Raw genomic sequence first — 72,089 nt, forward strand, 5'->3', positions numbered from 1 at the left:
GGACGAAAATGAAAAAAAAGTGGCTGCAGGAAAGAGAGTAGCACGTAATCGAGACGGCGCGGATCGTGTGATTGAGTTTGAATGACTAAGAGTTTTCCCCAAAATAACGTCTGTTGTTGCGGAAGTGCGACTACACTGCGCCGAGTTATCATAAGAGCATATTTATTTATTTAAAACACCTTCATCACTTATTTCTGCAAGATTTACAAACTCTCGTGCGAAGACGTCGCCCCCGCTTTCTTCTTAAAGTCTTGAGAAATCAGGACGTCTCGGAGCCGAATAATTACGGGTGCCTTTTTCGGAGGTTGTTTTTGTTTGGTTGATTGGATTTTTAGATGATTGAGTCATTTTGTGGCTAGGGGAAAAAAAAGAGAATGTTGAATCTATCTTCATTTGAGATAAAAAAAAAAAAAATACATATTAATGTTAATAACTGTCAAATGTAATGAATTTATCATTTTCATATTATAGTACTGGATCAAACGTGTCGTTATCCATGAGCAGGTAAATTCTCCTCTGCAAAGATCTCCTCGCATCACATTTTTCTCATGTGACTTGGTGTATACAACAAATGTCACGCACAGTTCTGTTAATATGTTTGTTGTTGTACATACAGAACCAATTATTTTTCTAAGACGCCGTAAAAACTTGAACACTCCTCGGAGGAAGAGGCAGCCGAGAAGCCGAGAAGATCGTGAGGTATTGCAATGTTTTATTTGGATTTGAGGTGATAAAAACGAATGCTCACCTTGGGTTTTGGAATTGCGGCGTGTTTTGGAAATCATCATCATTGGTCTCGTGGAACCGGTTTTCTCGCACTACCTGAAGGACCCGAGGTGAGCGTACATGAGGGAGCAACTAATGGTGAAATACTGTCAATGCTGCTTGAATACTGAATCCTTAGCAAGCGCCTGCTTGGCATTCAGACTCGAATTCAAGCGCCTCTTTTTGCATTACGCACACTCATTTATTGTTTTTCATTATCTCAAAGTGCATGTTGTTTTTGAAATTAAAAAAAAAGAAAAGAAAAAAGGGAATGTAATGTTTCAATGTACTGGTCGTAAAGTAATAGTGTTCTCTGTTTGTACATTTTCTCTCTTTTTTTTATATAGAAAAAGAAATAAAACTTCAACTGAACACACGACGTTTGCGCTGATTTTGTGCGACGCAACAGAAGCGGCATCACCCTACTGCTGAGGAATGAACTCTTCCTCTTCCTCTTTTGTCCAGAATGTGGAAAGACACCTGCCATTGCCACCCTGATGATGGAAGTCACTTCTGCCACGGCTCATTATTCTGTTTTTCAATTAAGTGACGACGGCTTGACCTTTCAGGTCCCTGGCTTTGTTAAAATCAGAGAGACTTAATTACTCCTCTTGAAGAAGGGGAAAGAGAGAGCAGGTCAAAAGGAAGCAATGGAGATCATGTTGATACTCAACACTGTGAGTCATCGCGGCTCAAAGAGTGATTACTTTTTATTACTGATTAATGCTTTTATGATGTACTAATTAATGATTTAGTCCAGTGGTTCCCATCCTTCTTCTTGAGTGACCTGTATATTTATAATCATATACAGTGAGGACGCGCGCACTCACCCATGCTGTTACAAAAAAAAGGGGAAATAATCCTCGACATCTGAAAGAGGAAAGTAAAAGCAGCATATAATTTGAATATATGCAGGAAGTCTGAGCACAATTAAAGATTGTGAATCCACTTCAGATCAGCTTTTTTTCTGTGGATGGATGATTTTTCCTTATATTTTAAAGGGGTCATATTATATCCTATTTCTCCAAGTTAACCTAGTTCCCTGGTGTCCTAATGAAAATGTCTGTGACATAAGAATGAAGCACCACAGCAGTTCAATGACCCTTTTCAGAACGCTCGGTATAGTGACATGAGGAAAAAAGAAAAAGATATAAAAAATTGAATTCTAGAGTTTCAAACTAGAGATCTTGAGTTTCCCAAAAAATAGGAAAAACAAAAAAAATATCACTCATTTTTTTTTAATTTCTTCTCATGTCACTTCGGGGGCTCTGTAATATAGTGTATGTACATATATGTGTATATATATATACATATATATATTTCGGTTTTCGGATGCTGTTGCCCTCGCCAGCACTCTCGCGTGACCACAATTCCTGGAATTTAGCGCATTGTGACGTCCCAGTGAGTGCGGAAGTCAACATAGCGTGTTTTATCTCCTGTACTTAGACTGAGGAGGACCACAAAAACATGAGTGAGGCATCTTTTTTCACACTTTGCCAACTGATAGGACCTCCAGAGTCTCAAATATAAGGATTTAAATGATTAAAAAGTTGATTTTAACACCATTTTAAGAAATCTCAGCATTCTCCTCTCCCAGACATGTGTGTGGGTTGGGAACCTGATTATTGTGATATGAAAATGCAGTTATTATTATTGTTGCACATGGCTTAAAGTGAATGATTTAACCTTCACCTTGGTATAAAGTAGAAAGTAGTTTCCAGATGACTCCATTCACTAGATTTTCTTCTCAAAGCCTCTTTCTTTCCTTCCAAGTGTTGGAGGAGAAGATCGATACCATTCGTGTCTGTAGCGAGACTTAAGCGTTGTCTTCCTACATCCAGCACCTCTGGAGCTGGATGTTGATAATTACCACTTTATACTTGATTTGTTTGATTTGTACAGGAAATGAAACGGCGACTCGTTTTCCCGACTGAGCGCTATAGAGCCAGGGTCCTTTCGCTGTGGCGTTTGCGTGTTCTCCCCTGTGGTCGTGTGGGTGTTCTTCGCTTTCCTCCCACGCGGCCAAAAAAAACATGCTGAGTTTAATTGGAATTGATTGTGATGGACCATGGCACCAGCAAACCCCTGTGACCCTCATGTGGAGGATAATAGCAGTAGACGATGGACTATGGATGGATGAAGCCACGATTTACTTGTACAGTTTCATATGAAATGGTTTCACTTCCGCTCTTGAATGTTACAAATTAATTCAGACTTCTAATCGAGACGTAGTAAGACGCTGTGGATGGATGATAATAAATGCAAGAAAACCAGTGTGCGTTCACCGGGGGGACACCGGGGGAAAATATTGTCCTTTAAATAATTCAGACTACAGCTTCTTAATAAATGATTGTTTACCTCTCCACGGCAGCCACATACTGCAGTGGTATTAATAGGTGTCTTTCTTAGCTGAGCTGACAGCACGTCAGTGCCTCACCACGTTCTCAGCAGGGGCCCTGTGGGGACTCGCTGCTGTCTTAGACAGCCTCACACCTGTAGGAAGCCAAACCCGGGCTGGTTAAGTGGGCCTGTGAGGATAAGATAGTGTTTCTGTGGCCTGACCGGGGGAGTCCATTAACGGGTGCGATGCTGTAAAACAGTAGCCCTAATGGAGGCTTTATCTGCAGCTATCGGTGGCTCCCCGTGACTCAGTGTGGCTCTCGGAGGTAGAAACGAGATCAGAGCTTCTCACTATGGATGCACTGCAGCTTTCCCCTACAGTGCATAACGCCTGGGCTCATTAAACCTCAGGAAAATAAAATAAAAATCTGTCTGCCCGGGAACATATTACACCATAGTTCCCTTATTTTGTTCAGTTAACCCTTTCAAATCTCCACAAACTATTAATCTTTGACCTCTGGTGATGCAATAAATTATGTGCAGAGAAAATGAACGATAATTTGTGCTCATCCGACAGTTTGTTTGGAATCGGCTAGAAGGACTCACAGATGGGTTGTGGGAGGTATTTTTTGGGGGGTCGGCAAATACATTTGCTGAATTTTTCCCCAGCCTTTGACTTCATACAGAAATGGCAGTAAAAACAAAAGCAGAAATGTTTTATTGTGCACAAATGTTCTGTTGTCACGATTAATGTGTTTGAAGTGGCTCAGGTAGTTTGTTGTCTTAAAACAGCGGGAAACCTAGGTCTATTATTATAATAACACTTTATTATCATTTACAGTTGTGTCTATTCTATTCTATATCATTTTTAAATATTCATTCTCTTGTACGATACAGTTCAACGACGATGGAAATTTGCAGTTTCGTCCGGTGGCTCCCGCTGCAGATGGTAAGTACCGCTTCAAACTGTCACAAGTAGATGAATAAAGGGCTTTGAAAACTATTATTACTCTCTTGATGATGCACGCCATCACTCGGTATTGTTTGTCTGAAACACGATCGCTCGCCGTTGCCTCGAGATTGCAGTGTGGTCCAACAGTGAGCCTGACCTGAGGGGATCGGGGGGGGAACCAAGAAAATGTGGTATTGTGTAGTGTTTTTACAATAGATAGACATAGACCGTCAGTTAAATGTATAAAACTCAAAGCTGGGTGAGAACTGTTAAGTCTCGCTACTGAATCAGAGTTCTAGTTGTAGTGAATGGAGTCGTCCTAATACTATCTTCAACTTCACACCAGTGAAGATTAAATCATTTACTTTAAGCCATGTGCAATAATGCACTCTTAGAATTAAGGGTTCCAAAAGGGGCCTTCTACAATGGCTGAGGTTCTACCTGGAACCATTTGCTTCTGGGGTTTTTCAAGGGTTCTTGGAAACACTAATGGTTCCAGTATTGATCCAGAGAACCCCTTTAAAACCTCTTTCCTGAATAAAGGGTTTAAAAATCGTTCTTGGAAACACTATAAGGGTTACCAAGGGTTAACACAAAAAGGGTTATCCATGAGGACAAGCAGAAGAACCTTATATAATTCTACTTAGCGCTTTTATTTCTAAGAGTGTAGCAACAGCATTTTCACAAAATCAAAAGAAGAGCCCTCAAAAAGTTTCAGGAGTGTATTCTGCTGCTGCTGCTTCTCCGACCTTGTGCTGTCGCTGCATACACACGATTGCGCCCTCAGTCACGCGTGATCGTCGTTGATAGTTTCCAGATGAAGGACACGACATTGTTTCTGTTCAGGAAGACCAGACTTCAGGCTAAACTATTACAACATCACCTGAAGTTACCTATTGTATTTCCATCTTCTTTTTTTTTTTTAACCTATTTTCTTCACTGTGCATTTCCAGGACGGCCTCCGTGGTAATGACATCGTCTCTCTAATCTGCTTCCATTAGACCGTCATCACGAGGAAGCTCGACGCGGCCGTGCTTTGACTTTCGATAAGATGCTATACCTTCACACGTCCGAGTGTCTTGCATGTGTTTGATTGTGCGCTGGTCTGTAAATGCTTCGCTCTCTCTCCCTGCTCAATATATAGGGTTCCATCAACGAAGTGAATCCAATAATAGACGCAGGCAGAGTGTGGAGGGCAGAGGGGGGAGGATCAACCCTTTGGATGTGCCTCTCCTTCTCGCTCAAGACCAGCAGCAAAAAAAAACCTCTGCTCTTAATTGTTGAGGGGACCTGAAGATCCAGAGAGCCTGCTCTGAAAAGCAGCTTTAATTAGACCTGGTCTGAGGCCATTATCTCACTGAGGCTACAGACGCCTCGACACAAATACAAAGAAAAATGTACAGTACCTGTCTTTAAACGTGCCGAGCACCAGCACCGGGGATTTCTGAGACGTTTCTGACGGATGTTTGCACTCTCTCTCTCGAGTAATTTTTTATTGATCTCGCAAAGAGGAAGCGACTCTAACAAGCCTCTCCTATGTGATAATCTCCTTTTAGCGACGAAAGCAGTGATTAGGCGCTGGAGCCCTGCTGCTTTCAGCAGTAATTGTGCAGTAATCAATCATCAATCAGCGAAAGCTGTTTCGAAAAAAAGAAAAAAAAAAAAGCTCTTGTTTGGATGTTATTTTTGACCACAGCATCAACTGAGCGCAGACCTCCGCCAAGGCCACTCAGTGCTTACAAAATAGCGATAAAAACATAGATAGCGTCTGTGGATCAGGCTCAAAATTTCATTTCATTGCGGACATTTCCTGAAAATTTCATCCAAATTTCATCCATCCGCGACTTTTCGAGTTATGTTGCTAACAAACAGACAGACAATCAAACTCCGGCGAAAACCTATACCTCCTTGTTTGAGGTCATTAAATCATGTGTGAATAATTATGTGGCTGTAATTTCAGGCATTTTTCTTCTTGGTTGCAAAAAGACAAAAAACTTTAAGCACTCGTGATTAACTTTAAAAAATAAATAAAATACATTGGGCACGGTCAATAAAATTTGGGCTGCTTTTGTCCACATTTGGTGAGTTTTTGTATTCCTCATATACTCTTAGAAATAAGAGTTCCAAAAGGGTCCTTCTACAAGGGCTGAGGTTCTACCTAGAACCATTTGCTTCTGAAAAAAACCCCTTTCTTCAGAAAAAGGGTTTTCAAGGGTTCTTGGCAACACTAATGGTTCCAGTAAGAACCATTTTGATCCAGAGAACCCTTTAAAACCCCGTTCCTGAATAAAGGGTTTTAAAAGGGTTCTTGGTGGAACCTTCCAAAGGGGTTCCAGGTGGAACCTATATAAAAAGGTATAAAAAGGTGGAACCAAAAAGGGTTCTCCTATGAGGACAAGCCGAAGAACCTTATATGGTTCTACTTAGCACTTTTGTTTCTAAGAGTGTAGAAGGACCCTTTTGGAACCCTTATTTCCAAGAGTGTACAGGTGATTTGTGATGTAAATGCCTACATGGCTTAAAAGTGCAGCTGCCATTATTACTAATCTGGGACTGGCGCTAGGATGCCAGATGTTCATTTTGCAATTTGTGTGGCCTAGACTTACCTTGCTCTTGTTGGTTGCAATTTTCAAAAACCTATTTATCTATTTATGAGTGGTTATTTGATGCAGATATGAAGCTCTGGATGTGTTTTTTTCTATTGCAGGTGTTATGACTTTACGGATTAACACGGGTGTCTGGCAACTTCGTGGTTTGGGCTGGTTTTTATTGGATTGGGCGGGTTCTAAGATGTGATTGGGCTGGAAACTGTCAATCTGATCTGGCAACGCTGCCTGTAGGGGGCGTACGAGTCCTGGTCGCCTGCAGAAGACGCTAAACTTCCTCAGTGGACATAGATTTGTGGGAATTCCTTATTTTTTAAAGGTAAAAACTGAAATCCTCTCTTTTAATTTCACATTTCTGCTAATGATTTATACAAACAAGGAAGTAGAATCATTAAATATAAACCTGAACGTCTTGAAAGTGCCAAGCTAACTGACGGCGTATCCTGGTGTGATGCGACGTCTGTATTATCCTCATTAGCAGATGTTATTTTGGCTCCACTAAGGATTCAGTTTGCGTTTTTAAATCACATTTCCTTTTTTTTTTCTCCATAGTGACTTTCTGTAATGTCCTTCAATTACCACAAGATGCTGACAATTTCATACGTTCCTTGAAAGCCTCATCGTCTTTTGACCCAATTGCAGGACCCTGAAGGAATCGCTGGCTTACAGATGCAGCTTTACTCATTCTCCACATGGTTTCACATTACACGCCAGAGGAGACCCTGTTAGTGGCTCGGCATCCATTGTGCATTCTTTGGATCACGTTAAGACCCAATCTCTGCAAGGAGGAAAAAAAAAAAAAAAACACGAGTGCGTGTCTTTCACGAGAAGAGGATCGTTTTGTTTCGAAATTCAAAAATCAATATTGGAGAGGCAAAATGCTTTTTTAGGACATATTTTTTCGTGAAGAAGTCCTATTTGTAGGAGGGGAAATAAAAGACCAAATCCATCAAATGTAGCATCGGAGCTGAGGTGGCTCTCTCCCCGCGCTGTGTATGATTGTAGAGATTAGAATGGAAGATGGAAAATTAGAGAAGACGCTTTGAAGTGATTGGCCGATTGTCTTGAAAAATGACCTCGAGGGCGATCCTGATTCAAGGAGGAGGACAAATGCATCCACGTGTCCTACATCGGTCTGATTAGATTAATAAATCAATTGCTTCTCCACCGGCCCATCAGCTTTTCCCTGGGCTATTTTTACGAGGTAGTTTACAGGAAAAGATCATAAGATGATCTGTGTTTATTGACCCACGTTAGTCTGAGATGGGGTTTAAAAAAAGTATATACAGTATATTACACAAAAAGCTGATGAAGCTAATTATGATTTTTTTTTTTTTAAGTTCTTTCTCCAGGAATGAAAAGTGCAACCTTTCCAAATTCATCCAATTATTGGACTGGAGCCATCATCTGCATATTTTCTCATTTAGAGCACAGTGTTCACATCAGCTGCCTCTTGGCGTGAGACGAGAACAAGCCCAGACCTTAACCTCTATTTTTATTTTTTTCTTACCATAATTATAATTATTATTATTAGCTGCCAGTGACGCAAACCTGTGTGTGTGTGTGAGAACAGAATTAAAGTGTTGTTGTTGCACTGGGGATGTATACAAACTCCCTGATGTGTATAAATGGCACTTTTGTCCCATCACATGCTTCATTATTCTCAAAACGTGTCCACGTGGAAAATGGGATTGGTTCAATGACCATAAACACGTTTTTCTTTTTTCCTTTTTCAATTAGCTTCTAACGACTGACGAGCTCGGACAAGATGGAACAACAATCTTCTTCTTGGCTATTCTTCAATGATGAAGATTAATGGGGTCGTACCACCCTGGCTGCAAGCAGTTAGCCATGAGCGTGGATGTTACCTTTTAGGCCTGAGCATAGTGTTTGTTTAAGGTGGAGTCCGATGTGCACTGAACTGGCTCCACCCTTTAGGCTCAAGGTTCATCTGCCATGGCCCAGCGAGGTCTTTGGGTCCTTGGGCTGTAGGTTTTATGATGGACTGTCCTTGTCCTTGTCCCTCTCACGTGGTTTAGCTCGCCTGCTGAAGTGGTGTATGTCTGTAGAGCTGCAACAATGGATTATTTTCGTAATCGTAGTCGAATATTTGCTCGACTAAAGGACTCATATTATACCCTATTTCTACAAGTTAAACTAGTTCCCTGGTGTCCTAATGAACATGACATTCTTTGGTCAAAATACCATAAGGATGAAGCACCACAGCAGTTCAATCACCCTGCCAAAACAGCCCTCTTCAGAACGCTCTGTTTAGTAGTATCATTTAAAAAAAAATAAAAAATAAAAAATAAAAATCCGCCACAGAGGCTAGTGGGAGCTAATAGCGTTAGCATTTTGGAAAAGTGATAATTTGCAGGCTCTAGCAGACACATTGCCGTCATATATAACATGTATCCACTGGACAGATAAATCCTCTGAGGCTTGAAGTTTGTGTAGAACTCTGTGCTGCACTGTGGAGCCAACAATAGAACTTTTCGCTGACTTCCGGGTTTTTGGATACAAGCACTCTCGTGTGTTTCACGGACAAAGGGGAGGACCACAAAAACCTGAGTGAGTCATCTTTTTTCCACACTTTGCCGAGTGACAGGACTTTCAGAATCCCAAATACAGGGATTTAAACGATTAAAAAGTTGATTTTGCATAATATGGGACTTTTAATCGTTTGATCCATAAAATGTCAGAAAATGTAAAACCATTAAAATCAAAATAGTTGACGATTCATTTAGTAATCGATTAGTCAATTCATTGTTTCACCGTTTGGAGCCAACACCTGAGAGTTTGTAGGATGGACGGATAATTGATCAATTATTTTCAAAATAATCACAGAAGAGTTGATGACTTTGGTTGAGATTTAAATATAAAGTATTATTATTTTATTTATTGTATTAACAGCAATGTATTATTCTGCCAAAAGTCTATTTAATCCAGCCATAGCACTGAGGAGAGATCTCATTGTGTTTCAGTTTTTGTTTATCTGTGGTCATGAATATTGTTACAGATGCTTTGGCCTTTAACCAGGTTTTCAGGGGCGTTACGTCTCAAGAATCCTAGACAGTGAAATGAACTAATTGCTTCTTCTTCCCCTTTAGTGCACATACATATGAGTTGAGTGCGGTGGGTGAAAAAAAAAACTTTTGTTTCAATGAGTATGTCAGCGAAACGGAGCAATTAAAAGAATTCTGGCTCCTGCTGCCAGCTGGCTGACTGTTGGCCAGTCCAAACTAATAGCCTTATTTTGACTCTGCAAATATGTGAATGGCCTTTTCCTCTTAATGAGGCCCAGAATGCACGGCGCATGACCTGTGTCCCTGTGCACTCATTATAAAAGCAGGGTCCTGCTCAAGCTCCAGCTTATTGTATGATCACCTGGCAATTATGACGGCCCGCTGACTGATGGAGAAATCTTTTCCCACTTTGTCTTCCTCGAGAGGACGGAGTCACAGAGCGTTTGCAGACACAAACACACACACACACACACACACTTGCAGAGTCACGTCAACATTGCACAGTGCTGCCATTGCAATCAGTCATTTGGAAACATTCATGTCAGGCCGATCCACGCTGTTTTTTAGAAACTACTGTTTGTATGGCAGAGAGAGAGCGTGCACTGGACTCAGAGTGGACGTGGAATATGATGCGGTGAAGCACAGGATCAGGAGGAGAGGAGGATTTAGACTGGAACCAGAGCAGACTATGACGGCATATTGATCGCTGTGACCTCAGAGAAATCTATTGATGGAACAAATATCTATAAATGATTAAACAAGCTTGTTGACATTAACATTGCTTAACCCTTATTCCCTCCTCTGACATTTTAATACATTGTTCTCCCCGTGTGTGTGTGTGGGTTTTCTCCAAGTTCTCTGGTTTCCTCCCACAGTCCAAAAACATGCAGATTAGACAAACTGAGCACTCTAAATTCACCTTAGGTGTGAGAGTGGATGGTTTTCTATCCCTATATGTGGCCCTGTGATGGACTAGTGACCTGTCCAGGGTGAATGGATGATGGATTTGTTGATCATTTTTGTTGATCAGCTTATGGCAGGACTTTTGTGAACAATGTGCCCTCTACTCTTACATGCATCTTTTCTGCTCCACCCTCTGAACACCTTATGTGGCAAAAAAATGCATCATACATCGATATTTACAGCTTCAAAGTTGCTCAAAACTATCAAACATTTGATCATTTTCGGGTACATTTTTTGCCACAAAGGTGGTCTACAGATCAAGGCGACAAATAGAAGTGTTTTAATATCTTGTGCATCACATCCAATGTCGACGTAAAATGCAATATTCAGTACATGTTTGGATGTGTCCTGTCCATCTTTGGATCCACATACCGTTTTTTCTTGAGCACGAACAACATACAAATACAAATATTTGCTTCATTTATTTCAAAGTGGGTTCATTTTAATTTCTTTAATTTGCCACAACCAATGAAACGATGGAAGAACCAGGTCTACGGGCTCTAGAGGTTGGGTATAAACTGAACATGTTGTAGTTCTTAAATATCATAAATGAAAGAGACTATTACTATTGTTATAAAGTTTGTCTCTATAAAAACCTTTATACGTGTTATTATCTTCATCTTGTGTGTTTTTTTGCGGCTCCAAATGAATTTTATTTGGATGGAGAGACGACAAAAATGGCTCTTTTCATCCTAAAGGTTGCAGACCTCTGACTTAGGCTCATTAGGAGGATTTTTTACTAATTTTAAAGGATTATTCTCTGATATTTGTGCAGATCTATAAGAAACAAACACGTTCTCTTCAGTCTGTAGAGTAAGATGTGTATAGATCAAGACGGTAATGAATTTAAATTAGATTTTGACACACGTTTTGCTTTAACAATGTCGCGCCTCCTGTCGCTGTATTGCGATTTTGATATAATTTCCAGTACTATTTAACTCTTTCTGATGTAAAAATGATCATAACTGTTACAACAGGCCTCTTTTTTTAACAGCTGCAGTCATTAGCGATTCCCTGACGTTGATCAGGGAGAAAAACATCATCCAAACTCACTGATTTTAGCACCAACAGCAACATAATGTAACGTGGAGAGGGAGCGAGCGAGTGAATGACGAGTGCGATGCGAGATTGTGGATCTGTTGTTCTTCTTCTTCTTTGCCTCGTGTGTCTTTGAGAGACGTGTACTGTTTGTAACCATGGTGTGGGTGTATTCCTCAGTGGCCGTGATATAATGAAGAGTGAATTTGGAGTAGTGCATCCTGGCTGCAGCTCTTTGTCCCCCCCCCCCCCCCCACCACCACCACCACCCCACTGGGATCTAATACAGTTTGCTGTGAGTGAGTGTCAGCAGCTTTTCCATGCACTTCTTATGATCTGCTAAGAATTCCTGTGTATAAGCTGGTGCTTATACAACCGATGGGAGAGGGGGGGGGGTGTATTGAGTTATCAGTGGCTGTCGGCACAGGTGAGCCAATAGGGAACAACAAAGAGATCAGGGGAAGTTTTACTTTACTGCAGAGGAAATTAGGTGAAATGTTGCTCAGCACCATGCAGCGTGTGTGCAACACAGACATAAAACACTGCTGGTTTTTTTATTAGTGTTTTTGTCATCAATCATTTAGGGATAGTCACAGTGATGTGTTATAGAATAAATCCCTCATTATGACATCTTGGCTGCAGTTTCATGCAATTTGATCACTTGGAGGAGGAAAAAAGAAAAAAAAAACACTGTCAAACCAAGCGAAGTCCCTCTCCTCCGCCCCCAAATTGTCTGTCTTTGTATAATAGCACCACCAGGCAACAGTGGGTGCATCACTGGAAACGTGGAAATGCGCAAGAGTCACACAGAGAAACCAGAGGAGAGGAAAAGGATAGGATCTAAGAAGCCAAAGGAAGATTGGGTGGATCTCTATCGCTGAACGATGACATCTTAAGAGGACACTTTTCTAAAAAAAAAAAAAAAAAAAGAAGAAGAAGAAGAAGAGGGGGAAGGTGCTGGAAAAGAGAAGAGTGTGGCGATATCAGCGTCGATGCGCGCAGCCAAAAATGACGACGGTGGGACAGTGATTCTCTTCCTCCTGCTCGTCATTTTTCACAGTCACACGCTTGGATGCAACTCGTCTCCGATGTATACAGATCACAAAGGAGGGAATGGAAACCGACTAATCTCCAGCACGGTGTCGAGAGCGCACGGAGCCGTTTCGCCCTGGATGCATCGCCCAGCCAATCATTACGCAGCGACATTAGCGTTTAATGGATCGCTGAGGGCTCTTGAACTTTCGCACGACAACTTACTCCGTGAGAACACTTTGGAACAGGTCGACAAAGCCACAGCCTTCGCGCGCGCGATGAGTAATCCACGTCGCAGCGACTGAAGAAACCCCACAGTTTAAAAAACCCCTGGACGGCGACGGGGCGCGTTTGGATAGGCTTGACTTTTGTCTTGTGCCGTCGCGTATGGATTCGTTTGGCTAAACCTGCTCGCACATTGTTGACATTTCATGGCTGTGGAGCGTAGCAACAGTAGAGTGTGGCGAAAGAGGACGATGCAACACTAGCTTTGGGCGAAGACAGCGCACTTTTATCGCCTTCTTTCTCGACCAGGAGCCATTGCGCACAGGCATTAAAGGACTGCAGCAACCCGGACTCACTCTCTCTCTCTCTCTTGTCTTTTTTTTTTTTTTTTTTCCTCTCCTTAATTTCACTGAATCCTTTGTGTTGCTTCTTTCGCTGCTGTCATCGTAGTATGTCTGCACTTCGAAAGAAATTTGGGGACGATTATCAGGTAGTGACCACCTCATCTAGCGGGTCTGGATTCAACCAGCCTCCCCCAGAGAAAAAGAGGAAGAGGCAGCGGTTTGTGGACAAGAACGGACGATGTAACGTCCAGCATGGGAACCTGGGTGGTGAAACCAGCAGATACCTCTCAGACTTATTCACGACACTAGTGGACTTGAAATGGCGCTGGAATCTGTTTATTTTCATCCTCACCTACACGGTGGCTTGGCTCTTCATGGCCTCCATGTGGTGGTGTATCGCCTACATCAGAGGAGACCTCCACAAAGCCCACAATGACAAGTACACTCCATGTGTGGCCAATGTCTACAACTTTCCCTCAGCCTTCCTCTTCTTCATAGAGACCGAGGCCACTATAGGATATGGGTACAGATACATCACAGACAAATGCCCCGAGGGCATCATTCTCTTTCTGTTCCAGTCGATCCTCGGATCGATCGTTGATGCCTTTTTGATCGGCTGCATGTTCATCAAGATGTCTCAGCCCAAGAAAAGGGCCGAGACTTTGATGTTCAGTGAACATGCGGCCATTTCTATGCGGGATGGGAAACTAACTCTCATGTTCAGGGTCGGCAACCTGCGCAACAGCCACATGGTCTCTGCGCAGATCCGCTGCAAATTGCTCAAAGTAAGTGACGCTACTTTTTGTGTGTGTCAGTGAATGTATGCGTCCTGCATTTGTGGTGCGTTCAAGGCCTTCTGTGTGTACTGATGCACTTGAGGAAACTGATACAGTAAAGGCCCACACAGTGACGTTCAGAGGCGTTTCTAGAGTCTGTAGGGGCCCTAAGCAAACATTCCAAGGGGGCCCTTCCAACCAGTGTTCATCACCATTATGTTACAAATAATCTGACACCAATGAAAAATGTATGAGTTAAACATTTTTTTCCAAAATGAATGAAATAACATGGAAAAACCTCAAAAGTATGTGAAAATATAAATGTAAAGAACAATAAAATACTGTAAATTAACTATATAAACTTAGTAAAAAATACACTGTTAAGAACCCACATTATAAAACAATCCTCTTCATTTTCCAACTTTGCAGAATGATAACTTCACACAGGTTAAAGTGAGGTGGGGCCCCTTTAGGGAGGTTTTTCCTACTGACATGTCATTGCAAATCGCCCATTGTTGTTAAAGGGGGACTGGGATGCAGCTGGTCACTGCACATTTCAGTAAAAACAGCCCTCAGGCTCCAAGTGTCGGGGGGGCCCCCTATCGGCCATCAGCTCGGGGACCCTAAGCAGTTGCCTGCCTTGCCTGTTCACAAGTTGCGCCTCTGGTGTTGTTTAAACCTCCTCCTGTCATAACACTACGCAAAGCATTTAGAAAACAAAACTGCACTCCCATTTACCACAAAGAAAACAACAAAAAATCAATACTGATAAAACAAAAACAATAGCCCACTGCACCGCTTTCTATGCTGCTCTCTTTTCAAATAAATCAAACCAAATCAAACCATCATTTTCTCCTGCAGAAGTGTTGCAGAACATGACAAACAACCAACAATTCACATCATATTAACAGCAAATAATAAAGAAAACGTGGACATTGCACCCCAAAAAGTAAATAAATCATTAAAAACAAAGCATTGAAAACCAGTGATCACTGCAAAATGTAACATGTTTCCTTACTGAATGGTTTGATCCACTTATTTCTCATTTGTGTTGAATGAAAAAGTTACAGCTGATGCAAATGTGCCTCATTAAGACATCCTATCACCTACAGTGGGATACACGTGTGTAGGAATTCTATATGAAGTTTAACGTAGTTTGAAACTCTGCAAGTTTTGAGCAGACGTACTGCAGCCACACCCACATAATAACCCTGATTTCAAATCAACATGATAACAAGAAATTTGAACCCACATGTTTAAAAATACACTTGCCGAGACGCTGCTTCTTTGGAAATGATAGTAATTATGATGGCAAAGATGCTCCTATAAAGCCGAAGATGCATGTAAATCATCATGTCTCGCCCCCTTTCCTTCACCCTCCACCAAACATTTGTGTTTCCTTGTGCATGCTCCCTCAGTCTCGGCAGACGCCCGAAGGCGAGTTCCTTCCGCTGGATCAGTTGGAGCTGGACGTGGGCTTCAGCACCGGGGCGGACCAGCTCTTTCTCGTCTCGCCGCTCACCATCTGCCACGTGATTGACACCAAAAGCCCCTTCTACGACCTCTCCCAGAGGTCCATGCAAACGGAGCAGTTCGAAATCGTGGTGATACTAGAAGGGATAGTAGAAACGACAGGTGAGTGACCACGAGCGTGCGCTCTCCTCGGGGCCTGCTGGGGAAAAAAATGAGAAGTCTGCGTCCTGTTTTTGCTGCAGGCAACATTTACAGTAGAGGTTTTTTTGTTTCTCCTGCAACAGATCCTATGAGTTACAGTGAGTGATTTCATAGGTGTTAGGAACAGACATCTAAATGGACTCACTGTTGACCTCTTGATTGCATATAATTGATTTTTTCTTTTTTTTTCACTTCTGTGGCGGCCTCATGCACTCGCTAATAATAATAACAGTGCGACACATTCATAAATCCTGGATTATGTATTTTCTGGTGCAAGCATTAGGTCACTCTATGCATTAAAATGCTTTCTGGGTTTGAGGAAGTAGAGCCAAACTGCCCATGAGCACCTGGTCAGAGTCTGTCAGGTCAGTGTTCGTCCGTATACATCTTCTGTTTTCTCATTTGAGACAAATCCCCTCCCCTCCGTCTCTGTGAACCAAACAGCACTTGCCTCCTGGCTGCGATTCTCCGAGGGGACAATCATTTGCTACCCATGGTCCTGAAGGAGTAGGGGAATTCAATTCTGACAAGATGAGTAACGCCTGGAGAAAATCTCCCACTGTGGTCATTTTAAAATTCTACCATTTATTTGACACACAGCTGATATAGTAGTGCAGGGAGGAGCTCCTCGGAGCTGAGGAGCAGTTGTAATGTGCTGGGTTGAGAGAAAGCAGCATATGGAGATGTGACAGGGAGATTCGCAGGCTGACACTGCAGACGGCAATTAGCGAAGATCTTCCCTAATAGAGATACTACTTTTAAAGGAAAATGCTTTGCGTCGTTAACTGCAGCAGAGATGGATCCGACTGATTTTGACCCTGTTTTGTATTGTATTAGCGAGACTTGACATCCACATAAAGAGGGCAAAAATGTGGAGCACAGTGTTGTTGTTATTATTTCTGCAGTCCTAAATATGGCATGCTCATTGATGATTTCTCTCACTTAAAGGCGCCATATGTAAGAATGTGGCCAAAAACGGTTACTACATTCAAATTCAAAATACCGAGGTCTTTTAGGTTTCGTTTTCTGACGTAACTGGCAACCCGTGGTTGCTCGACAGCTGAGACTCTATTGACTGCAATAATTGGTAGACGGCGGTAGGTGGCGCCGCATGCCAAAACATGATTTCAAAACAACAACAACAGCTGTACTGTTGTTGTTGGTGAGTTCAGTATGTTATATGAACATTATTCCTGAGTCTCTGTGACAGAGGATTTTATTGTTGCTTCAGATTTAATACGTAATGCACCTTTAAATGCTTAGAATTTCAGTTTATTGCCAGTTACCGAGGGATGCATGAGACTTTTGCCGATATATTGGGAATGCTTTGGCTGATACAGATGTATATACAAGTGCAGAGGTCATTTAGGCCCTGTCCCATTTCTCCCCCTTAAAGTGTCCACTTGGTTTGGAGTGGCCTCAACCGTAAAGTCCCCTCGTTGAGGGAAGTTTGGAATTGGGGCACCATTATATGCAAGTTAGCGTAGTGAACGTAACTAACGTGCTCACCTACGTGACATGTTGACAATTCTACCGGTGGAGCAAGCTAGTTAGCTAGTTAGCTAGCTGTGTTCATAAGTTATCAGTCAGTTATTTTTCTGACATTAGTGTTCATAGCTCAACAGTCCTGTGGATGTATATCAAACCGACATATTCCAACACATTTCGACATTGTAATGTTCTTAGTTGCGAAAATATACGTACAACGAAATTGTTCCTCTGCAGATGTGGCCGCCAACTTTGTTCGATGAATTCGCAAAGCATCATGGGTAACTTCATCTTCCATTTCGTTTGAAGACCGCATCAGAGCTCACTACATTTTGGTGGTTGATTATAAGGGCAAAATCGCACTCATCCTTGCTCACCCTTACACGAGAGCGTGCAAAATTTAGGGTTAGGGCAAAAATGTAGGGTTAGGGGAGGTATTGGGACGTGGCCTTGGTCTCTTCCGTAGAGACATTAACATAGTATTTTGCAAACCCGTGTCACAGCAGACGTTTATATACTGTGCGTTTTTTTCCTCATTGTGCAAAAATGAATAAACATCACATTTGAAGAGGGCACCAGCAGAGAGGTCAACAAGGTAGCAGACGTTACATAATACAGTTTAACCCTTTAACACCTAAGCCTCAAAATGTTGTTTTGTTGTTGCTTATTTTAACCATAAAATTGCCCGAAATTGTCCTGTCACTAAGTGCTTTTGCCCAGTTTTCCAGAACAACGTTCGATATCTGGCAGTTCTTTACAATTTGCTGCATGTTAAAATAGTGTATTAACAATTTAAAATGAGTTTTATTAAGAAAAAAAAAACACTTTAGGTGTACATGAACGCCAGATTTTGCGTATTTGAACAGTATAAAACATAAATTAAAATAACATGTGTTTGAGTCTTTGTCTCAATGTGCAAAAACAGGCCCCAAAAATGGAAAACTACGTACAGGCGTTTTTCCAACTCTCTCCTCTCTGGTGACAAAGACGCTGATTCGCCTGCTTCCTGCAACAGCACGAGTGAAACTACCGTAATCATGACAAGTTGGCTTTGACATTTAACTTCTCAACTTTCATAAACCATTGGAATTTTTCCGTTAGCACAAACCGTTGCGAAATTACGGTAATGCAAAGCGCAAACGTGTGTCGTTAAAGCCGATATCTTCTGATACCCGATATGGTGTGGATAATATAAGTGACATTAGTGAGGTTATTCCAGTTCATCAACCTGAACTTACCTGGAAATGTCTGCTTTGAATATATATTCAAATATATTCAATACAGTGATGTCATTTAAATATCAGTATTGACAGACGTTTGTGCATCAAGGGACAAACTTTGGTGTGTGTGTGTGTTTGTGTTTGTGTGACGTTGGTGAAAAAAGACTGATGTAGAAACAATCTGTGGTTAAAAAATTGATGTACAGTGAAAGTCTAAATCCTCAGACACTTTCATTTCTGGCCAGTGTAACTCTGTTTCCATGGCAACCTCTCCTTGAGTATGCAGGATTGCAGCACTGCACCTAAACTTATGTTGTTTTTTGTTATTATTATTATTATTATTATTATTATTCCTATGGTATAGGAATAATATCCCAATTTAAGCAATAGAACAGGCAAACATGCAACACCGCACATGAAATGAAACGGATATGTTAAGTCGTTGGATTATATTAGCGAGTGCAGGCGACGATCTCGCACGAAATATGGAGAGCACACAGAGGTGTTAGTGCACCAGTGTTTGCCAAAACAGGTGATGCAGCCGAGAAAGATGAAATATTTATGAATAATGGTGTTTTTCACGGGGAAGAAGTTGCCCAATTCCCTAGATCAGTGTTTTTTTTTATGCCATGTGTTAATATTCTCATTTGCAGCAGATTAAAGCTCGTCCTCTGCTCCTCACATACAGACTCAACAGTATTCCCTTTCTGACAGAATAATCATTTTTTACGCCCCTGCATCACGCTGAAATACTGTGGACTTGTGGAGGTTCCTGTTACACACGAGCGGAAATCTGATTTATCTTTTGTTGCAACCTTGGACAACCTTGAAATTGTTCCAAAAAACACACATTTCCTTTTTGAATAAAAGCCTAAACGCTTTGTGATCACCTCCTCAGAACAGGAAGACGGCTGCCTTTTTTTTTTTTTTTTTTTTTTTTTTTTAACGTCACACTGTAATAAATGTAGTGTACATGCTGTTTGACTGCGGGCTTTGCTGTTAGGCTGAAACAAAGCACAAGCAAGAAGCAAGTTTTGGATGACTTAACAGCGCTAATGGGAATCGAGTGTGACACAATAACAATCCATACAAACGGCGCACAAAGCACATCGCTTTGCAACAAATAGCGTTGGACTGACGATTGCCAGTGAGTTTGGAGCAAATATGCACATCAGTCTGTGTGAGCGCGTCACCCCCCGTCACCCCCCGTCACCGCCCCCCCCTCCCCTCCTCTCTGTCACTTGCTTGATGTGAATCTGCTCACAATAACACCAAGAGCCTGAATTACCGCTGCATTATTTGTGCGAGGCGTGTCAGTGCTGTTCAGACAACAAAAGAGAAAATTTAATCTCACCCAAGTGAATAACACATTCTAACTGCAGCACACATCATATTGTGTGTGTGTGATTTTGTTTTTATTACCAATCGCAATTAATAGGAATGAATAACAGCAGTTTTCATGATATACTTGTACTCATTTAATTATTTATTGCAGTATATTGTGTCTGTGAGATGTTATATCTCCTTTAAAAGTGTGTTAATATAGTTGGGATGCAAATAAGGATCATTTAATTATTGATTATTGTGCAGTTTAAAAACAAAAAATTAAGATGAACCTTTTTTGAAAAAATTTAATTAAATAACAAACATCTTCATATTACTTGCAATAAACAGTTGTGAAAGTGAAGTGGGTCTACATGCTGACGTGTCCTGAGACACGTAAACCTACACTCTTAGAAATAAGGGTTCCAAAAGGGTCCTTCTAACACCCTTTATTCAGGAAAGGGGTTTTAAAGGGTTCTCTGGAGCTAAATTGTTTTTACTGGAACCATTAGTGTTACCAAGAACCCTTTTTAAAAGGGTTCTCCTTTGAGGACAAGCCAAAGAACCTTATGTGGTTCTACTTAGCACTTTTATTTCTAAGAGTGTATAAGTTGCTGCTTTTTTTAAAATCAAACCTCTACTCTTCCAGAAGTGTCAAACTGGCAGCCCGCAGACCACATGTGGCCCGCCATTTAACATCATATTGCAATAAATACACCTATTTTTTAAATAGTAATAAAAATACATTTGGTTGTCAAGTGTACACCATTACATATCCAAAAAAAGAATTACTGTTGTGTGAAATATCGTCATGATTACAATATTATGATGGAATAATATGTTATAGTTTGAAGCTCCTGCCCCCTCTTGACCATACGAGATACTCATTGTTCCTCAGGTCATTTAAGTTTTGACATTTTTCCATTACATGGTCCCAGCTCGCCTCGCCTCGGCACGGAACGGCTGGTTTTTTTCCATTACCATATAGTACCTCCTCAACGTGGGTGGAGTCCTCACTGCACGGCTGCATGAAACTGCCTTGACTTTGTTTTACACGCGACATGCACAAATTAGTGACGAGTAAAGCAGTTGTTTTCAGTGTAACTGAATCATTAGAATCCGTTAATTAAGAAGATTAATTCAGTACTTCCTCCATGACCGGAGCACAGACTCCGTCTGACACAGTCACTGAAAACAGTGACGGATTGTGATGCGGCTCGCGATCGCAGGGTTTCAGCAGTGCTGTCGCTAAATACACCAGAATCCTCTGTTAAATTATGAGATTTGAGACATTTCCTTGCTGAATGTTGGAGATTAACGCACATTGTCAGGATTTTCAGGATTTTAACTGATCTACATTTCGGCATTGTTCGTTTTGATTCTTGTGTCGGACTTTTGCTCATGACGCTTCCAGTGACGGCACACTGCAGACGACGTTGCACATCGTGTTGGCTCAGCTCGCTTTGAACCTCACCAGATCATATACTTAAAAAAGTACTATCACTAATGGAAAAGCAAAAATAACAGTGCCGTGGTGCGCGCTCGTGGAAAAGCCCATTCACAAGTGGCTGAATTAGGTTTGTTAGATGTGTGATATAAAAAGTGCTGAATACTGTAAATGTGTGAATGGCAAAAGTGTAATGTAAAGCACTTTGAGCGTTCACATTAGAAATGACACAGTCAATCTAGTAAGGAAATCCTCTGTGAAACAGAAAATGCTGAAACTGGAAAGTGACAACTTATTTCCTATTAGTGCATTTCATAACCTGCTTTGCTTTGTGGTCAAATCCCAATCTGTCACGGTCATGCTTAGTTGCAGCACTCGGATGTGTTTTGTTGATGCACCAGTTTGAGCTTTAGTCGCCTGATGCAGATTGTCTGATTGGCTTTTATTAAAAAAAAAAAAAAAAGAGCGGTTTAAGATTAAGGTCAGGGAAAAGTTGTGCTCTTGGTTTTTCCATCAAAACTGAAACCTTTACCCTTAACCTTTGTTGTCTTAAAACTGAATCACAAAGGACACAAAGTGTCACAGTTTCATGCATGGTGTGTGTCCACCGTCCATCACTTCCACAGGAAATGAAGGTCTTCATTAGCCCTCTTGTCCTCTTGGAAAAACAATGACCACATTGTTTTTTTCAGTTAAATGAGTTGTTGGGTGACCTCTAGTTGCCGTACTACTAATGGTAATGGTTAAAACTGCATACGTTTAAATTCCCCATAGAGCAGGGGTCTCAAACTGGCGGCCCGGGGGCCAGATGAGGCCCCCCAATCGATTACATGCGGCCCCAAACTTAATATCATGTTATAATGAAAACATGGCCCACAACCTCACAGTCTTTTAAACACAGTGTGTAGCTGAGGCACAGCTGCCAGCGAGGTGATAGAATATAATATATGTTTGCTTGCAATGTTTTTTATAACGGTAATAATAAGACATTGGGTCATAATTATCTCATTATTAAACGTATGTTCAATTACACTTTGAAAATACACTTGTTAGGTGCCCGAGCCACGAATGTCAGTGGCCAAAACGTCTCCTGGTCCGAATTTTAATCACAGTTGTCCACGCTATTATTTTTGTAATATAAAATAAATGTCAGTTTATTATATGAATACATTAATTTTGCATAATAAATAATATTATGAAGTATACGTGTGATATCAAGATGCAATATTGTAAACAGTTGTTTTTTTTTACCCACCTTTTGTTCTCTAGGCCGGCTCCCCTCATGACCACAATAGATGCACATTGGCCCCCATTGGTCATTTGAGTTTGAGACCCCTGTCATAGAGAATGCAGAAGCGAGGTCGTACTGGACGATGATCCAGAACCTGTGGTTAGGATTTGTCCGGCAAAAACTTTCAGTCATTTTAGTGCTGTGTGTGTGTTTGAAAATGTATTATTATCACCGCACTTTAAAGGAAATCTAACTTTTCAGAACCTCATGTGTCTTATGTCGACTAAAATAACAGAAACCATCGTCTTGGGGGAAAAACTTGATTCGACCTGTCCTTTGACGTAATTTGAGTTTGATCTATATCCAATTTAGCACCGAGGGCTTGGATGTGTGACTTTTACTGCAGTCAGTCTCTTAGGAGCCTTGAAAACATTTTAGTTTCACCTTTGGGAGCGGCCGTGTTGTCCCTCTTTATGTACAGTCCAGGATTTATGTTTTTTTTTTTAATTTTTTTTTTTTTAAATCGTCATGTGATTTCCTGTGGTTGCTCCACCTGACTGTGTTGAATCAGCCAGTGCAGTTTATGTGTGAGCAGGGAACTTTGATTTACTTACTTTACAGATATTAGGAAAATAACATTTATTGTGTTTGAATATAATACTAAATAATCTCAATCCCTGCGACATTGCGGGGTCTCCTCTGACCCTGACCTGACTTTGACTGGGTTGTTCGGCACTTCCACGAAGCGTCTGTTTAAAATACATCAGAAGTTTTGCTAAATGTTTCATTAACACCGCTAATGCTATTCAGCACTACAAAGGCTTAAATCCCAAGCCAGAGGCAATCTGTTCATTAATTGCACTAATTCTTAAGAACCCCAAAATAAACTGTAGCTGCCTGGAACAGACGTTTACGTCCCTCCAACCATGAAGCTATTGTGTTTCTTTGCAACGAAAATGAAATGCACGATTTGATTTTTGTGCTGACTGTGCATGTGATGCAGCCAGACGACGACGACGACGACACTCGCTTGCACACACTGTGACACACCGCGCGCTTTCCAGCAACATAGATAAATAAGGTGAGGATTTATTTGAAAGAGGAGTTAATTTACACTTTGAAGCCGAGAGGAGTCTGTCAGCACATTAGTCAGCCCTGAAATTTCCTGTGATTATTTTAGGGCTGACTCGGTGGCGGTGCTAAAACGCGGTATTAAGATCTACACAAGCTTTGCAAAGTGTTTTTAAATTAACTTATCAGTAGTAAAAAGCACTGATTCATGAGTGTAAACTGCACCAGCAGCATAAACCTTCTCTCTCTCTCTTTTTTTTTTTTAGACGAGTGTGATTTTAATGCAAATTTCCCCCGTCATCATCATTATGCTTGCCATGAATTTCATAGCGTGCTGCAAATATGCCACATTTACAAATGTTTATTTGGCAATGGTGTCCAGGGTTTTTTTTTGTTTTTTTTTGAATTTATAGGCACAAAGTCAACTCTCTTAAAATAATCTTAATTGAAACTAATCTCCCACTTATCTCGTGATTAAGGGCAAATAATGGCAAGAAAAACATATCACACGCAAAGGCTGTGTTTTCTCATAGATTAAGATGTGCACTGGCTTTGATTGTTTTCTGTCAGCCCCCTCTCTTTTTTTCCCACATTGGTACAAGCCTGTCCTGTGATTCACGATTACGGGATAAAAAAAAAAAATAGAATATGTCAATGATCTGCACATTATAAAATCCGTGTAGGTGGCAGGGGTTGGTTGCACATAGACAGGATCAAGCGTTAGTGTTTTCTGAGCGCGAATGCAATATGTGACTGCAGAGAACAACTGTGCATAATTAACCTCGCTGTATGCTCAGTATTTAAAGCTGTGCATGCATGAAACTCTATCTTTATTTGCAGTCTGCGTTCGGACGTCCATATAGATGAATCTTTGAGATTTATGATTAGACTGTACTCTATCTAACAGGGGAAAAAAGAGACTCCTGCCACTAAATGTAGTTAAATATAAAGGTAATTACCAGACCTGTGCAGTGGAAAAACTGATTTTCTATGTAATACTATCATCATAGCTTCAATTAAGTTATTATTTTGCAATAAATACACATAAAGCATATATTTAGAAGATGGAATTGAGAGTAATAATAGCGTCGATGCAGACTACAGTATGTTTCATAGTAGAGCCAGCCAGCATAATTAATTGGAAACATCTATTGCCGCTGATTAGCAGAGCAGCCAATGTCATGGCTCGATCTGTGTTTTATCATCAGCGGCAGTAATTGAAATGAAAATGGAGAGCTTTCTGTTGTGCTGCAGGCTTAATAGTTTCAATCATATGAGTGAGAGGCCACAGCCCTGGAGGTCCGCGGGTCACCTGACACGAGGGCCCGTCAGAGCTTAGGTAAACACTGACACGAGTTAACCCGCGATATGAGCACTGCTGCTGCTGCTGCGACCGGCTGCACTGTCTCTGCAGAAGCTGACCATAATTCATTCTGAGTCATTACACTGGAAGCGAGTCCTTTCTTCAGAGGGGCCGTGTTCCCGCTTAAAGCCCCGCGGGTCAGAGGCTTAAAGAGGGTTCAGTGGTGAATTTAATGTGGGGAGAACAGGTGAGAGCGGAGGTTTCCAATTAAATCCAATATACTCAGGGTGGGAGCTGAGGAGAGAAAGTGTCGGGCCCTGCTGAGCTCCACCTGTGTCGCTGAGGTGATAAGCCGTTTGTTGGAAACCTGGCAGATCTCACACTTTGTATTAATTTGTCTTTATTTATACATACATATTAGTGCTGTGCAATAGGTTAATGCACGTTAACGCATGACGAAGTTTCCATGACGACTGACCGGAAAAAGACGCGGTGACACCAGTGTCCAGGCACCGCTTACCAGTTAGCTCCGTTAGCTGCATTAGCTCCTTTTAGCGCCGTTAGCGTTTGCCTACAGTCGAACTTGAGCAGTCTGTTTATTAAAGAGACTCGTTTTTAACAATCCGGAGTCACGTAAACATGACGTCATGCGCACGAAACGCGCCGCACGTTAACGTTGACGCCGTTAAACTCTGTTAACGTTTGACAGCACTAATAAATATACGTTTTTCAGTGACTCGTGATGTAATTCTACTTTACTTTTCTCTGATTTAATTGTGCACTTGCTGGTCAATATTTTACAAACATGGGATAAGTATGTTACAAACCAATTCATTGAATTATCCACTTTATCTACACCAATATACATGAGATACGCTTCAGAAACTTCAGCTTTACATTGACCTTTAAAATGTAAAACTGTAGTGCATATATCGGGGGTCTAAACCAGTTAAATAACATAATAACAACCTATAAACAAGAACGTTTTAACCCTTTAACGTATCGCAGACGACGCACGTTTGTGCACGTCACGCAACGTTTTGGAAAACCATGACCATGTCTTTTGGAAAAACTCCAATGGTTTCTGAAAACTGAGTTGCAAGTCAAAGCCGACATATTGTGGTTATTACGGTAGTTTCTCTCAATGTCTTTGTTACCAGAGAGAGTTGGAAAAAACGCCTGTAAATAGTTTCCATTTTTTTTGGGCCTGTTTTTGCACTTTGAGACAAAAACTCAAACAAATGTTACTTTAAATATGTTTATACTGCTCAAATTTCAAATTTAACACGCAAAATCTGGTGTTGCTGTTAAATTGCTTATACACTATTTTAGCATGTTACATGTAAATGTAACATGTAAATAAATGCCAGAACTTGGGCAAAACACTTGCTCACAGGACATTTTCTGGCCCTTTTATGGTTAGCATAAGCACAAAAAAAAGTACAAACTGACATATCGAGTCTAAGGTGTTAAAGGGTTCATTCCAATTGGAATTGAAGTAACGCATGATGCGTTTCCATGACGACTGACCAGAAAAAGACGCGCGTGATGTCATGTTTACATGACTTGAGATTGTTAAAATGAGTTTCCAAAGTAAAGCAGTTTTTCATGCCGCGGCACCCGAGTCCAGGCACCGTTTACCAGTTTAGCTCTGTTATCTACGTTAGCTCCTTGCGCCGTAAGCGCACCTACAGTCGAACTAGCGCTACAAATAACCAAGCGTACTGTGTACTGTGTGTGTGTGCATTTGTTTTGACTTTCGGGAGTCACATAAACATGAAGTCACGTGCGTCTTTTTCCGGTCAGTTGTCATGCACTCTTAGAAATAAGGGTTCCAAAATTGTTCTTCTACAAGGGCTGAGGTTCTACCTGGAACCATTTGCTTCTGAAAAACCCTTTCCCGCAGAAAGGGTGTTTCGAGGGTTCTTGGTAACACGAATGGTTCCAGTAAGAACCATTTTGAGCCAGAAAACCCTTTAAAACCCCTTTCTCGAATAAAGGGTTTTAAAAGGGTTCTTGGTAACACTAAGGTAAAGGTTCCACCTGGAGCCAAAAAGGGTTCTCCTATGAGGAAAAGCCGAAGAACCTTATTTGGTTCTACTTTGCACTTTTATTTCTAAGAGTGTGGAAACATATAACTTATTAATTAAAATCAATGACTGTTAAAAACCGTTGTCAAATGAGTTCACTCGGCGCTGATTAAGCCTCTCAGCGCCACACGACTCTCCCCGTGTTTCTCAGTATGTGAGCGTTTTCAGTGTTTTGTCTCCCGCCAACACTCCTGCACTGCACAAATCCCTGGATATTCAGCGGTTTTGATGGGATAAACACTTCTAGAAGCTGGAACGTGGAAGGCTGAGGGTGGCGTGAGATCACAAAGACAGATGTCGTGCAGCAGCGCTGGCGTTATCATTTTTTTTATATATATATATATAATTACTCAAAACCCCTCAGGGCGCTCTGCAGAAGTTGCACAGCAGACATTTAAAGTACGTAATGACACTGGTGGCCTTGGAGTGACCTGTGTCCTGTTGGTCATTTACGCACAGGCTTAATTTGCTCCAAGGACAAAAATGTAATGGACCGGCATTAATGTTGATAGATGAGGTAGCCCAAGTTACGCTTATTCTGCACACTTATTAGAGTTTGACTATACAATATAACTAAATTTCCAGGGCATGGCTTCCCATCCATTAACGTTAACATCCATTAACAATTTCCTCAAGCAGAGGTTGTCCTTCCCCTGCAGTTCCGTGCGGTATGATGCATCGAGCTGTTATTAAATTCATTACAAAATTGAGGAAATCACTCTGAACATCAGTCTAAAATGGAAGACTGTGAAGTCATTGTTGCAGCACTGTTAGTTTTGAGTACATTACAACACGGGTGTTCACAATTTCATGTTAACTCCCTCCGTATTATATCAGCAATAATTGCACAATTATCATGCTCTGCACTAAGGCATCCTGGTTTAACTGACATGTAGTATCAGAGAACTCGTCTAAACTTAGCGTTTCTAATTATACGTGAACAAACAAGGGGATTCCAGGAACGTATTTACTTCCTGTGTCTTCTGTACATATAATAATTGCACTGGGGATGAACTCCACATAATGGGCAATGCAGTGAACCAGCTATGACATCCTGGATTCATTATCCCTTTTTAGATGAACTGTGGTAGCTTCCCCGGGGGGAGCATGGTAATTGTGTCTTCAGGGATTTGTCAAGTCCCTGTTGGGCTGCAATAAATCACTGGTGGAGGAGTTGCGGTGGCAGACCTGCGGATGGATTTGCTCTGTGACGAAAGCAGGTAGAAACGCATTCAGCGACGATGCCTGGTCTTTTTTTTTTACCGTGCTGTGAAGATTTAGAAATAATTAACTATGTCTCGGTTATTATTATTTTTTATCTCAGTGGACATGGATGTGGCGGGAAGAACACTTTCTTTTCACTTTCGACACCTCGACATTCCAATTAAAAACTTTCACTTTCTTCCGTCTGTATTTTAACATTATCTCCACTGCAGAGTCTTGTTTTCTTTTTTGTCAGATTGAGACGTTTTTGAGAGGGGTAGTGAGGCTTTTTTAAATGTATTTATTTATTTTTAGCTTTGGTAAACTTCAGCACTGCTGCTGCACAGCAGCTCACATTATTGATGTGCTATGAGATGCATTATTGTCTGGGTGGTCGGTGGGTGGGGCGAGTGACTGGAACTCCAAATTAAAACATAAACACTTTGGTATGAAGATTAATAATAATTGTGTGACTATACCAGCTGCACAGGTGAAGCCACTATTTTTCCTTACTCACTGATGTCAAAATAAAGTCTTTTTATGACTTAAAGTTGTATTATGTAATAAATCTAAAGCAACTGGCCATAAAATCCTCCTAATATGTCACAGAGAATAATGTTCATATAACAAACTGAACTCACCAACAACAACAGTACAGACAAAATATTTGCATTAAAAAATATATTTTACAGACTGCAAATCATGTTTATGTTTTGAAATCATGTTTTGGCATGTGGCGCCACCTACCGCCGTCTACCAATCATTGCAGTCGGTAGAGTCTCAGCTGCCGAGCAACCACGGGTTGCCAGTTAGGTCAGAAAACGAAACCTAAAAGACCTCGGAAGACCTTGAATTTGAATGTAGTATATATACATATGGCACCTTTAATATAATGAATTATCCTGACACGTAGCACATTTAGCCTTAGTTCAGAGATAACACTGTGGCTCTTTTGGTTGAGGTTATGAGTACATTCGTCATGGAGGTTGTGGTGCACTTGGCACACTGTTGGTCTGTGGTAGCATTGATTGGTGGAGCTGCGACCGTCCCTGAAGTGCAGGTGAATCAATCCTGCCGTCTAAACACAGAGCCACATGGACGGGTTGTTCTTAAAACTTGTCCTCCGGCGAGCGCTCGCTCCTCGGTTGTCTCTATTTCCGGAGCTCAGACATGCTTGAGTTTACTGGAATAATCTGCTCTCAAGTGACAAACTTGATAAAAAACAATAGAGACTTGATTATTAACAGTGGGTTAAACCCCGAGCCTGAGATCTGTTAAAGCTGAGACATTGCTCTTTCTCCTCCTTTCTCCTCTCTCCACTTACGCTGTAAATCATCTTCCTAACTTAAGCAGATATAATTGAAATTACACAGCTCCGGTTCGTTCAGCCTCGAAAGAGAACGATTTTGTGATCATTTTTGCACTCACATTGGTGAGAAAAATCATTCCAGCCCCAGCTGGTGTGAGCATATCCCCAGTGTGATTTTTCCTATTTGACCAGCAGTAGTTGTTTGGCCTAAAGGAAACCCATCGATTGCTGTTTTGTTCAACTGGTTCCCTTTCCAGCAATATTCAGCATTGCCTTCTCTTGGTAATGTGTGCTCTCCTGGCTGAGTTAATGGCCTACAGCCATATGTTCTTCTATCCTGCTTGACTCCCCCACCTTGAGTGGCGATGGTTGGCAGCTCTTGCTCCACCATCCTTTTCCTTCCTTCCCTTTCCCAGCAGCCTCCTCACTCGAGCAATTGCCTCGGTATCCAGGCTCTCCCCTCCCCCACCGCAGTGCACTTCCCCTGCCTTTTCCCCTCCATCAGCTTCCTCCTTGTTCTCTTTGCTCAGTGGGTGTTGTAGGAACGGAATAAAACCTCAAAGCCGCATACGATCCGACGCCACCTCCACCAGCGGATCATGCACGAAAAGCATTATTTAAATGAGGCGGGGACGGGGGGGGGGGACTTATTTCCATGTTGTAAAAGTCAAACTGTGACAACGAGGTCATTGAATACTTCTGGATATTTCTGCATGCTGCCACTTGATGGTGGTCACCATAGAAACAAATAATCAGACAGGGCTTGTGGCCTCAATAACACTGTCTGAATCAAAATTAGATTTGATTTTATTATCGGCGCTATTTGTTCGAGATTGAACGAGTCACTTGTGAAAAGCCAAACTACTCAGAATTCCACAGATTTAAAAGCTGAACCTTCCTCTTTTCGGATGCATTGCTCAGCATCTCTACTGTATCCTCTCCTCCTCCTCCTCGTCCTCGTCTTAGCTTCAGCACAGCAGGTGAAAGAAGTCAACGTCTGCTTCGCCGTCTTTTGAAAATGAAAACTTAGCGACGGCGAATCCTCCACAATGGGAGAGCAGTGCTAAAAGGACGGTGTGTTGGACAACATTGTTTGGTGGCGCTCTGCTGTCGTGCTTGTTTTTGCTGACCTTTTTTTTCCCCCCTCATACATTAAAGTTGAGCTGTTTGCACAGCCATGACAGACTTGTGACAGGGGATGGCGCTGTTCTGTTTAGGGAGTTAGTGCAGGTCTGGAAGAAGACGTGTGCCTATATGATTACAGTACAGCAGGTCTGTGCTCTCAGCTCTGCCCCTTGACTTTACTGTGTCCTTACCGAGATGTGCAGCTGAGGAGAATATGATCCACCGTCTTCTACAACCTGGATACGCTTCTTTTTCGATGACCGAGTTTGTGAATACCACTTAGGTTTTTTTCTCAGCTGCTTTCAACAAAAAACAAAACAAAACAAAAAAAAAAAACACTGGCAGGCTGCCTTCCAGTTTACAGTGCTTTTCTATTTCAGTCACTAAAGAATCCATTTTATCTTCACTGTCACTCTGCTGACTCTGCGGCGGCTTCACTTTGTGAGACCAGAGAAGCAGCTAGCTCTGTGTCACAAGGAAAAGTGCATTTATTTAGAGCCTCGAGCTTTTCATGATGACTCGTGGGCATCTAAGTTCGTTCTTGACATAACATCCCGCCTTTTTTTTTTTTTTTGCTTTTCCTCTCGTACATGATGGAATCAGATGAGAGTCACTGAAATGTTGCATATACGGTCGAGTGCAGGTCACTTCGTTTGCTAAAAATGACATTTGGATCATTCTTGAAAGGTCTTGATGGGCAAGAAGAAAGCTTGTATGACTACACTCTTAGAAATAAAAGTGCTAAGTAGAACCATATAAGGTTCTTCAGCTTGTCCTCATAGGAGAACCCTTTTTTAAAGGTTCCACCAAGAACCCTTTTAAAACCTTTTATTCAGGACTGGGGTTTTAAAGGGTTCTCTTGATCAAAATGGTTCTTACTGGAACCATTAGTTTTACCAAGAACCCTTGAAAAACCCTTACTCCGGGAAAGGGTTTTTCAGAAGCAAATAGTTCCAGGTAGAACCTCAGCCCTTGTAAAAGAACCCTATTGAATCCCTTATTTCTAAGAGTGGATAAGGTCATTGGTTCAATCCCAGGAATGGGCTATGGGCTGCCTTGCCCTTGAGCCAGGCGTGTTTGTTTGTTCACTTCTGGTGTGTAATCAATGCAAAGGAGAAATTCACTATCACTAATTTGTGTTTGTGCAAAAATGACAAAAAAAAACCCAACAACTATTAAATAGTTGTTGTTTTTTTTTCAGAATTTTTTTTTCTGAAACTGCATAAAGATTAACAGAGATGCTTTTTTATATATATATATATATATATCTGAATATGCATTTTAACATCTCTGTGGAATTTGTGGATTCAGCAGAATTCTAATGCTGCCCCTTGTATCTCATGTTAAAGATATTCCACATGAGTAGCACTAAACTGCCTTATGAGCTGTTGGATGAAGACATACTGTAGATTGTTTACACAGAAATGACTGCACTTATGCATCAGCCAATACACTGCAAACCAATGGAAAATGCATGGTTGGTTCTCCTCAATCATATCCTCATGATACTTTTTTTCAATCAAATAATGACACCATTGTTTAGTTCCCTGTAAGCCTGCTGACACTCTTTACTTCTACCCCAGAAATGAAAATAAATCCTTAACAGCACAAAATAGTAGTTAATAAGGAAAATGTGTACAGATACTGTAAATCCATGCAACACGTGCAATATTTGTAAGTGAACCATGCTTCTTCCAGTATTGATACAGTGAGTTGCATGGTGTTACTAAATCTGTCATCGTGCAGCACTTTACTGTGAAGGGTCTCTCCTTTGTGGATTTGAAATGTTGCAGTATTGACTTTTACTGAGTCAGACAGGAGAACAGATAACCATTTACTGAAATTAGATGTGTAATGGATCCAAAGAGTTAACACATTTCTTGTCCTAATGGGCTGAATGAAGAATTGTCTCTTTTACCGATGATAATGATGTTTTTCCCTCAACATTTCTTCTGCTCCCCTTTCTGCCTCAGTTGGCCTCAGTGGGTTTGATTATTTTTGTCGTTGTTTATGAGTCGAAAGGAAGAGTAATTCTGCTCTGGTGTTGATTCGCTTTTATTCCGCTGATTTCACTTAGGCCTGCCACCAAAAATATATGTTGTTCTTTGATTGCAATTACTTTCCCTCAAAAGCAATTCATTTCATTTTGTCTCTAAAATGCCAGAAAATACCACAATTATTCAAACCCTGTAAGTCAGTGGTTCTGAAACGTTTTTATACCATATTGAGCTCCTGAAGTAACGCCATCATCTCCAACGTTAAAATACAGTGGTGTCAATGGGTCAGTCAGCTACAGACTTTTAACAGGAGGCAGATTTATTCCCGCTAAGATCATTTACTCACTTATCCTCCTCACATATACTTCACACACTGGTGAAATTAGATTAAGATGGAGCGAGAGACTCTAATTGTTATTATTTAATATAATACATTTACCACAGTTTTAGAACCATTGGCCAAAGTGACTTGGGTTTTCTTTTACTTTGAAAAAAAGTATTATTATTTATTAATATGTATTATTATTATTAGTTGTGTTATAATTATTATCAATAATAATGTAATATTTAGTCTCAATTCTTATTCTGCTATAATTATATGAATTATATCTGTATTGCCTATCATTAGCCTAATAGCATAATTGCCGAAGTCATTGTTTTGGTAATTGTGATATCTGCCTAACTTTACCAATGTGCTTGCTAAAAAATTAGTTTTTTCTTGTTTTCCGAAAGCATTCAAATATGACTTAGGTAACTATGCTATTAGGTTAACGCTATACTTAAAGGTGCCATATGTAAGAATGTGGCCAAAAACGGTTACTACATTAAAATTCGAAATACCGAGGTCTTTTAGGTTTTGTCTTCTGGCCTAACTGGCAACCCGTGGTTGCTCGGCAGCTGAGATTCTACTGACTACAATGATTGGTAGACACCGGTAGGTGGCGCCACATGCCAAAACATGATTTCAAAACATAAACATGATTTGCAGTCTGCAAAATACATTTTTTAATGCAAATATTTTGGCTGTACTGTTGTTGTTGGTGAGTTCAGTTTGTTATATGAACATTATTCCTGAGTCTCTGTGACATATTAGGAGGATTTTATGGCCAGTTGCTTTAAATTTATTACATAATGCACCTTTAAAACTGCAGTGTGTGTGTGTGTGTGTGTGTGTATGTGATTTTCTATGTTGATGTTAGTTATCATATTCACATTTGGTCATTGTGAACAGAAACAATATAATGTTATTTGGTTACCACGTCCTTCATCTGTCAAGCAATACTATCAGACCTGACTGAGGGAGTGTTTGTCTGATACGTTGACAGTGCAGGGGAAGAAGATGGGGGTGTTTCTGAAGCCTTTGCTGTCAGATTAGATGAATTAGATTAGATAACTCATCCCCTTGTGTGCTTCTTCTTCTTCTTTGTTTACAGTTCTGCAGACAATGACCATAAAAGGAAACACTTCCTGTAGTGTAGTGCAGAAATTTTGAATGTAGAGTTCTTTTTGTGGCTTGGACCAAAACCAAAAGCTTCATCGTGCCAATTGCAGGCGATGCAGACCTGAGTGTAACATTCAAATAATCTTGGAGACATTATTGCAGTTCGACGTAGTGTTGCTTTAATCAACACTGTGTGATCTGACAATAGTTTGTATTTTAATATGAATATTTTATGGAATAAATTGCAGAATAATGTACATAAAATACCAAAGTATCTAGCATAGAGGGTCACTTCTTCTGGACATATGTTAAATGATGTTAAAAACACCTCTTACCAGCTGTGACAACGCGGCTCACCTCTCACCCAAAGGTGTTTTTTCTCTCACTGATGTGATGTTCTAGTGTTGCGTGCTCCCAGCAGAGAAAGGCCAAGAGGATTATTATGGTTTATGCTGCACGCGTGTAATACATCATGTTGGTGCAACCATGACAACGGTGATAAAACACGGCAATATGTCATAAGAATGATAGATGACGGAGGAAGAGAACGTCGCTTTGTGCTTCATTAAAGATGACGTTTGTAATATGAGCTCCGGCCGCTGATGAAAAGTTGCTCAAATATACGATTTACCCACTGCACCAAAGCAGTGTGAGGATTTGACCTCACCCTCAATGAAAAATACATTCTGAGGAGCTTTATTTTTTATTTTTTGCATTGTGATGTTAGAAAGATACTTTTGTTTTGTTTTGTCACTGTTACTTTTTTACCCAAACTCAGCAGTGGAAGGTTTATGGCTTTAGCAAGCGCACATTCTTACAGTTTTGTTTCCATAGAAACACTGAGTCCTCAGCAGGCGTGTAATTTAGAGTTACATAAGGATTTACCAGTATAAAATACACTCTGATATGAGTATTCTCATTAGACTGGGGTTCTATTTTAAGGGTAGCATGCACAGCAACTGCAGAGGATATCATATCAGGTTTATGTTTTTAACTATATTTGGCCATTTAATGTTGATGTGTCATGTGATTTCTATCGTTTTTTTTTTTTCTCCTGTACAAAATGTGTCTGAATTGTAACACAGGTCATTAGCAGTGCTGTGTCTGTTATACTGTGTGCCATATGCATGTGGGTTTTGCATAACAGCTGGTCTTTAGCGACACAATGGAATTGTATATGATGCAGCCAGGGCTATAATTACGCAACGGCTCAGGCGTCAGGCCCTGAATAAAGTATACAAATTAAATGTACTGTATATTTATGTCCATAATTCAGTCTAGTACCATTAGTTATTTAAGTTGATTTGAGGACGAGGGGAAACAGGGTTTTTTTTCGGCTCTGTAAACCTGCAGATGTTGAATTGAATGGACAGAGGTTCCACAGGTGTGTGTGGCTATTTCAGTTTACTGTAGTAACCCATTTGCTTGTTATCATGTACTATAGGTAGCTATTGACATTTTAGACTTGTGTGCATGTGCAGTTCAATTAAACAGGTACAGTTGATGTGATTAAGTAGCTGTTATAGAACACAAATATTGAGCATTTTACACCACATTTTCTCTGAAAAAGTATATATATATACATACATATATATATATGTGTGTGTGTGTGTGTATATATATATGTATATATTACAGCTGCAACTAACAATTACTTTTGTAATCGATTAATCTGTCGATTAATTAAGTATCAGAAAACCAAAATGGTCCAGTTGTAATGATTTCTTTGTTTATGTGGAGCAAAGAAACGAAGAAAAGATTCACATTTAAGAAGCTAAAACAATCACAAATCATGTTTTAACCCTTTAAGGTTCTAATCAACCATTTGGTTGACCGCACTTTAAGTCACTATATTTCATTGAAAAATGCATCAAGCTGAACTCACTAACAGTATTAATTATTAATGTGACTTGTTCTGAATGTTAACGAATTATGCAAACCAAGTTTATTATGAACAGACATCTCAACCGTTTGGTAGAGGCATGTATCTGAAATTCTATGGGTCTAATTAGAAAAAAAAAAAAAGATGACTGTCTTGATGATTGATTGATTGTCGTTATTGTTATCATAAGTAAATAAAATAAAATAATAAAAAAATGCAAAGAAATAATTTATCCTTTGCTTTTTTCTTGGTGCATACCTTAAAAGGTTTATATATATATATATATATATATATATATACATGATGATGATGATGATGATGATGATGAAATGGTGTGAATGTTTAGGCTGGAGGCAGCAAACTCACAATACCGTAAGATTTCTGTTCACACTTAACTTGTAATTGCATTGGCCCTAAAGTTCTCATTACTTTTGCCCACTTTGTTCACTGCTACACACACATGCGGCCTTGTGCCTAAAGACTTTGGGCCTCTAAAGCGATTGTGCAGAAGTAATTCTCCCCCCGAACACACTCGATGTTTCCGTCTCTTGCCACATCTGCGGTTGTGTACGGTGCTGTTGTTATTTGTGGATTATTTTATGACCTCGGGAATCGGGGAAAAAAAAAAATCACAGATGCCTCCAGTTTCGATGATGACATTCGCACAATCTGTGACGGGGTCTCGCTGTGAGAGAGCGCTTTGGACCCAACTGTCACTGCCATAACAGTATTATGCTGGTAATTAAAACATGCGATAATGACCTACTGCAGTCGCTGATTTCCTAATGGATTTTAACAAGACTGAACATGAATACCCCCAGCCATTCCTCTGTGCTAAAAGAAGGGAAAATGTGGTGTTTTTCCACGGATGTAAAACTAATTAAAGATTTTTCTTTGCTCACTTTCAATAAGGAATTAGAGTTGTCTTTTTGGGGCAGAATGTGAACCGGGCTAAGACGAACAAGGCTTTGCTGTAAGCAGTGTAGTGTGATATAATGCACAAGCAGATATGATAGCAGCTGCTGAACAATGGTGATGAGTAATCACTTATAAGCATCCAATAACTTTGCATGTAAAAAAAAAAAAAAAACGGAAAGAAAGGTCGCTCATTAATTCAATCCTCGTCATTTTGCTAATTGCCCGAGTTTGTTTCTGAAGATATGAGGGAGTGATTAAATTAGGAGTCTCCTGTAAAGGAAGATTTATTATAAGTGCTTTATAATTTGATATCTGGTGCAAATTTACAGACTGATATTTTCAAGTGTCTGTATGTATAACCCCGTGTCACACTAAATATGATTTTTGCTTTAATTTGCTATGACAGAATATTGTGTCTTTGAAAAATAACAAGTCTTTTCTCGTGTTACAATTATATTGGAGCTATTATTTTATGTCATTTGTGTGTGTATGTATGTGTGTGTGTGTGTGTGTGTGTTTTGGATTGAATTGAATTCCTTTTGTTGAATAAGATATCGAGCATTAAAGCAAATGTTGGCATGAACCAGACGTCCTCAGGTCTTGCCTGCAGCCATTTCCTGGTGGCTTGACTCCTCAGAATCTTAAAATCTTTTGTAGCTAGCAGTCAAGATTAATGACAGGACTGAACTTGAAGAGGTTATGGGGACCTGTCGTTTCCCCTTAGATTCAACAAATGCATTAGTTTCAAGAGTTATATTCTATATTATGTACGCGTCAAACGCGTTCATGCGGAACCTCATTGAAATCGTTTAATCGTCGGCATAGAATTCACTTTGAATACGCTGGCACTTTGGCACTGGGTTCTGCGGTAAGCTGGGCCTTTTATGATTGAATAATTATCTGTTTCAAAAAAAAAAATAAACACAACACAAAGCAGATAACGCTGCTAGACCATGAATTGTTTGTAAGCACTAATTCAATGAAGGTTGTTTGTTTGTGATGAATCCTGGAACACTACCAAGCATATATTGAAATCGGGGAGTCTGTCATTAAATAGTGGATAATACATTTTCTGTTTCATTTCTTCTTTGACAGGGATGACCTGCCAAGCCAGGACGTCATACACCGAGGACGAGGTTTTGTGGGGACACCGCTTCTTCCCGGTGATCTCCTTGGAGGAAGGATTCTTCAAGGTGGACTACTCTCAGTTCCACGCCACGTTTGAGGTGCCCACTCCTCCGTACAGCGTGAAGGAGCAGGAGGAGGCTTTGCTCCTCTCGTCGCCTCTCATGGCCCCCTCCCTGTGCAACAGCGGGGAGAAGAACAGCTCCCTGGACTGTCTGGAGACCCTTGAGGACAATGACAGCACCACCAAGCTGCCCGCCAAGCTCCAGAAGATCACAGGACGCGATGGTCTGCCCAAGAAGCTGCTAAGGATGAGCTCCACCACGTCAGAGATGACTTACAGTTTTGGAGACCTGCCCATGAAGCTGCAGCGAATCAGCTCTGTTCCTGGCGTCTCTGATGATAAGCACGGCGGCAAAGCCTCCAAGATCTGCTCAGAGCCCATCAGTAAGTCAGTAGCAGACTTACCTCCCAAGCTGCAGCGACTTGCTGGTGGAGGAGGGGGCAGGATGGACGGACACCTACCACCGAAACTCAGAAAGATGAATTCAGATCGCTTTACATAAAGCAGTCGACATATTTAACTTATGCCCTCCACCTTTCTCTCCCCTATCTGAAGTCCTTGTACTATTCCTAATTTATTAATGAACAATATTCTTATATTCAAAGAAATGTAGACTACGTGCACAAATACCTTATATGAAGTAGGGTGATGGAGATGAGCACATTTGTGTACATGCTATGACGAAAAAGCTCTGCGACTCTCTTTTTTTTTAGATGATGATGTACAATTAGCACAATCTGGCATGTAAGAAACAGCGCATGTAGGACAGAATCTCAGTAATTTCTGGCATGTCATTTGTTGATATATTATTTTACAAAAGAAAAACAAACGACGATTTCATTGTTCAATTGACTGACAGTGGAGAAACTGCACAAAGCCATAATGATTTACAACACGGAAATCTTACATGACATGGTTCTAATTTGTGGTGGCGAAAGGCCCATACGTTTGTTTTGAGTTGATTGCTTTTGTTGTTTAATGTAAAATTGTGGCAATGTTACGTTGATTGCATGCTCCTCTTATTGACTTAGCTATACAAAGGTAATAGACAAAGATGTTTAGCCTTAACTATATTACCTTGTTTCCATTTTCACATTTGTCCACAGCTGTATTTTTGGTATTTCATATATAGACTATTTTACCATGTGCGATTTTATCAGTTTATTCGTTGATCTAATAGCAGAATATGTTGCAGGGTGATGTGTTTCACATTGGAAAAAAATGCATTATCGTATGCATCATATGACCTGTCTGAACTCGGCACAATGCTACACAATTTCACTTGCTTATTAAAGTAACACTTAAGTTGAAAGAGTCAATATTTGTACTTGATAAGCACAAAGCAATCATTATAAAGTACCCTATGATATTAAAAAGCATTTATGGGCATTCTGTCATAAAAGATAAGTGCTTAGGTTCAGCCGTCCAGTACTGTGTAGTCACTTTGTTTCATTACAAAGTCACTTTACTATATAGTAGGCCTATGTAGATGTAGGAGACACTCCATTAAAATTTCAACTTAGGTGTTACTGGTGAGATACAGAGGTGGGACTTTGTCTTAAGGGTCCATATTCTCTCTCCCCTGAGATGAAAGCAATAATATTATATTGACTATAATCTTTATATAGCCACAGGGTCATCCACAGCCCTCTATTCATTCTGTTTACTGAATCCATGCCATAAAATCTGGTTTTCTCTAAATGCATCAAAGACATTGTACGGTACTCAATCTGTTCAGGAATAAAGCTCTAACATAACTGTTTAGCATCTTGCTACTTTGACCAGATGAATGCATGCTGTTTTCTCCCCCCACTTTAAATCAATAGGTTGTTGTAACAAAAAATAAACCACAATCATAACCTACAGCCAAGCACATTCAAATCACAGTGGATGCAACATTCACTCTCCCTGTTCACCTGAAGAGTGACATTGTGGGAAATGGGCTTTCTTGGCAAAGGTGATGAAAAAGATTGACACCGCTGTCATATCTGTGCAGTAGATATGAAGCTACAGCGGCAGTCGATTAGATGACCTCAGCTCCAGATGAGACTGGAAACCGGGGACAAAAAGCCTGGCTCATACACTCCCTGCTCTTACGATCTTGTTTATTTAATCTGAATTTTTCTTTTTTTTTTCAACAAACAGTAAAAATGATTTACAGAGAAGATGTAACATACTAAAACGTGAGCTTTAGAGATGCTGGTTGGCAGATTTATTGGCCTTTGGACAAGTGTGACGACTACGTTTTGCACCTCTTCCTTTCAACCAGGCTTTCAAAAATAACAGATGACTGACTTTTTGGCTTGACCATATTTGGAAGAGTGGGGACGAGCCAGACTGAGAGACTGATCACTGCAAGTCCTTTTACATCATCAGTCATACTGAACATCTTTTGGATTGTACTCGCCTTCAGTCACATGGGGGTGCATGACACAACAGCACAGTTAAAGATTTAGAGAGCAGTTGGGTGAATTCTGTATATATATATATCACCATACGGACACGAAAGTGGCATAATTGTCCTAAATTTACTTAAAGGTCCCATATTATGCAAAATCAACTTTTTAATCATTTCAATACTTATGTTTGGGACTATATTTGGGAATCGGTCTGCAAAGTGTGAAAAAAGATGACTCACTCATGTTTTTGTGGTCCTCCTCAGTCTAAGTACAGGAGATAAAACACGCCATTTTGACTTTCGCGCTCCTTGGGACCTCACAATGCGATAAATTCCTGGAATGGTTGTCTTGCGGAGATCCGATTTGTCCGTAAAACACGCGAGAGTGCAGGCGAGGGCAACGGTATCCGAAAACCGTAAGTCTGCGAAGTCTGCAACAAGTTCTATTCTTGGCTCCACAGTGCAGCACAGAGTTCTACACAAACTTCCAGCTTCAGAGGATTTATCTGTCCAGTGAATACATGATATATATGACGGCAATGTGCCTGCTAGAGCCTGCAAATGATCACTTTTCCAAATTCTAACTGCTGTTAGCTCCCAGTAGCCTCTGTGGCTGATGTCACTTCATGTCCTGTTTTTTAAAGAGATACTACTAAACAGAGCGTTATGAACAGGGCTGTTTTGGCAGGATGATTGAACTGCTGTGATGCTTCATCCTTATGGTATTTTGACCAAAGCATGTCACAGACATGTTCATTAGGACACCAGGGAACTAGGTTAACTTGGAGAAATAGGGTATAATATGGGACCTTTAAAGTATGACATCATTTCTCATGTATCTACACATGACGATACTGTAATGCGATCATTAAGCAAAGCAGAGACACACAGTCTGCTACGCATGACATGTTGCCGTGATCTGCTCGTGATGAACATGTGCGCTCGTAGATAACTGGAGCAAAACCCTGTCAAAAATCTCAGGAGCAAAGAAGCGGCTGATTGTATCTGTTCAGGCAATGGTACAGTCTGCAGTCCTTTGCCAAAAAAACACAAAGGATACAGCGTTCACAATGGCCCCGCACATGCTATTTTTGTACATTTATCTTGCCTTATTGACAACACATGCAGGGCTGCAGAAGTATGCCATCTATTTCTGAATCTGGACCCAATAAAAGTCAGATAAAGGATCCCACGTGGACACAGAACGAGAAGTCATCTCTTCTGGCACTTTCATTGTTTTGATCCTCCCCTCTGTAATCACTGCTGCTGTTCATATTTCATGTTATGCTAACACATGTACTTCAAAATGATAACTTAAACAGGACCAAATGCCATGACTGTAGGTCTCGCAGACAGTTCGGTTAATTCTCAATTTATGAAATAAGCCCATGGGATGGCTGAGAATATCCGAAACTGCTGATGGCATTATCCTCTGACTCCGTGGAGATGGGGGTGTTAATCCCTGTAGGCTGCTTTTTTAACTGCACTTGCTTGGCTACAAAAACAATTGCCCTTTATCACAAGGGATCTTTGATTTAAATGTCACCTATTTTTTGGGGGGGGGGGGGGGGGGTTGTCATGTTGAGTGAAATCTCTCTTTACTTGACAGCGTTTCAGTGCTAAAATTATTCACTTGACTCTAATTTGGAGGATGTGATGATTACAGTGGCAGGCAAGTAAAAGTTATTGACACAGACTCAGAGACTGAGACTGTTACCCCCGAAAGGAATTTGCAAGTGTGTGTTGTTGGGCAACGAAACAGGCACTTATGGGACACTTGAAGTTAAAATATGATGTGTTGGTGTCAACACACATCGCACACTGTGTATGTCTTCAGATCACTGTGGTGTTTTTCTGTTTTTTCCCCATTTTGAATGCAACATGGCACATTTTCCATTTTAGACATGTTTCATGTTGTCATTTAAAGGTGCATTATGTAATAAATCTAAAGCAACTGGCCATAAAATCCTCCTAACATGTCACAGAGACTCAGGAATAATGTTCATATAACAAACTGAAATCACCAACAACAACAGTACAGACAAAATATTTCTATTAAAAAAGATATTTTGCAGACTGCAAATCATGTTTTGGCATGTGGCGCCACCTACCGCCTCCTACCGATCATTGCAGTCAGTAGAGTCTCAGCTGCCGAGCAACCACGGGTTACTTTGGTGGTTACTTACTTACTTACTTTACGTCAGAAAGTAACCATTTTTGGCCAAATTCTTACATATGGCACCTTTAATTTATTATGCTGTCTCACATGGGGAAGGTGTGCCTTTAACACCAGTCTGAACTCACTGTACACAAGTAGTTCTACAGTATTTTATTTATTATATTCTATTTCTTTATTGACCTCCGCCAAGGAGGTATATGTTTTCGCCAGAGTTTGTCTGTCTGTTAGCAAGATAACTCTTGAAAAGTCGTCGACGGGTTTTGGATGACATTGGGACAAAGGAACAAGTGATTAAAATTTGGGCATGATCCGTAGACAACTGGGAAAATCAACTAGGACAATGGCTACTGACTTTTAGCAAAATTCAAGAGCAGGGTGAGACGTGACCACTCAAACAGATTAGTGTGACGCAAAAGAGATAATACTAGTGCCCACCTTCAGACAATCTCTTCCTTTGGTCTAAGATTTAAAAAAAAAGACAACATTTGTGTGAAGAATTCAAGATTCAAGATTTTTTTTTAACTTTATAACTAACAATAATGGTCAATCCCTGCATGAAGTAAAAAAAAAAAAAAATATGGGTGGTACTTGGAGTGCTTGTGTTTGCAGTTTTTTGTGTTGTCCATCTGTCTGTCCATTCCATTCTGGGCAGCATAAAACATAAGGAATGCCATGGGGCACAGCTGTTCACTTGGACCCAAACAGAGGGGGAGTTATTAGACGGTTCGTTTGAGGTTACTGTAACCTCGCAAAGAATCCACATATTGATATGACAAATGTCTCAATAGGATAAAATGATGACATCTTGTATCCAAAAGGTATGCATCATACACTCTTAGAAATAAAGGTTCCAAAAGGGGTCCTTCTACAAGGGCTGAGGTTCTACGTGGAACCATTTTGCTTCTGAAAATCACTCTGTTCGGGAAAGGGTTCTTGGTGACACTAATGTTTCCAGTAAGAACCCTTTAAAACCCCTTTCCTGAATAAGATTTCTTGGTGGAACATAAAAAAAAGGTTATAAAAAGGTTCTACCTGGAGCCAAAAAGGGTTCTCCTATGACGACAAGCCGAAGAATCTTATATGGTTCTACTTAGCACTTTTATTTCTAAGAGTGTAACATCTTAGTGCTCTGCAAACATTCTGAGCATTACTCAAAACGTTAAATCAGGAGTCGAAGGGGAAGGTCGTGACCATATTTCCTGTCATGATTTGTAGTTTAAGACACACAACAACAAAATTGTAAGTCTTCCGTGTGACTTCAGACACTTTTCAGTGATTTATCGTAATATCAAACCAGGAGCATATTTACATTATTCAGTTGTGCGTCTCCATGAGCCCCAAAATAACCACGTCGGATTGATGGTCAGATTTTGTCAATGATACTTTCGAATGCCAAGTGTTTTTTTAAACGATCACCTTTAAATCCTTCCGATTAGTTTTTAAATCCCACTGACTGAGAGTGAATGAGATTCCCCCGGCCTCCGTAGTGATTTCCAATTCAGTTTTATTGCTGTGGCTCCTGCGTCGTGAGCTCTCGGTGTGATTTACCGAGGTGGAGGTCGGGCTGCGAAGCTTAGTGTTCACTGTAGCTCAAGGCAGTCATGACGGTCTGCACTGTGAAACAAATACGAGGGTGGTATTACTGGTGTTTGTTGTCCAACGCGGTTTTGGACGGTGAACATAAACTGGAGCCAAGGGGCCACTGCTCGAGGGGATAAAAAGGAGAAAACTCCTACAATGCATGGATACACAATGCTAAATAAAGTACGTGATATGTTTCAATATACCGTATCTACACAGCAGACTGTAGCTGTGTTAGTTGTTCGCATTTTTTTCATGACGTACACCGATGTGAATCTGTGACTTCCTGTTCCAGATTGGCGAAGATCAGTGCTGTCCCACAACAGAGCCGACTGAACAAAAGACACAAAACTGACAGATGAGAGATGAGAAAAGTATATTACAAGCAGCAGAGGAGAACCCAAATTGGTGTGTGGGATGAATAATGCATTTGTCTCAATCCTTCCAGTCCTGTAAGTTTGTGAAATGACAGTGATCAAAGTTGAGTCTGGAAGGGATGGTATTATGGGGGAGATTAAAATGGTAGGGAGAGCGTAAAAGAGAACACCAGAGGGAAGAGAGGATATTTCTGTCTCTTGTCAGATCCTGTCATGACTTGTTTTACATTTACACTTTTCCTCTTTATCCCTTCGCTCTTATCCTGGCTATACAAATAGGTTTGATAATTCAGTGCAGGGAAACAGCTGCTACAGTGTAATAATGCTAGTGCTGTCGAGACGGCGCACCGCACCGTGTGTTTGGCACTTTACGTGAGAATCGGCGCCCCTCCCTCCCTTTTTTATCGATGCACTTTACGATCTATTGTTAGAAGTTTGCATTGTATCTGGAAAAAAAGAAGCAGTGTCAGGAACACGTTTTTGGATGAACATCGCACACATCGCTTCATATTTTTACATCCTCACACCCACACACACACACACACACACGCTCACATATGCACAGCCATGACAGATGTCTTGTCTCTGGTGTATTGTATTTGTAAGATAACAGGACGGTGTGGGTGTCTGCAAAACAGCTCAGTTTGCACCTGAGTCAAAAATCCATCTCTGCTTTGGTCGCCAATGGTGCAAGGAAAAAAAGGGGGGGGAGCTGAGGAGGACACGTCGCACTAAGCTTTCTCTTTTGTGTAGTTTACCTTTTTTCGCCTCGTGCTTTAATCGGCTCCCTTTCATGGTCAGGCAGTAACCGTGTTGCCCTCATTTACCACTCAGGAAGCCACTGGGTTGATGCGAGTCTCAGCAGAAAATGATCTAAAAAATCATTAGTGTAATAATTTGGCACAGACGAATGATTAATGGTTCAATTTAATTCCTTGAGCATGTGGTGTGTTGATGATTTTGTATATTTTTGCTTGTTTGAGCCGTCAAACTAGAAAACAGGATTTAAAAAGGTCTTTAGTGTGTGGAAATGTATGAAATACTCAAACTGGAGTCTTGACAAATTACCCCATCATTTAGTCACTGGAGTGATATCACAGAATAAGCAAAAAAAACCAAAAAAACAGACAAACTCATGCATGGCTATGAGGGGTGTTTCCGTAAGTGGCAGTGAACCTTCCCACCACTTTTTGTTCAACCCCGTGGTGGATGTATGCTTGAGGAAAATGACTCTTCAAGCTTCGAAAGGCACCAAATAATTGTGGTACTTCAGGCAGAGCCAGTAGGACTGAAATAAAACAAGTGCTCTCTCGCAGTCCATGCCTGCTAAGAATAGGCCTGTTCAGACGAGGGTGGTGGTGGATGCTCGGCTGCATCCTCAGCTCTGTGGCTGTGGAGGCATAGCTGTGTGCTCTGTTCCTTTTTTTCCGCAAGTGTGACACGCAGTGCGCAGCGGCTTTGGATCACGCACACAATCCTGAACGCTGTCTGACACAATCGACTGTGAATTACAAAAAAAACAAACAAAAAAAAACATTGACTGAGGTAATTTGTGAGTAATGTGTCTCATAAAAATGACGTGATGGAATTAAGTCAAACACACACACAGTCGCTGGTGTAAATACCAGCATTTAAGATAAGAATTCCAATAATTCTATCTCCAAATTAGCAATTAATGATGTGTTTTAAATACTTCATAACAAGGGTTTCCCCTGAAGCACTTGTTACCTAGCAACTGCAACCAGAACACACTGCACCCGCACGCTGCTAGGACTTAACATGTTTTAATTTTGAATCGTATGTTGCCTATAAGAGGAGCGCTTTGGTCCATACTTTCTCTCTACATAATTTAAGCAGCGGCAGCATCAATCCGCAAGAGATTTTGAGGGCGGTTTCACTTCACTGGGCAAAGCCTCCGTCCTGCTGTCGGTCATTTACTCTATCATTGTCTTTTCATGGCCGTTTTCACTTTGCACTGTGGCAGTGGGATGAATATTTCAAGGGCGCTACACCGTGTTCAATTTGTTAGTTTGCTTGTAAACAGTGTTGGACTCTTCCCCAGGTAGTCAGGTGCTGCCATGCAGCCAAAAAGACCTCACTTCACTGTACACAAACACTTGGCTGTTACCTTACATGCAATTACAACTCTGCCCGTTCCTTACACCCACGTAGTCGCTGCGTAAATTGCAACCGAGTTCAATTCCAAATCGGACTATTTAATAACCATTGACTGATAATCGCAAGGAAGACGCCGGTCCACCGGTTCACTTACATGTCAGAAGGATTATTACAATCTCTGTATGTAATACATAATGCACTTCATCCACATGCATTTTTGATGCTATAGAAAAATAGAGCAGGCTTGCAGCCTCCACTTTCCTTCGCCACGGGAGCCAAACCTCCCGTTGGCATGCAGCCTCACAGAGCTGATTGGACTAAATGTTGCAGAATGAAGCCACTGTTTTCTCTCCCTCTCTGTCTTTCTCTCGTCTCGTCTTGTGTTTCCTCGCTGCGGTTTTCGAAGGTCTGGTGAGATCGATAGGTGACGGGGGGAGAGGGATAATGAAGATAAAGACAAGCTGAGGAAGGTACGAAAAGGTCACTTTTGACACCCGGGGTCCCTGCGTTTGTGAGGTGCATCAAACCAAAAGAGTTAGATTGGAAGATTTGCTGGTGTGAATGCTCATTTGCCTTAAGCACTGCGGGTGTTACGTAAAAAGCATCAATAGTTCCCTCAATAAAAGGCTAATTGTTGTTGAGTCAGACTGGGTACAGTTGAAGAACTCCAAACATACTTAAGTTTCGGAACACATAATATATTCACGCCCCAGACGGATGAATTTACTGAGCAGCCGTTGTATTAAAAGTAAAAACTGTTATGAAGTGTGTTGCTGTAGGAAAAACACCACATAATTGGTTTGCTCAAACTTACACACCGACTTGACCCTGGTTCTCTTTTCCCCCCATCTTCCTCATATTCAGTTATTAGAGAGTTGTACTGAGAGTAATATCATGGAGAAGTAATCTTAATTGGGGTAGAATGGGGACTAGCCCTCTTGGAGGCAACGGAGCCTAACGTGGGCGAGTGTGTGTTAGCTTTCACTGCGTTGTGTTTGAAGGATACGTTCAATTACGGGCTACTTGTCAGATGGAATAAATCATTCAGCAACTGTAATACATAATGCAGGCAAACAAAGCTTTCCTGCAAAAAAATATATATATTCACACACTGCAAGAATTGGCCATTGAGGTTTGATGGAGCTGACGTATCATCAAATATCCACATCTGTTATAATTTAGGAAGAGGAAACTAAGATTTGCACAAATACACTGTAACTCATAGACAGTGGTGACCTCACAGTAAAGGTCATAACCATAATAACCATAATAAGCCTTACATGCTCGGCAAAAGCCACTCAGTCTTTGCTCACTTTACTCACAAGGAAATGAAATTGTCTCAGCATAAGTTAAAATTATACAAAGGTTTCACATTAAAAGAAGGCGATGAAAACATTTACCTTCAGGGCAAAATCTATTAAAGCGTATTACTAATTTTTTTTCCGGATTATACCCTCAGTGATTCTGGGAAAAGTACAGGAAAATGCTGAGGCACCTCTGATTTAAACTGACAGGCAGGTTTGAGGGCAACTGTCCCCTCAAGGACAAACATCCACCATCTGAACAGGGGAAAAGCTAAGCTGCTGTAAAGGCACTTTGTCACACACACAGCAACAGCTTGTTTACAGAGGTAGACCAAAGATCATCACAGCGAGGGGACTCCATTCAAGTCAGACTTGTGGGTGTTGGGATTTTACAGTGTTTAAAGCAGACCTAGACCGGAAGTTTCAATTAAAGCTGTTTTTAGTGTGTATCTGCGTCATTACCTTGTTTATGAAGCCCTGAAGGTTCTAAAACAAACAGTTCAGCCATTGCTGCGAACGCTGTGTTTTACTGTAATCTTGGGCTCAACGAGATCTCTGAAAAAACCCGGTCCGGTTACGTAAACAGCATTTCTCCTGAACAGCAGATCCTCCTGCTCCGAGCACTAGTCCGGGCACATCCGGTTGCGTACATTGAACCGCAGAAGAAGAAGAATAACGTCCGTTGTGGTGAGGTGTTTCACGAGCGACAGTGTCTTCTGACTCTGGGTCAAAGTCATAAAAGAGACTGTGGCGGCGGAGTCGTGAAGAAGCTATTTTTAAACATTGTGAAAACAATGTTTTGATAATGAGGAGCAGTGCATCGGCGGGTGTGCTGATTATGTCACTTCTGGTTATTGGCCAATCACAAGACACTCTGTCTTCTGGGTGTGAGAATTCAGTCTGAAATATCGCGGCTGAGGACAGCGTCAGAAAAGAGAGATTTCTATCGGCTCGTTTACAGCAACTAGGAGGTTTTTGACCATAAAAACAAGTTAATGTATGTAAGTAGACCTCCATAACTGACATATACGTGCAACAGGACCACTCTATGTGAGCTTTATATAAACAGCAATCACACTTTTATCCGTTTTACATTTGTTTAGAGATATCTTTTTAAAATGTGCTCTTTCAAGGTTTGTGACAAGATTTCAGTATAGCAAACTAAAACTCTGGGCGAGCGAGCGGAACGCTTTCAAAGCGATTGAAGGTGTTGCTGTCTCATCAGTCGGGAAATAATTCATTCTGCCTCAGCTCAAAATATGCTTACCATCTGTTCCCCTTTATTTCAGTGCCCAGCTCACGGCTCATGTTTAATGTATCTGTGCTAATGGCATCATCTACGTACAGTACAATGCTCGCCTCTACATCAAGGAAATCAGCGAAAGCAATAAACGAGGGAAACCTTGGCTTTATGAAAGCCTTCAAAACACCCTTAAATCATCCGCTCCATCGCCTCTAAAATTGACAATGACCATAAATAATGGCCCTTCTAAAATATATTACATATATTAAAGGCCATTACCGTTTGAGCACTGTGCTTTCCAAATGGCACATTATCAAATGGGACATGTTAGCGGCGTATCGGTAATTTGACCACACTATACGCCAGTATTTATGATCTATTCCAATCCTCTTCAAGGCAGGTCAAGTGTGACCCGCTCTAATATGATTATCTCCCTGAGTAATATATGGGGGGACATATGGAAGTGGAATATGCAATGGGCCCTTCAGTCACATATCCTCATACATATACGATCACGCAATATAAAGCATGCACATGAACACATATACCGGATGGTAATGTATGCACAAAGAGCATCATCATCATTTACACATTGGATCACCCCTCCAAACAGAATTTCACAAACAAGCTGTCCTCGAGAAGACACTTGTGGTCTCTGAGCCAGTTCTGATTCCATAAATACTGCACATGGTTTTCAAGAAAAAATAATTCCAGTTGGGTTTTTAGATGTTTAAGATCAAGTACTGTATATAAATATAATATAAGAAGGAGGCAAAGGAAAGCTCAGACTTATCTCTCAGTTTTACTACTTAGAGCAGAACTGTATATTGTAGGGAAAATTGAAATAAGGCATATCATCTAAGCGCTCAGGTCCCTTCCTGCCATACAGCAAATTCATCCCTGACAGAAAAGTCTCTGCCGAGCCACTCCGAATATTCTCAGAATACACAGAAAAGCCACTTATTTATGTTATTTGGTTCAACAAATGATGGAAAACATCCAATTAGGAGGTTGGAACAATGAAAATATTAGTTTTTGACCAAAAGTAATAATTATTTTAAAACTGTTTCCAGTAATTCTCACAAATTAGCATGATGTCAAATGATGATGTGCTTTCACTGTTATTAAAGTGATAAACTGTCACACCTAGAGTATTTATTTTTTGGTTTAGGACACAGAACCCTCCCTATCGCCAAATCCTCAGCAGGATGCATTTTCACACTTAACATTTGATGTGGGAAAACCAATCTTTCAATCGTCTAATGATAGCCACGCTCATCAAAACCTATTTGAATATGTGCAATTTCATTTGTGATTTGCTGCTGGGATGTGTTGGCTTTGGATGAGCGGCCTATAGGGGCCCACATCAAATGTCTCCGGTTTTGAGGGAGATGAGAGAGTAGCATCGGCTTAATCTTTTGCTCCCAGAGAGGGTCTTCTTCACTACTACCTTTAATCACCACGCTTCGGAAATCTTACTGCTGACTCACGCTTCCTCAATTCATTTTATCCTTGCTCAAAGAGAAGTGCACAGCCTTGAAAGTATAACCACAGTGGACCGCTGAGGTGGCTCATTAACACCAGACAGGGCCAGGTCCAGGAAATGTGCTTCCTATAATGACATAATTAAGACACAGTGTGGAGATAAATTGCAAAATATTCACTTCATCTACTGCAGCATTTAGCCTGTGGGGGTTGTGCATGTACTGTATGGACCTGTAAGAAACCTCATCTGTTGAACTAAAAATCATAAATGGCTCTTGTTTTTGAGGAGAACATAGCAAACAATATCCAGTTTCCAACATTAGCATTTACTTCAATTTACTTTAGATCAGGGGTGTAAAGGGGGTTTACATCAGCATAATTGTTACCCTCAAAGGGCCAGATGTAACCATCATACAGAATAAATGTAACTAAATGTAACCAAACATAATGTAAACTAAAGGTAACTATACTCCCTAACATATTGCTAAATAACTTTCTGTATTTATTACTTATTCAAGTTACAAATATGATGCATTATCGATCGTCTTTGATGGTGACGCTGTCACTTTGCTGGTAACGCGATTGCCATGCATTGTGGGAAATGTAGTTTATGGTCAACGTGGACCTATTTTAACACAGATTTTTAAGACCAATCAATCACTCGCGGGGCACGTAAAATGTTGTGGCGGGCCACATCTGGCCCCCGGGCCTTGAGTTTGACACATGTGCTTTAGGTTGATTAAATAATAGATTCATTTTGCATCATGAGTATGATTTTATTGTGAACTACACATTGTTTCATATCCAAAATTGGAATTGTGTGAAATATCATCATGATTGCAATATTATCGTGTTAATAATTTTAAGCTTGTATTTTTTTCCTCTAGACCGGCCCCCTCTTGACCGGATTAGATGCTCATTGGCCCCCAGGTCATTTGAGTTTATCACTCCTGTTTTAGAGCAATTAGGCTACAATGGATTCAAATGTGTGTGATTGTGTGTGTGTGTGTGTGGGTAGAGACACTGATTTGAAGAGAATCCTATCTCAGTTGGGTAATATCAGAGTCACATTTCCTCCCTGCAGTCACTGACGCTAAATAGCAATTAGGCATGTAAGATGTCGATTCAAAAATGGAGGGGGGGGGGGAAGAAAAATCCCTCCTCTCTGTTAACATCCTTTATTATCCAACACACCGCAAGTAATGTGTGTAAATTACACAAGGAAACAGAGGAATCTTATCTCCAGTCGGGGCTGCACAGTAGAATGTTTTTCTGATTTTACAAGCCCGGGTATCTGGTTGTGGTTACATTAAAAGAAAATACTTCTTGTGAATTAATTCGCCGTGGCTTCAGGGCAACGAGCAGAGCAACATGCAGCAGGGAGTCACAAGAACAACTGCAACAGACTGTCAGTCTGGAGTGAAGTCAGCCAGATGGGAGACAACATCTTCTTCACCTCAGGGAAAAGCACTGGACAGAAAACAGGTGGAGAGAGCGAGAGAGGGAGAGAAACAGAGAGGAGAATAATAATAATAATAATAATAAAGTAGAAGTAAGTCTGGGTCTGACACAGTGATGCATGATGGGCCCAGGTTAGCTTATGATGATGGGAGAGGAAGTTAAACACGAGACATAAATAAAACAAAACAATGAAGCAGAAGAAGTGGGCGAGCAGCAACGGGAGCAAACAGTGGGAGACGCAGATGACTCCTGCTGCACGTTGAGAGGCCGTGGACCCCAGGGTCGAGTAGAACGGAGCAGCAGCTGATGCAGCCGAGGAGCACATCCGTGCATGGACAGATGAGTCAGGGGCAATAACTGTGCTACGACTCTGAATGTATCACTGAGGAGAACGGCGGGTGATGGAGGTGAGGGGGGGGCTGGGAAAATAAAAAAAATATGAAAACACAATTTTTCGCCAATGCCAAAGCTTTGAGGTCTACACACACACACACACACACACACACACCAACCCACGGTGATTCAGGGAGATCTCAGCCGCAATATCACAAGGCAGCAGGAGTCATGATCTCCTGTCCTGCAGAATATATACAGTCTGTCAAGTGCGTGATGAGGAGCCTGTATATGGGCCATGAATTTCAGTGCCGGACTCAGAGAAATACATGTGATGTCAGACTTCATCACCTGCAAACACATACCTTTTGTCAGAGTTTTAATTCCCGCTGCCCTCCGCCCACAGCTTGTCTGCTGCATTGCTTTTGTGCTGCTGCATTTCATGGTTAGTTATTTAATTGTGCGGCGCTTCTCTGTATACCTGGCTGAGGCCATATAGTGTGGCTGTGTCGTGTTGTGTAACAGCGTGGTGATATATATGCATTCAGAGAGCTTTCGCCATGACAGTGCAGTCCCTCAGTGATATGATCCTCACTTATTAAAAACTGTCTATCAGGAGTGCAGCACAGTTAATGAAAAGTGTTCAGGTCAGAGTCATTCTCCAGCAGAACGCTGCCGTCGTTCTGAGACGGTTCATTCGGAGCAATTAACACTGATCAGCATTTTTTCATCCCTGAATTAACCGGATTCCTCGCATTCTTGCATGCACAGTGCTGATTCCCTTGTCATGGAGGAGCATGCATGGGAAAGCCCCACTGTAAAGCACATGTTTATCCTCTCGATCTCCATTGTTTACCGCCATGCACGGGAGGAATGGGAGAAAGAAAAAACACAGTTTCAAAAGCACCATAAATCTTTTAACAAAGCTTACATGGAAATAGCACAGCCGATTATTAAAGGCGCCCATGCGATGGGGAAGTACTGTACAGTACATTCAAGAGACGTTGCTAGGAAACACTACTGCTGGGTGAGTCAATGAGCAATCCACAGGCTCTAGGAGGAGCTACAATAGAAGAGGCAGCCTAGCAGTCACACAATAATCTCCGTCCACATGGTCATTGCAATTATGCTAATTAATGTCATCCCAACAGCCAACAAAGAAATGCGTGGTCTTGTGCTCGCACGGCTCTTTACTTTAATCAGGAAAAAAGGAGGTTGTTTCTCACAGCAGACAGGGTTACGTGAGCATGCACGCAGAGGAAAGTTCAGGGGAAAGAGAAAGATAAACAACAACGGTTTCAGACCAAAAAAAAAATGTGAGGATGTGTGCGTTGCTACAATAGCAGACAAGCAGTAAAGGTCAGCGAATTGTCACATTTAGTCGAAACCGCTGACCTCCATTCTCCCTGTTGACACTTTATGGGCAGTTTATATAAATGTCTCCCCTTTAATGGTCACAGTGTGTCTCTGGCTAAAACGCGATTCCTTCATCACTGAACGGAAAATGTCATATCCCACACATGTTAAGGGCTCAGCAAAAGACACAGGTTTGCTTAGGACACCGCACTGACTTCTGGTCATTTGGACAGCGTAAACAAAGCACTATCCCTAACCCTTAACCGTAAACAGTCGATGCCAAACCCTTCAGATACAATTCAAGTCTTAGCCCTAAAACTTAACCAGTCCCTCAGAAATAAGGTTCTGCTTCATTAGGACCAGGTTATTGTCTCCATGAGGTCCTGACAGGTCCTGAAGAGGCAGCTAATACAAACACACACACACACACAGAAAGCAGATAATGAGTCACCTATAATGAGACACAGTTCTCCTGTCAGTTGAGCTCTATCAGGTGCAGAAGATTTTCCATTCTGATGTGCTGTGCCGAACGCCTCGCTCTGCAGGGGTTGTGAAAAAACGTTTTGCTCTTTCCTGCATAAAACCTCACGCTGTTCACACTGTGAACCTTGAACAAAATTAAGATTCTCAGTCATTCGGATGACAGAACCCTGGCGAGGATATTAACCTCATTTTATACATTAGTGTTCATGTTAGGAAAATACATGTTTCTGCCGGTGTTGTGAGCACTCGCCGTACGATGCACCTATGTGTGCATACGGAGCTCAGTGGTCAGAGTAAACAAGGCATCAACAGGGCATTTTCATCCACTCATTGGATATTTCCTGTTTTGTGGAAACATTCTCTGATTGTCTTTGAAAATCCCAGTAGATCAGCAGTTTCTAAAACACACAGAGTCTGGGCATTGCATTGAAGTGTGTACATTACAGAGCACTGTGCTCGATTATTTTGCCAATAATTATAATAAAGATGTCTTTATATTAAAAGCTGCATTCGGCTTCACAGCTGTTATTTGTGCTACCATAAAAAAACAAAACATTACATAAAATGTGGGGAATGTCAGTTTTTGCAGTATTTCTTTGCTCCTTCTGTTAGTTAGGTACAGCTTGTATGCTTTGCACACCACGATTACATGGCCCTCTGCCATCACAGATAAAAACGTTCTCCTCTGCGAATCAATAACATGTAATCCATATAATCCAGGACTACAATCAAGGGTCTCTGTGTGTTTTACCATAACTATAGCGTGTGTAACAGGAAAGTGAATGCAAAATGATGCTTCATTAAACCAGGAACACGTAGAAGCAGAATATGTAAGCACTATTCATCTTCATTTAAAATGGCATCACCAGATGTGTGCAATAATAACTCCAGGTACATGAAAAAAAAAACAGGCTTAGTGTCAGAGGATTTCTGAAGCAAAGGGATTATCTAAGATTATGCAGTGCCTGTTGGACTGAATGCACTTGAGTATATTCTATACATATGCTTTAAAGTCCATTCGTTAGTTTCTTCCATAGCCGTGTTCTTGACAGTAGCTTAACTGTGATGTCATCGTGTATTGGATTGGAAGCATTATGTCATCATGTTGAAACTTGCGTTCACACCAACGCAAACTGTATCGTGCAGCGAATGCATAGCCTGCCACTTATTTTAGGTGCAAATAGAAAGCAACCGTTGAACTGATTGAAAGCACTCATGCTGAGTTTGTGCCTCAATAATGCTGATGATGCTGACTTGTGATCCTTCAACCAGAGGATCAGTCATTATAAGACCAATAGTGCCACCTAATGTACAGAGGAAGAATTGCCTGCATCACTTCACAGCACAAACTACATCACTTGAATGGTGTGAGTGTGTTTTTCCCCTTTTTCTTTATGGGAAACTTTAAAGCGGTATAGTTTTCAACCTTGGTCCATTTGGTGACATCTGTGTTTACTGGTGGCAAAAGCAAATGAAGGTTCATGTATAAGGCCGCAGCGTAACTAACAATTGCTGTTTTTAATAAGGAAATCAAGACGTATTTGTTCTGATTTGATTACATTTGGTGAAACTGATTCACCTATTTAAAAATGACCATTGTCTTGTTTTGTATTTTTTGTATTCAAATGTTGTCAGAGAGACCCACTTTTTAATACTTAATACCCATAATAACCTCTTTGAAACCTAATTTAATGAGGAAAGTGCATTAATAGTGACTTAACAAACATTAATTTTAATGAAAATCACACACATGTTAAGGGCCTCATAAAGGATCCTGCTGTTCTCCTGCTCTGGTCTTTCTCCTCTCTCACTTGACCGGAGTGGAGATGCTCACTTGGTAACCTCAGTATAACGTTCCCTGCTGTCTATCAGAGTCTGACCTTAAATCTTAAATCTTTCAGCTTCTATTATACTGATGATGATGTTAACTTCAGATCATATGTCACTTTCATCAATCCAGACTGGAAGCAATATGACATCCAGCATCCTGCTGTCAGCACAAAGTAGTCCCTTTACTACACCTTGTTCGTGTATTTATTTTGTATTTTTCAGCAGAAATAGACTGAAGTATTGAGTGGGTTGGTGTGAGCAGAAAATGCAGTTTCAACAATCCACAATTTGCCACTTTTGCAAAGCGGATATACATAATTCTACAATGCCAAACACAGGGCTGTATCTAGATGGTGTTAATACTTGTTCTATAGTGCCATCATGTGGTCAATATTTTGGATTTAGTCAAATAATGTAAAAAAGAGAGAAAAAACAACAACTTTATATTGTTGATATTATGTATTAATGCAGTAAAATTCATGACCCTCACATGAGTTGTTATTTTATGTTATATTACAAGGTCCTATTTGTTCACAGGATATGTAGAGAAAAAAATGCAGTATTTTGACAATGTCATGAAGGAGCTCAATGACAGTGACACTGTGCACGACCACACTCATACATAACTGCCATCAATTAACTTCTCTGGACCAACAAAATCTCAACTTCATGAAGTTGGAAGAGACATAAAGTGCATTGGAGCCCACATTGTTCTGCACTTTTTAATACAGCTTTATTGACTGACACATGTGACTCTCCACCAGAAATGTGCATATGAACAGTGTATAAAGTGCATAATAATTTAAGTTACTATGCATGAGTATTAGGTGAAAACCACTAGATCAAATGAAGGGAGGTTATGGACAAGACTGTAGTGGAAAATCTATGTTAATCACAGCCATAGTGTGTTATACACTGTGATGATTGTTGACTGCCTCCTGCAAAAAGCTTTTTTATTCTTCAGCCATTTCTAATAGAAAACATGACATTCATTAAATTTTCTTGACAGTCACCAAGAGTCTTGTTAGCCACTGAGAAAGATACTTTAGCCTTTATTTTGATGTTCATTTTTATTATTTGTAGTGCATAAAAAGAGTTGGTGATTGGCTGAGAGAATGAATAAAATGTAAAAAAAATAATAGAGGCTACTGTATATCCCTGCTTGTTACTGGCATGATCAGTACTGGCAGCTTCTGCTTAAAATAGAGATGTTGACTGTAATCCACACACACAAAAAACCCCACATTTGAATCATTTCTAGTGTTATCACTTCCTCAAAATGTGTCCATGTGGACCGCACCCATGTTTGCCCACGTTAAGCCCATAATAACCTTTACTTCTATGTAGCTTATTCCTCTCTTTTTTAAGTCGCTTTGGATAAAAGCGTCTGCTAAATTCTTAAAGTGGGCACGAAGTGGGCAAATTATGCAGGCCCCATTTGTTTTCAGTAACATGGGCCTCATGTGAGCAAACACAGGTGGGTCTAACATGTAAACCCGGTTGGGACCCAAAGAGAACATGAGACAAAAGGACTGGCTACTGTAATATAGTGGCTTATATGGTCTAAACCAGGGGTCACCAACCTTTTTGAGACAGAGAGCTACCTTAGTGGTAAAAAATAATATGGAGGGCTACCATATAATATTTTCTTTTGTTTGTTTACCATTTAAATGATTAATATTATGCATTCAACTGCATACACATTCATTCCAGTGCTTACTCCTAACGATTACCAGTTTTTATAAACAATATCAAAGATATTTTACTGAGCGATCATACGGATACATGCAAGTGAGGTGAAGGGAAGTGAGCCCGCGGGCACCGTATTGGCTGCCTGCGGGCTACCAGGCGCCCGCGGGCACCACGTTGGTGACCCCTGGTCTAAACTATTTGTACTGCAGTGAAATTCAGGTGACATTTCTGTCAGAGACAAAGTGCTGAAGACTCTTGCAGTGTTTGCATTGTTAATTTATCTAGAGTTTGACTTGTAAACACCCCTTAACGTTTATGGATCATGGTGGCGCTTTATATTCTATAGCTAAAACTGGACAAGCGGCAGGACGTGACAAATGCAGACAAACAAAGTCACCGTTTCACCTTTCCCTGTATGTCTCTGGACTGTGAGGGGAGACAAAAAAAAGGCTCAAGGAGAACTGAAGGGTGTTGAAATGTTGTCTTAAGTGTCAGTAATTTAAGCTGCTCTATGATCGGTTGAAATGGACGCCGTTGTAAATAGCTGAGAGTCAAAGCTATTCAGGTCAAATTGTTGCTTAAAGAGAACATGAATGAAGCAGATGTACAGTCAAATCAGTGTGTGAATGGAGTTCCTCATAACATAATGACATGATGAAGCATACACCAAGCAGCATCGAACACATAAGGAGTGTTTTACTAAGAATACATGACATTTACATTAGTTGTTGATAAGATAAATGTATAATGTCTTTATAATATATTTTATATTTTATAAAGATTTAACATTTTTAAATGTACCCACATATTACCCACATATTATGTGGGTTCATTTAAAATTTAAAAATGTTAAATCTCCAGTATGGAACTTCTACCGCCCCCATGAGGATTTAAACTGTGATGACACCTCATTTAATGTCTTAATTGTCTAATTTCTTACTTATTTCCCCTTTCAAAGTTACCCACTATAGATTTAATGCAATTTAAATTTGTGTGACATATCTTACAACAAAACAGATAGATGTACAGATACATAGATGTTATGGCAACATGTGTGCATAGAACTATTTTAATTAGTGTAGTGACCCCGTATTTGTTTTTTTTAGGAGTGGTAGTACGTCACTTCCGGCGGCGGTTGTGTTCAAATTAGCAGGAACGAAAATCATGAACTACTACTTGTGGATTTATCTGCGAGCTGTCTCTAAAAGTGCGGTAAGTGTCTGCGAACCTGCTCTGACCGAGTGGAAGACGGTTATTGTTAGGATGTTAAAATAATTAACCGCGTAGTTCGCGTTAATATGGCCTGGATGTAGCCGTAACCGCAAAGTGACGTAGGGCCTCCAATCTGCGTCACCTGTTCAGCCATCTTTATGCTAACTCCTGTTAGTTTGCCTCTCATTAAACGGTTACAGCTACGTCTGTGGTCATTTTCGTACTCGTTATGCCATGTATAGTCACAATGTTGTTGAATACTTGTTTTATTTTATTGAGCATGTCTTTATCATTCAATAAAAACACAATTGTTCTAGTTTTAGAGTACGACACACTTGGTTGTTTGATACAGCAGTACTATACCCACCTCCTGTTGCTTTGTTTATTTAAAACACATTTTGTTTTTTCAAGGTATTTATCTAATGCAGACTGTTTAATTGGCCGATGTATGCCCCTCTTTATAGATTGGCATTGTCTGAATATTATTTCTTATATCATCATCTGCCCCCCACTGGCAGATTATTAGCGGTTTAAATAAGTTTTCACATTACTATTCTCAGAAGTCATAAAATCTTTTTGTTTATTTATTTGACAAACTTTTTGTCAAGTAGTTAAAGGTGCATTATGTAATAAATATAAAGCACCTGGCCATAAAATCCTCCTAATATGTCACAGAGACTCAGGAATAATGTTCATATAACAAACTGAACTCGCCACCAACAACAGTACAGACAAAATATTTGCATTAAAAATAACATTTTGCAGACCGCAAATCGTGTTTATGTTTTTAAATCCTGATTTGGCAAGTGGCGCCACCCACCGCTGTCTACCAATCATTGCAGTCAGTAGAGTCTCAGGTGCAGGATTTCGCTGTTTATTCACAACAAAGAGAACAAATGTATATGTATTGAACGTGGACGGAGCATCTCTTAATGTAGCTTTCTCCACCATTATGTCACTGCATCAATATTTGCCCTGCTTTATCGATTATCATATTGCGAGTAAGGACAACAATGTATCATCAAATCGATGTTTTGACCCACCCCTATTATTTTATACGATATTTTCCTTTAAAATATATAAGTGCACTTAAATCCAGAGACATAATACAGATTTGAGAGACTGACCATAAGTGTTGTTCAATCAAGGTTTATTCAAAGTGTGTGTTTCATTTGTTATTCTTAACAACCAGCTTGAGCTTAACAAATTTGATAAAAAATCAGCATCATATATGTAGATATATTCGCCATCATCAGCTGCCCTATTATGGTTGGCCATAAAAACCCCCAAATTGGTCCAACTCTCAGGTAATTATCAATCAAGCATTCAAACTATTTCTCTCTTATATGAATACATGTGGTTGTCTGTTAAATATCATCTATACTCATATTCATATATACCACATGCAACATTTAGATGTAAGGCCTGTTCTCTTCAAGAATCAGTCTATATTTAGTCCACTAGATGTCAGGATACAACCAGATTTCAGAATGAACGCGTCTATATCCAGCTCTCAGAGGAACCATGTAACTTAATTGTACCAAATAATGATGAAGACAGAAAATAATAACGTGTCACTGCATGCTTAATTAGAACTGCTCCCATATCCTTGGGATTTCTGGACCTTTCACAATGACAAGTGTTTTACTTTAACTGCATTTGGTGAAGACTGAATTTAAGAATTGAATTGTGACCCCAAAATATAGAAAGAGTTAAGAAAACAGACAGAAAAATAAAATCAGTTCTGGAAACATTACCTTCTGATTTGAATTCTCATCAAAAGCTTCAGTGACTACATTGTATTTCTGTCCCCTGCTCTCTTTCTACTGCATCTACCAAAAGAGGGAGACATTACATTAAAAATAAAGTAGAGAAACATTAGTTCCAAATTTGAAGCCTCTGCTTATATCACGTCAATATCTAAACATCCCTAACTTTATAAATCAAATTAGTCTTCACATTATTATGCATGCTCAAATGTTTAAAAATATAAATATGCATATTCTATTTTTTTATTTACTTCACATGAGCTATAGCAGCAAATTAAAACAGTTTATTTTCTTTTTGCAATGTCCTGGAACTCGTTGTCTAGGCCCCAAACGCTGACACAAAAGACTCATGTGTGACAAAAGTCAGAAGATGGCAATGGTGTCAGGTTATTACTTGGCTGTCAGTGTTGGTGGGCCGGACAGGCAGCAGCTCCTCGGTGAACACGGCTCCTTTCTGCCTGCTGGAGATCTTGTAGTAGCTGCTTGAGTCAGCCCTAAGCCGCTCTCCCCACGCAGCGCTCCCTTGCACCAGCGTTCACCTAAATCTGTCACACAGATTTGACACTGCGTCACTTGGAGTGCACTCTGAAATGACATGTATATAATGTGGAATATTGTGCACATTTACAGCCTGGACTTCCCTTAGAGCGTTCATGTCTTTTTTGTTGTTGTTTGTTTTATGTGAGTTTATTTTTCTTGTCTAGGGAATAATACAATTTAAATCTAAACAATCAAAACGTGTTTTATGTCCAAGTGTGACATGTTAAAATAAAAGGTTAGTATATTTAGTTATTTTTCCCCCCTGTATTTTTATTTAGCATATATTTTAATAGTTAATCAAAGACATTTAGATTATTATAAAACACCACAATTTTTACAGATAATAAGATTAATAAATGGGAGTAACTGAGTATGTTGTTTGTTTGTTTGTTTGTGCAGGTCTTATCAGATTCATCGATCCATATATTTGCGTTGCCATGTGGATGCTTTCACCAATCGTTGTGATCTTACATTTCTGTGTGCACAGTAAAACATTTTTACAGTCAAACATTCACCACATTTAAGCTATAAACCTAATAACCCAAATCGGCTCAAATTAGGTTCACAGCTATTTATGCATGAGGAATTACCCTGACGATTCCTCAGTACTGTCATCTCTTACTTTCTCTCAGCAGAAATGCTTTACCCTGATTCAGATTGAAGAATACAGTCATTGTAGCTTCTTATTTAAGTTTTGCAACCAAGTGGAAATGTAACACAATCATCAAAAATACTTATAATTGTTTAAATGTATATTTTAAAGATTAATGCTCATGTATAATTGAGTTGTATGTTTTATCTAAATCCTGTTTTTGTTGAATCCCTTGTTTTTACAATTATTATGCAAAGGCATTTTATAATAACATACTTGGATTTATTATCTGACATCCAGCAGCATGTATTCATTCACATACCGTTTCCCTATTGACATTCGAGTCATTTGAAGATATGAGAAGTAACGATTTCCTGATACATTTTGCTCTGCATTTTCAGGTCTTTGTATTCAGCCGCCTGCCTTTGTCTGTTCATCACATCCATAAGAAGCTGAGAAAGTTGTGCATTTAGAACAAACACATGACACTGTCTGAGTGCCCATTATCCTGGGTTCACTTCTTCCCCTCACATGGCTTTCACTGTGCTGCCGCCTTCTACAGTATTTACTGGATAAAGTGGTAGCAACTGGCCTTGGTGGCCAGTAAGAGGGATTTTCTCTCCCCAGCTGCTGTGGCTTTGCCTATTTGAATTTCACAAAGGGGTTTGAGTGTTGTGATTTGGGCTTCATATAAATTCTTTAAAAAAATAATACAGTATTTTGCAGAGTTATGCTTGATAGGATGGTGCTTGTTTTCATTCCTGTTTGTAAAAGTGATGTTTTTTTTGTTTTTTTTCCCAGACCACCGGAGGAACATTATGACTCACTTATCCAGATGAGTGAGGAATCATGGACTTCTCCTCCTCTGGGAATCTCCAGCCCTTTGAAAAGAAAAGAGAGGTTAAAAAATTGTTAAATGAGTTAACAGCAGCCGGGATCTTTCTCCACCACAGGTAATGAGTTTGATTAATTTTTGACCTTTGGAAACTTTTCGCTCCTTTTTAAGCCCACTTTTTTATTTTTCCAGTGCTGGGATAATAAGGAATTGTGTATTAGATGGTTTTTCACCAGTCATTTCATTGTTTGCACTTGAATTACTCAGTTACATAGGAGCCACAGCACAAAAATATTATTAAAGTGTATGTAATCAGCATTTTATCCCTATATTTATAGAATTTAATGCATGAATAAAACATTTATGCTCTGGATATAAAAATGTAAAATATATGTACACAGTATGAGTTACTTTCTTAACTTAAAGGTAGACTAAAAAAACTTTTTGGCCTATAAATAATAATGCTCGGGATGCTTATTTTCTCACACAGGTGTTTAGAGATCTGCTCTCTGATAAATCATGATTTGTAAACTTTCCCATAGACAGCAGTGACAGGTTTCCTGTGATAATGTAGAAAAATGGGGAAAGAGAGGGCTGTGCTTAAGCAGAGGTGTGATTTAGAGCAGGGAGATGCAGCATCTCTCTTTTCCAGTGGAGGCCCTCCTGGGTTTGATTTAATTCTCTCCTTGCACTATTAAAAAGGCCTTCCACTCTCTTCACTGCATGCACCTTGCTGTCATAAGTGGCACAAAATCATTTATCAATGCCGCTTGTAGGCAGCGAGACTCGGGCCTTTCGCAGTGTATATTTTTCCATTATTGATTGTGTGTGCAATGCATGAAGAACTACAAAGATGTGTCACCTCCTGTGTTAGAATGACCATATTAGGCCACAAGATGAGGGAACTTTTTCTGCTTCATCTATGAATTCATATAACAATCATCATTCCTGCCATCCAGTGGGAGTTTTGTTGTTGAAATGCTTCTTCATTTCACCGTTGTCTTACTGGCCACTGAACTCAACAATGATCCTGTCCTGCTGGACTTACACCAAGCAGTTATTTGCTGCAATAAACTGAAAGGCAGTGAATGTCAGTGTCCCCCCCTTTGTTGTTTAATTTATTTTCTTTTCAAAGTGAAGGGAGGTGGCCTTGCTGTGAGAGTTAGTCATTGATGTGGCTATAGTTAGTCTGGCCCCTGCTGTGACTGTCTGTAGGAGACGCTACTTCCTCTTTCCTGCTCGCTCATGGCTTCGTTTGCCTGGAAGGTTCCCCTCACTCATTCTGTTTGGCTGCATTTTGTATGGGGATGGGTGCGCTTGATCAAGAACAAAAGATGCAAGTGTGAAGTACAGCTGGACCATACTTCCAAGAGTCGCCCTGCTCTTGGGTCAAACAAAGTCCTGTAACCTTCTCATCAAAGCTGGCTTCTCGTAGGGACTTTGTTTTGAGGCTGCTGAGATCAGTGTCGCTGCATCCTTTTAAAGGTGCCCAAATAATTCAAAATGTTGCATAAGAACTCTTTAGTTCAGCATATGATCCTTTCATTTGCTTAACAATGAAGTTACCTACAAATATTGTTGATTTCAGATTAGATAAATGCTCTTATTCTTGTGTGCCAGGGGTCTTGTGTAATGCAGCAGATTAACACAGATATTTTTTATGTGTTCATAATACGCTTACAGATCCACTTATATAGGATTTACATGGTAGATTTAGCTGGATAAGCATATGCTCTGTATGAGCTGTTGGTGATGGTAGACTATTCTGAGAATATACAAATATATAATATGCAGTTTAAATGGTGGAAGATGATTTTTATCTGTTAACAGCCTTCATTTGTTTTATTTAGTGTTCTAATGATACTAAATAGCTTTATCAACAACTAACTAATGGTCTAATCAGGAATTGATAAACCCTCTGCTCAATAAGCTTAAAGTAAATGGAAAGAATCTATTGTGGTCTGTGAGCCCTATATCTCAGCTGTCTTAAATATTGGCACTTGCAGTGATTTGTCCCCATTTCCTATTGATTTCTTGTTTTGCTTCCAGCTTATGCTGTAAACAGTGTAAATAATGACAGATATGAGCGTCAGACAATCCACACCGAGCCGTCCTGTGGTGCTGACATAGTTCACTCATCAGCTTTATGACTAATGAGGATTCTGTCGCGTGGCCGTCACAATCATGTTGGCTTTTCACTGGAGGCTGGGTCAGCGGTGACATCTCTCAGAAGCAGATCAGGCATGTTGTCGATGCTGCAGGAAACATGGCTGAAACCCGAAGACGTTGATGGGAGCTGGCAGGGCATGTGTTTGTGCGCTAATTGTAATTCATAAGTCAGATGAACGGAGGTGTGGCTTTTGCAGGGGTTTGTTGAGTTCAGAGAAAATAAGCCCTGGCACGAACGGAAAACCATGAGTCAGAAGTGTAGAGAAAATGTTTGCAGGGTTTTCACAAAGGCAGTACACAGGTGGCCTGCAGTCAATTTATCCCATTAGCAGTATTTTCTCATACATCATGTGAATTAAGAGTATATACATACTGTATATCACCTTGCCATGACCATAAAATTATGATATTTTTGAACCACAAAAGAACAATTTGTCTTGAGCAAAACCAAAAAGTTTTTAAGTTTCTTATTTATTTTGAAGATCTGTTTCTGTGATGTTCTTTCCGGGGTTTTTATCAATTCTATATCACCATCTGGAATGCACTGGTAAGCCTGTCCTCCAAGAGCTAGCATATAAACTCTCTCTGCAGGCTTTGTACAGGATGAAGAAGTCACAATCCTCAAACAGACTTAAATTCCTCCAGAAAGGCTCTTGATCCTGAATCCACTCATTTTCTTCAAACAACTCGGCCCAAAAGAGAAGGGGTATTTGTGCATGACTGAAATCCTTGATTGAAATCTGCTACAAGACATGCGTGCACATCCGCACACATGTGCAGTGCACAGGCGCACACACACACAAGTAACCTTAAAACTCATAGGTACACACATATACACCTCCCCAGCCGTTGCCTGCCGTCAGTGAAAGTCTGGGCCAGGTTGTTGAGAGGGTCTCTCTGAGCTATTATTAAAAGGTAAACTTCTCCAAGGCCAGGGAATCATGTCAATCACAGGTTGTGTTTTTGCACCAAGCCCAAAGTCGGCTCTCTCCGCCCTGTCAGACGCCGTTATCACCCTCAAAGCCATATCAGAATGCTGTTTGTTCTGCGCTTTAGTTTCACCCACACAGTGGATTCAAAAAGGTACAGGTCTATTTGATAGTGTATATTTCATTGCCGGAGAGAGTCTGTGTTTGTCTTGCTGTGTTTGTCAGCTCATATTTGAGCTGACGGTTCCTATTAAAACTAAACACCATATCAGAGGAATATTGCCACCACCAGGCTCTTTTAAATCTTATATTGAGCCCATGGAGTGTGGAAGCAATTTAGTTGTAGCATAGTTTATAAGTGTGTATGTGCTTGTGATGTTTCTTTTTACTCTCAAATCTCATTTATTTGGAGACCGTAGCCTTCCTCCACATATTTCATATAGTGCGATAATTACTTTAGTTATATTGTCGTTGGAAGTATCCTAAAAATACGACCTTGTTTGCAGTTTCACTTATTTAATAAAACCCTTGAGGAAATTTCTATGCTCATTGAGCAGAATTTACCGAGTGCTCAAAGTGTTCATGTCAAGTACAACTGGAAAACTTTATGTGCGTTTACCACTTCACCTTATATATAATGTATGTTTAAGATCACTGAGGTGCTGTAGGTTGTGGTGACGCAGTGAGATGGCAGCAACATCAAAGGTGTCAGGCATTGTGATGTGTGTTTTTTTAATTTGTTTTATTGGCACACTCTTAATCCACACACTGCATCTCTCTCTAGTATGACCGTATGGATATTACTTTATTGTGTACGTGGGAAGATAACATTTCTTTTGTTTGTTGTCCTTTGAAGTGGTGCGTATGATGTAGTTAATAATTTTAATGGACAGATCTTCTTAGTGTAGCATATGACAAAACGTTTATGTGTATATTGTGAATCTAAAGTGTATTTTTAATAGTAATGTATGTATAATGTATATTTTTTTAGTGTTTATTATTACATTTTATTACTTTTTCTGAAAAAAGAGGACCAGACCCACTTAAGGAAATCAACACAGCTTTAAGGCTCTTCAAACCTAAACTATTGATTTTTCTAAAGCCTTATCTACTTATTGAATAGGCTACAATTCTTCTATGTATTGTCAATTACTTTAAATACCTCCCAGATCCTCCTATATATATGAATAAGTAAAACAATAGCAATGCAGGAGAGCTATTCCACTCATTAGTAAGTTTGCTGAGCAAAATGGTAGATTGAACGCTGTAGGTGGCTGGGGAAATAAAAAGGTACTTATGCTAGTATTGACCTGGTTGCTGCACCTACTGCTGTTTGCTCTGTGGCCAAGCTTCAGCAACAGACACACACATTATACATTATATGATTTTTTGCATCCATGTCAAAGAGAAATACACAGAATAATGATGAAAACACCATGAGGTTTCTAATATTGTTGTGGAGTCTTGGCAGCAGTTTTCCTATGTAGCTTGTGTAACAATAACATGCAGGCAGACTTAAACAAAGTAATTATAATCGCATGAACAAACACAGTTAATATTTCACTGCAGACGCGTTTCATTTCATATATTCCCTGAAAGGATTTCAGTTGTTTCTATGCTGCTGGAAAAGAAAGAAAATAATAATAATAAAACCAAGAAAATCAGAGAAGTTGAATAGGTTCATTAGTATTCTTATTGAACTCCTCTGTTCAAGAATCCGTATCTGTGTGTGAGAAAACAGTCCAAGGAGGTTTGTGATGAAACACAGTGTAAACAGCCCATTACTGCAACTCTGACTGATTAACATATGATTGTAATTCATCATATCATGTGCAGCTGGTGACATCTTGCAGTTGCATTTATTCCATGATGATACATGCCTTTGGTTCCTCTTTGACAACGTAAAAACAAACAGATCGCAAGCTGTCGCTACATTTGCTCAAGATGAGTGGAGAAAATGAATCAGGAAATCAGGTGTGTCAGGTGATTAGCACAATCACGCATGAGGTCCTGGTGGAATCACAGGAACCTGGTGTATGTTTGGATGAACACTGACAGGGAAACAGACTGTGGCAACAACCATGAACGATCTTTAGTATCTCTTTAAACACATTTTACAGCCATCGTGGTGTACAACTGTGCATAACCAAGCATTTTCCAATTCATTTTATATATATATATATATATCTATATATATATATATAGATATATATATATATATATCTATATATATATCTATATAGATATCTGTGTATGTATATATATATATGTGTGTGTGTGTGTATTTATACAGTATGTGTATCTGTATATTTGTCGGTATATTATACTATATATGTATATTTGTGTATATACATATTTGTGTATACATATGTGTTACCCCCTATCAAAACCAAAAAAAACAAGACTAACCTCCTTGAATCTTTGATTTTCAAAAAACAACAGTTATTTTTATCCCAATAGCCAATATTTTACCTTCTCTATATTTGTTACTTATTAATAAACACATTAACATAAAGACAATGTGACTTTTTGTGTAGAATAAATACATACAAAATTTAATAAAGCAAAAATAAGATGAACAACAAACACTTTTATATTAAATGGTCCTCTGACTCCGATGTTTGTGCACTGCAATATGAAACGTCGATATTAACATACAGTATTTAAAAAAAGCACTCGGAACACAATGAAACAAAGTACAATGTTCTCATCAAGCACATTTTGAAATGAAAGTTTGAAATTAAGTCTTGTCATTTGTGATATTGAATACATTTTTTGTTTTGTCATCCAGTTTGAATCTTAACATACCCTGACAGGTGTAGTACCAGTATGAGTGAATCTTTGGTGTGCAGACAAACGATTATATTAATGCTTATCCAAAATACAGAGCCACCTCACAGTTCACTTTAATGCACTCTGATTCTCTTTTACAGCTTGAATTAGATGAATTGTTGTAATCAACAAAAGTGATCGAGTTACAACTGTGCTGGCACTTCAAATGCCAAACCCTGTTAGTCCTGCACACTACTTGATGCTGGAACGTGTGGGAATTTATTCGTATCAGTGGGGACATTGCGCTCTGTTGTGCTGCTGTATGGGTAGTAATGGGACGCAGTCACCAGTGAACCCCCTTGAGTGTGTGTACTGAGGGAAAACTGACAGGAGTAGAAGAGAGAGGAGATAGATTCAATAGTGAGGGGGAAATAGAGGAGCATTGGTATGGTCCTTTCTGCCGCTGAAGTTGTAAAATGGAAACCTATTTCTCCCCTGACAGCTATAGTAGATTTAACCCCCTGAGTTCAGCTGCTTATGATGTTGCGCGGTGTAGAGGTGGACCATGAGGGTGTCCCAAAGGCTTGTTGTTTCTTGTCAGAGATTAGATTGAACCAAGCGGCTCTGGTTCACTCTCATGCATGAGAGAAGCCAAGACTCTCTGTCAGTGACCACAACCTCAGAGAGCTTTGCTCTGTATCACCGTGTCTATTATACATGATGCTTTCAAGCGGTGTCTGTGGTAGTTTCCATGCTGCTGAATATGGTGTAGTATTATTAAATATGAAACTGAGCCACAATGTAACGCTGATGCATTACGGACCACTCTATGTGCTGCTCAGTTTCCTCATATTGCACTACATACATTTTATTTTACATATTTATTTATTTCTAATTGGTGTATTTTAGGGCTGCAAATAACTTATTTTCATAATTGATTAATTTGTTGATTATTTTCTTAATTAATTGAGTAATGGATTGGTCCATAAAAATGTCAGAAAATGTTTCTCAAACTTGGAAAGGATGATGTTCTCAAATGTCTTGTCTTGTCCAAAAACCAAAAATTATTCAGTTTTAATGATTTCTTTGTTACATGAGCAAAGAGACCAGCAGAAAATATTCACATTTAAGAAGCTGAAAACTCAATTAATAATTAATTAATCGATATTCAAAATGGTTTACGATTCATTTAGTAATCGATTGATATCCGGATTGTTTCAGCCCTATATCAACAACTGAAGAGGTCAGATTTGTGTTGGTGATAAGGAACTAAACTAAACTAACTAACTAACTAACACTAACATAATTAGTGAAAGTGAGGGCAAATTTAAAAGTTGTGAATTCATTTTGCTTCATTTATCAGAAATTACATCAGGATTGGAGCTTTATCTGGGTGTTGAATGTGAGTTAAAATATTAGTTGACCTGTTTCCATGAAAGTGGTGTGATCATCGTTTCAATGCCACCCACAAATACAGGAACACAGCGATTTAATTGATTTCCCATCGTTTGCTTGAGGATGTGTTTTAAGAACTAATATGACTTTTTAACAATGTTTTTATATATCACCAGTCAAATTTACAGTTATCTTTCTCTCTAATCCTTGTTATAGATTAGACTTTAATTAATTTTTAATGTCCCTGTGTAGTAACCACTCTTAAGGGTTTTGGGGAATTGTATTTCATGATTGCCTTTAGTCTACACATGAGTAAATTGCACTGTAATTGTCTGGTAATAATTTTTTTCATAGAAATCACCCCCTTTGCTGTAATAATCAGTTTGATGCATTCTCGTCTGCTCTGTGAGGGAAGAGGTTAGCTGTCCCTCTCAGTTTTAAAACGAAGGTTTAAGGAGGGATCCACTGAAGGCATCTGTCACTGAGGTAAAGAGCACTGACAGCCATACGTCATCTGTGCCTGTGCAGGCCCCTGTATTTAAAAGAGTATGGCAGTCAAAAGCCCATAAAAGTGAGTGACTTCTCAGGAGCATCTGCCACTGCATGCAGGGAGGAGATTCAATGTGAAAAAGGGGAGATAATGTGCTCACTCACTAATGGGCACCCGACTAGACACAGGCTCATTTTTCACATCGTGTCATCTGTAAGGTTTGAATAAAAGTAATGGCCACAATGAGCTTGGATCTCTCCCAGCCATTATAGCTTTTGCTTCCTCACTTTTATTTGTGTTGACTTGTACAGTCGGAGGAGATGACAGTCTCGGGGCCTGTGGATCAGTCAGAGTGATGATCTGCTCAGCTCTCCTCTGCTGCTGACAGGTCTCTTCTCTCTGGCAGGCATGGGAGGCCAGAATGCCGCACTAAAGTCGTATCAAATGCTGTAATCTGACAGAATAAAAGGATTTTCACACTGGGGACATCACAAACTCTGTCTTTTGTAATTTCCTGACAGAGACAGAATGGGGGAAATGAAGGGGTTTCGACAGTTTCATGTAGTAAAAATTAGTGTCAGTCAAAGTTAAGTGGCTATTTTAAGATAAATAGGATTTCCTTGTCATGTTTTGGGGCATTGGACTTTGAAAGACTATGCTAATGTGAATAGATACTGATTGGTCTTTGGATGTTTTAATTTCCTCAACTTTCAGGGTTGCAGGACACAGCTTGTCTAAATATCCATACTGAAAAGGTTAGTAATGTAATTAACGTTTAAATTCACTGCCACTGTCGGCCATGTTCAGTGCAGAATAGAGGGTCAGATGTTTATCTTGTCATCTTTAAAATGCACTTTGTGTATTCTATGTTAATAATACTAATACTAATAATAATGACTATTATTGATTATTATTTTGTCTTCTTCTGTTTCATTTCAATGTGTATAGAAAAGATGAATAGGAAAACCTTAACATTATATCACACAAATAAAGAATTGTTTTGTGTCAGGCTTTATAAATATAGGACGATGGATGAAAAAACAAGTAATTTCCTTATTAGGTTCAGGAGTCAAAGGCCTTCTTCTAGAGCTGTGGGCTTCAAGAGCCCAGAAGATTAAGACATATATTGGATTCATGATGGGGGCCACAAAGTTCATTTTCAAAATAAAACTGAATATTATTCGCAGTCCTTTTAAAATTCAGATTGCCAGCTGACCTGTGACTTGGAAGTACTGTATTACATTTTCAATGAGCTGGTGTTATGTCACTAGAAGGCAAAATCCTATTTCTTGCTCCTTTGCCACTGGAATTATGGGATTAGACCAATCACAGTTTAAGGACCTATATGAGAGATACATTTAGTACAATTTGCCTTTGGTTTCCCTCACATTTATTCCCTTAACTGCAAGGAGTTAATTCTTTAAAGCAATGGAAACCCGTTCTTAGACAACACTGTACTGTAGTAAGGGAAACGAAAACAATCCTGCTTTGTAAGTCAGTGGAAATCTCCCAGTGGTGAATTATTGTAAGAGACACTTGCACACAGCTCTGGCTGATTTTCATATATA

The 72,089-nt window shown here is 40.1% G+C and overlaps 1 protein-coding gene across 1 annotated transcript; it reads left to right on the top strand.

The window, feature by feature from the left end:
- Window positions 1-13,398: 13,398 nt before the first annotated feature.
- Window positions 13,399-38,480, top strand: kcnj3a (potassium inwardly rectifying channel subfamily J member 3a; the record flags this gene model as incomplete). Its single annotated transcript, XM_083908537.1, has 3 exons — window positions 13,399-14,076; window positions 15,486-15,702; window positions 37,885-38,480. The coding sequence occupies 3 exons, from the start codon at window positions 13,399-13,401 to the stop codon at window positions 38,478-38,480; spliced, it is 1,491 nt and encodes a 496-aa protein (XP_083764663.1).
- Window positions 38,481-72,089: the final 33,609 nt, after the last annotated feature.

This window comes from Microchirus variegatus, assembly GCF_963457635.1.
Source record: "Microchirus variegatus genome assembly, chromosome: 22".
Classification (NCBI taxonomy): domain Eukaryota; kingdom Metazoa; phylum Chordata; class Actinopteri; order Pleuronectiformes; family Soleidae; genus Microchirus; species Microchirus variegatus.